The sequence below is a fragment of the Poromitra crassiceps genome, assembly GCF_964638095.1.
Source record: "Poromitra crassiceps genome assembly, chromosome: 18".
NCBI lineage: Eukaryota > Metazoa > Chordata > Actinopteri > Beryciformes > Melamphaidae > Poromitra > Poromitra crassiceps.
Genome location: NC_139636.1, coordinates 14,776,374 through 14,847,445, shown reverse-complemented (window position 1 = coordinate 14,847,445; position 71,072 = coordinate 14,776,374). Strand labels below are relative to the sequence as shown.

General features: G+C 44.9%; 4 protein-coding genes across 4 annotated transcripts in view; 2 read left to right on the top strand and 2 right to left on the bottom strand.

Moving 5' to 3' along the window:
* prr5a (proline rich 5a (renal)) overlaps positions 1–920 on the bottom strand; it is an 8,510-nt gene extending 7,590 nt beyond the window's left edge. Inside the window, exon 1 of the mRNA XM_083655175.1 lies at positions 719–920. The gene's annotated coding sequence lies outside the window, so the exon portion shown is untranslated. The remainder of the gene's footprint in view (positions 1–718) is intronic.
* A 2,227-nt stretch (positions 921–3,147) lies between these two features.
* On the top strand, positions 3,148–8,267 carry rad52 (RAD52 homolog, DNA repair protein). The gene is made up of 8 exons (XM_083654216.1): positions 3,148–3,226; positions 3,311–3,378; positions 3,880–3,998; positions 4,179–4,254; positions 4,346–4,644; positions 5,021–5,184; positions 7,546–7,626; positions 7,728–8,267. The coding sequence occupies exons 1-8, from the start codon at positions 3,178–3,180 to the stop codon at positions 8,081–8,083; spliced, it is 1,212 nt and encodes a 403-aa protein (XP_083510342.1). The 5' UTR covers positions 3,148–3,177; the 3' UTR covers positions 8,084–8,267.
* A 3,645-nt stretch (positions 8,268–11,912) lies between these two features.
* On the bottom strand, positions 11,913–44,603 carry LOC310792744 (serine/threonine-protein kinase WNK1-like). The gene is made up of 27 exons (XM_083654477.1): positions 43,733–44,603; positions 29,355–29,527; positions 28,897–29,117; positions 27,053–27,210; positions 23,001–23,089; positions 22,665–22,884; positions 22,375–22,476; positions 21,822–22,224; positions 21,561–21,715; positions 21,317–21,403; positions 21,050–21,085; positions 20,355–20,480; positions 19,584–19,660; positions 19,330–19,492; positions 19,129–19,245; positions 17,481–17,594; positions 16,642–16,690; positions 16,387–16,530; positions 14,774–15,723; positions 14,606–14,680; positions 14,348–14,467; positions 13,856–14,189; positions 13,563–13,734; positions 13,240–13,433; positions 12,819–12,968; positions 12,514–12,734; positions 11,913–12,383 (listed from the first exon to the last, which is right to left on the bottom strand). The coding sequence occupies exons 1-27, from the start codon at positions 44,522–44,524 to the stop codon at positions 12,015–12,017; spliced, it is 5,811 nt and encodes a 1,936-aa protein (XP_083510603.1). The 5' UTR covers positions 44,525–44,603; the 3' UTR covers positions 11,913–12,014.
* Positions 44,604–52,596: 7,993 nt separating this feature from the next.
* The window catches only part of LOC310792743 (ELKS/Rab6-interacting/CAST family member 1-like), a 24,425-nt gene continuing 5,949 nt past the window's right edge, over positions 52,597–71,072 (top strand). The window contains exons 1-18 of the mRNA XM_083654476.1: positions 52,597–52,718; positions 54,053–54,862; positions 54,997–55,185; positions 58,606–58,897; positions 59,398–59,525; positions 59,669–59,743; positions 61,229–61,384; positions 61,566–61,733; positions 62,022–62,189; positions 62,340–62,477; positions 62,605–62,745; positions 63,003–63,143; positions 63,699–63,892; positions 65,292–65,427; positions 66,809–66,940; positions 68,102–68,262; positions 68,453–68,600; positions 69,292–69,387. Of these exons, the coding sequence (XP_083510602.1) occupies positions 54,320–54,862; positions 54,997–55,185; positions 58,606–58,897; positions 59,398–59,525; positions 59,669–59,743; positions 61,229–61,384; positions 61,566–61,733; positions 62,022–62,189; positions 62,340–62,477; positions 62,605–62,745; positions 63,003–63,143; positions 63,699–63,892; positions 65,292–65,427; positions 66,809–66,940; positions 68,102–68,262; positions 68,453–68,600; positions 69,292–69,387 (3,006 nt within the window). The 5' untranslated portion in view covers positions 52,597–52,718; positions 54,053–54,319. The remainder of the gene's footprint in view (positions 52,719–54,052; positions 54,863–54,996; positions 55,186–58,605; positions 58,898–59,397; positions 59,526–59,668; positions 59,744–61,228; positions 61,385–61,565; positions 61,734–62,021; positions 62,190–62,339; positions 62,478–62,604; positions 62,746–63,002; positions 63,144–63,698; positions 63,893–65,291; positions 65,428–66,808; positions 66,941–68,101; positions 68,263–68,452; positions 68,601–69,291; positions 69,388–71,072) is intronic.

Here is a 71,072-nt window from a genome sequence, read left to right as displayed (position 1 = left end):
CGGAGAACAACAGTCTGGGCTGTCACTCAGACAAAGACACAACACAAACCAAACAGGACTTCACATGCAAGAGCCCCCCGAGTGGTAACGGGTGTGGGTGACTCATCTGTTTTCAGAGGGGCTACTTCTGTATAACATAATGGATCTATAATAAGAAAGAGAGAAGTGAGTGAGAGAGGGGGAGAGAGAGAGAGAGGGAGGGAGAGTGAGAGAGAGAGAGAGAACACACACACACACTGTCTACCCGACATGCCATGTCACGCCAGTCTGGGCATTCAGCTTTTGTTCTTTTTTCGGATGGCAGGAGGAGCCAAACTCAGATCGATACCCATTCATATGTCACACAACTCCAGTTTATTTTCCTACTCGTCGTCGCCTATCGCTATATCCCACTGTACTGCCCCCCCCCCCCCAGCCATGTTTTCCATAAGAAATCGACTAGACAGAAGAGAAGAACAGTCCACCACCACGTTGATCCTACAGGGGGGGACGTACTGCCAGTCGTGCGTACGTGGAGGTTTTTTTTCTACCTGTGTGTGCACATTATAGCAAAGGGGGAAAGTACCTGAGCAAACAATGCGCATAGCATCCTTATGAACATACACAGGCGGTGATAGATGTACAATACATTCCACACACCGCTTCAGATGTGTAGCACAATGGCCACAAAGTTGCCATAATACCACACGCCTCTGCCCGCCCACTGTAATGTACTCACTGTTCCTTTCTGCTGTCGCGTTGCTCCTGATGCCTGGAATGATCATGTATTGATGAGGATCGATCCTCTGGCCGCATCAGCAGCACACTGGCTCCTCTACAGTTCCCCGCTGTTTGCCCGGACAGGCGACATCACATCGGGCTGCAAAGGGATCCTGCTCCGGTGACCTGCGGCGAGGAGGGAGTCATTCATGAAGCATGCTATACCGCCGCCCGCTCGCCCCCGCGTTGTTTTGACGAGATGCGATCCTGCCGTGGACGCGGCGCCGCGCCGATCGAAGGGGGGGGGGGGTGGCACTGCGCGTTTACGAGCACACGTGGACGCGCAATTCGCGGATTGTGGTTTCGCGAAAAGAAAAAAAGTGGTCTCGTTATCCTTCAGGAGGAAGACACAAATCAACAAAAGGCGGGCAGGCCCATACAGGCTAGCTTTTTACGAGACATCAAACACATCAGGCACTAATTGGCCCAATTGGTAGCCTACAAATAAACGAAACGCATACAGCGTATGTATGAGTATGTATGGAAACGCCAAATGTCCAGCACTGACCCCAATCTATATAGCGTCCAACACAGCAGGGGTCTGCCATCTGTCGGTGGGGGGCGCGCGAGCATTAGCAGATAGATAATCCCTTATGTCCATGGGCCTAAATCTGAAAATGTTGAGCAACTTCACTAGCATAGAAATATGGTTCTGTTCAGAGTGATGGCTCTGGTTCTGTTCATCTAACAACTCAGACATGTGCTGCTTTTGTGTGTAGATATGGGCGCATACTACGGACGGACGGTGCACTCGTTCAGTGGAAAGAAGAGCGACCATTAACATGATCCATTAACAGTTAGCTAGCATTTTAATGGTTTAAAAATAATTTGCTTTTAATGACGAACCATCTGTTTCTCATAAATAATAACAAAGCATGTGGCAGAGGACACGACAACTGCGTGTAATATTTATTGTGGGAATACAGGGAAAGTTATAGCAGAGGTAGACACATTAGACCATGTCTCATAGCTGTCGTGCTATCTGTCTGGCTGTTTCCATGGTTTCACTCAGCACATGAACCCAACGCTGTATTCTGATTTTCCGAGGGCAAGTGAAGGCAGCATAACCCTGCTGCCTCGCCCCCTCTTGGGATGTATCGAAGCGGGAAGTTGAAAGCAAGTTGTTGTGTTTCCGGTTAACGTTAGCTCACTTTCAGTGTATTTCAGCTGGTGAGTTTATGGAAATATTTAGCGCTTTCACCTTTTATGAGCGAGAGTTAGAGCAGAATGAATATGGAGGTTGTTGGTGTCTAGCCAAATTATGTACGTAGCTAGCTAACTATAGCGTTAGTATCTCGAGTTTCAAACGCCGTTGTAACGTTACAGACTTGTGGCATTGTCTCTGAAGTAGTGCTGCTAGGAAGTAATGGATTCGTTTCTATTGTTGTTATATTGTTACAAATCACTGACATGAGCTGTTGTCTCTTAATTCAGTCCAGGCACTGAAGGAGCTGCAGTCATGCACCATGACACTGAAGAGAAGAGTCCCCCGGCACCCAGCAGGTGCTTCGGACAGGTGGGTGGATTGCTGCGGGCTAAACTGAACTGAAAACGATTGAATGACTCATCTGAGCAACATGAGGGTCAGTATGAGATGTCACAGCTGCTCCTGTCTCACCCTAACGTATGGTCTCACCATCTGTTCATGTCTTCCACATTTCATGGGGGAAATCTTTGGTTTCAAACAATACCAGGATTCCTACGCAGGTCTGGAAAAGTATTAAAAATGAACATTTCCAGGTCTTGAATAGTTTGGGAATATGAAAAAGAATGTCTGGAAAAAGTATAGAAGCTTCAATGTGGATAGCTTCTATGTTCACTAACAAAGACTATGCCACAATCAAAATGTATTTAGACGATTTATTGATGGAAAAGGGTTGAGGCAATGCTATGTGTACTACAGTGTTTTTGTAGTCAGATGGCTGACCTTGTTACCTGGACTGTGTTCACAGTATAGCTTCACTCCGGAAGAGTACCGGGCGGTGCAGAATGCTCTGCAGCAGCGGCTCGGACCCGAGTACATCAGCACCAGAGTGGCTGGAGGCGGGCAGAAGGCTAGTTTGTCTCTCTTGGTTTCTCTCTTCCTGGCTCTTTGCTCAGGGTTCCATCCAACTGTGAAGCAAATTTGTCATTGACCTTTTGAAAAGTTGCACAAAAAAAAAGGAAATGTGTACTAATGGGATTCCTGAATGTAAAACAGCTATGACAGAAAAACTATACAAAAATGGAAAGGCTCTTTATGCTATGTGATTATTCATTCAACAAATGGATTTCCATCACTAGGGTAGAATTTATGGAGGAAGTTTTATTTGAATGAGCCCTTTACATCCCCTCCTACTTGTCTCTGTCTCATATCAACATTGACTTTTCCAGGTGTGCTACATCGAGGGGCATCGGGTAATCGGCTTGGCCAATGAGATGTTTGGATACAACGGATGGTCCCACTCCATCTCCCAGCAGAACGTCGGTAGGAACCGTGGAGCTTCATGTTTTGAATGTTGAGGCACTGTGATAAACTCATACTAACAGTCCCTGTGTTTTGGTTTTGCAGACTTTGTGGACTTTGTCAATGGGAGGTTTTATGTTGGAGTCAGTGCATTTATCAAAGTGCAATTGAAGGTTAGATGAACAACAATCATCAATGAAAATACGAAACAACAAAAATGACACAAGAGAATCAAAATACGTCATCTTTAGCTTTCTGAATACATTCAGTTCAGACTAGATTTCGATTTTGTCACAAGACAGATCATCACATCAAGAGAGATAATATTAATTTGACATAATACTACTTTTCACAAGGGTTGCACATCGGGGTGGGGATCTAAAATTGCACTATAAACTACTTCAATTTCAATTCAACTTGAGTGGCAAATAGTTTGCTAACATGGTATTCTGGTGCTACATGCCATGCATAGTCTATAAATTGTGTTGCACATTGTAAAAGAACGTTAATTGTATTGAAACACGATAAATGTTAAGCAACATATATATTTTTTATTAAAACGTTTGTTTTCTGAAGTCGAAAATATTGAAAAATCCATGTAAGTTTACTTTAAAACCATACCCTCTAAAAACAACATGCAAGTGTGTGTGTGGTAAGAGTGTGTTTTCCTCCAGGACGGCTCGTTCCATGAGGATGTGGGCTATGGAGTGAGCGAGGGGCTGAAGTCTAAAGCTCTGTCACTGGAGAAAGCCAGGAAGGAGGCTGTTACTGATGGACTGAAGAGAGCACTGAAGTACTGCCACAGAATGTTGTTTTTATATAGCTTAGACAGAAGCACAACATATCACATGAGCCCCAAGAATGCAGCATGTATTTGTGACAGCCGAAGGCGTGTTTGTTTCTCTAATGTTCTTTTTGTAAGCAGACTGAGCAAAAGGCTTAGCTGATAGTCGTTTTTTTGGGTTGTGTTCAGATGCTTTGGCAACGTCCTTGGAAACTGCATCCTGAATAAAGAATACCTCGTAGCCATTAACAAGATCCCTAAACAGGTCAGATACATCCCTTCGTTGTTATATTCTTTTGTGTATTTTTTATTTTTGTTTTTTTCATCCAATAATTATGTGGTTTTCTCTCCCACAGCCGCCTCCTCCTCTCAACCCAGCACAGACCAAGCGCACCGAAGGCGAGCCCTTAGTGGAGAAAGCCCGGCTGTCCAGCCTGGTCCGAGAGAATAAGTTTGGCTCTGCGGTAGGATCTACCCGGACCCCCCTGGAGCCCAGAGTCCTCAACCAGAACCAGAACCTTTCAGACGGGAGCGGGGCCGAAGCCAGAACGCCTGTGTCCCGCACCTCTGATGCTGGCCCCGCCCCTACAGAGACATACTGGAAGAACCACAACGGCATCTGTCCCAAACAAGAGGACGACCGAACCTGGATTCTGTCAGTAATGGTTTCATGACTCCATGTCTCTGTCATGCTGATCGCTTCTAACCTCCAGGGTTCCCACAGGTCCTTGTAACCAGGATTCCTACAGATCCTTCTAACCTCCAGGGTTCCCACAGATCCTTCTAACCTCCAGGGTTCCCACAGATCCTTCTAACCTCCAGGGTTCCCACAGGTCCTTCTAACCTCCAGGGTTCCCACAGGTCCTTCTAACCTCCAGGATTCCCACAGGTCCTCCAGGGTTCCCACAGGTCCTTCTAACCTCCAGGGTTCACACTTTTCAAGCCTTTAATTGTCTGTGAGCTTCTGTAAAGCCTGCTAGTTCTCATTATAAAATGTCTCATTCTCTCCTTTCCCCTCGGTCTTCCTGCAGGCCTGCAGACTCTGCAGACTCTACGGACGCTGGCCTGTCCGAAGAGCACGCAGACCCCAAACAGCTGAGGAAGCTCAAGCAGCAGCAGCTCCAGCAGAAGTTCAGGCAGGAGATGGAAGCCAAGAAGCTGCAGCAGGGCCCAAAAGGCCAAGCATCCTGTGGAGGTAACAGCTGCACACAAACAGCCAGGATGGGTGAAAATGCATAACATAACTGGGTGTGTTCGTGTTCCCTTGTCTGTATTCTGGAGCCCCTAGAAACCCAAATTCAGCAGACACGCCCACACAGTTTCAGAGCAGAGAATACTGCTTAGTTTTTCATGATTTTGAAACTAACTACGGTAATTTGATATACTTGGCAAAGGGTTGCCAACTGTCCCGTATTAGCCGGGACACCCCGTATTTGGTTCGTCACTTGTCTAACTTGTCTTGAAGTTTAAGCAAATATTAGATAGATCGTTTAATAGCCTATTGTCCGTTCTGAATGCGAGTTGGGCCACCAATAACGTTAGACCCGCTTGGTTTCAGAAAATAGTTTTAAAGGTAGGCTATGATTCATGTTTCTCTCTCTCTCTCTTGTCTGCATGTCCACCTGTTAGACTGAGAGAGCTGCTGACCAAGGCACCGCACATTCAATCAGAGTGCATGCATCCTAACTGTAAATTAATTGTTTGTTCATCGCATAAGGTAGGCTATATAACATACAAATCATCAAATATTAATTTAGGCTAAGCCAGCCTAAGTGAAAAGTAGGGCTGTGCAATAAAATTCGATACGGCAATATATCGCAATTAGGGATGTGCGATGTCACCCAAATAGCCATCACGATGGTTCTACAGTGAAACATTGCGATGGACGATGGCATCACCATTGACGGGGGGATTAATTAATGATTTATGAAGTCGTTGCGGTGCCGTTTGGCTGCGCCGTTGCAATGCACGTTCATGTTTACAACAGGACAGCTGAGCGACCGGTGGCCTTATAGGCTACTACTACAGCACAGAGTCAGGCGACAGTAGGCTATCACTACTACCAGCAAAACAAACGTTAACGTTACAGATCCTGACCAACAACGTGTGTGTGTTGAATTTAACTAGCTGGCAGAAAACGGGCAGAATTACTGGCGGCTAACGTTAGGTTCATGTGGGCTCAGTTTTTAACCTAACATTACGTTAATGAGAGATAGAAACACCGCAGCAGGCAGCCTATGTAATGGAGCAACTTCATGGAAACAGGCGGGTTGAATTCACAGTTGAAGACTTGTTGTAACATTACTCACATTGGCCTGAAAACAGGAAAGAATGTGAAGTTTCTTCTTTGTCTTAACATTTTCACAACAACACAAACAACTTCTCCTTATCCTCCCCTCCCCCTCCTCTTCCGCTTCTCTGAACTGGGGACAGGGTACGCTTGTTTAATGACGCCCGTGCGTCGCGATTGAGTGGAGTTGGCTTTTGTTATTATTAAATCTGCACAATTTTAATTCGAACAGATAATCATGATGGTCCAATGTAGAGGGCTCAGGGTCGATGGGGGTCGGTCCATCAACGATGGTCAATGTCATCGTCCATCCTGCCCACCCTAATCGCAATACTTTTTTCCGCAATACTGTATCGATATTTCAGCAAAATATCGTGATATATCGCCATATCGATTTTTTTGCACAGCCGTGTGTTCAGTGACATAATAACAATACTTTTTTATTTCAGTGCATTCAGTAAGACACTCAACACTCGGTAGTTTTGACTCAATTTGTCCACTAAGTTATCAATATAAAGTGATGTACATATTATTACACTACCTGGGTGGTACACAGTGTGTTGTATTTTTAGCTCTATTTTTTAATTTTCAGTAAATTATGCAGAGTATTCCAATATATCGCAATATGTATTGTATCGCAATGTATCGTGATACAATCGTATCGCGACCCCCATGTATCGTGATACGTATCTTATCATGAGGTCCTTGCCAATACCCAGCTCTAGTGAAAAGAAGGAGATGTGTGGGAATTGTAGTGGACGGACGTGCCCGAGTCTGACAACGTGAAGAGTTGAATAGTGTAATTTTGCATGTTGTCCATGTACATGTAGTAAAGTGCAAATTTTCATAGTAGATTGTCCTATTTTTCTATTTTGGTAATGTGTGTTTGAGAGAGAGCACTGCTGCTGTCCGCGGTACTGAGAGGGAGAGAGAGAATGAGAGCCTGTGTGTGTGTAAGAGCGAGAGAGTGAGAGAGAGAAAACTGATGTGGGTGTGTCATTTTGTGGCAAATGGGCATTATTATTATTTTTTACTTTGGGGGGGTTGGGGGGCGTTCGTCCCGTCCCGCCCCGTCCCATCCTGTTCCGTGTTCTTGGAATGTAATGTTGGCAATCATAATCACATTTGGCTGGGTGGTTAATTACATATTTTTCTATGGTGTGACAAACTCAAAATGCATTTATTTTTTGTTTCCAGGGGTTTTAAAGTGTATACATGTTTTCTTCTACTGTTTATGTTTTTATAAAGATGCCTCTCTTCCTCCAGATCATCCAAGCGCCCCTGGCAGTGGCCACAGCGCCCCCGCTGGAGACAGAGAGCCCAGCAGCAAGGACGAATATTTAGCAGGTACATTGACACACCACCAGGGGTCTCAAGACACTTGGACAGTGTGATAATGAAGCCTGTTTCTCTCTTTACCAACCAGCCTTGCTTGTTTTCCTCTCCAGAAGATCCAGAGCTGTGGGATTTCACCCTGAATGGGATGGAGGAGCTGGATGTGCCCATGGGCAGAGACCTGCGGCCCGGCACGCCCGGGAATCACATGATGCAGACACGCAGTAGGACCCCTCAGAGAGAGCCATCCAACCCCCCAAGGCCCCCGGAGCGGCCTCAAGACCAGGCTCCATCCCACAGTGGAGCACAGGCCAGCTGTGCTCACGACAGACCTCAACATCAGCCAAGACCAGGTGAGGCTTCACAAGACAAGACCATTTTTTGTACAGAATTTCATGTTCTTCAAATTGTTTTCTTTCACCTTTTTCAGGTGAGGCCTTTAGCCCATGTAGACAAGGGCAGTACATGAAGAAACGCAAACTGAACTGAAAAAGCAATGTTGCTGGTCCACTGCCTCCTTAAAGCCTTCTTTGATTTTTTTTTTCTATTGTGATTTCAGTTCTTAAAATTTTCACATGGAAATAATGAAAGAGGATTTTATTGTTTTTCTATTTATTTCAATTCATATATTCATGTTTATGTTGCAATGCCTTGGTGCTATTATGTCAAATGTTTGTAAAAAAAAAAGTATGACAAGTATGATTTTGTAAAAATAAATAAAATTACCAGTCCAGTCAGTTTAACATTTTTAATGGGATTTTTAGAGTATACTTCACTTGCCATATTACAGTAACTAGGAATTTGTATCTTGGCTTTTTCTCTTTGAGAGACACATGCCTTTTCACATTTCATAGGAGGGGCCAGAATGCACGGTGCCCAGTGAGTTCAGTGTCAAAGGTGTTAACTGCTCAAATAAACCTCAGCAGCGATCGGCAAATTTAGGCAGGGAACTGAATTAGTTCTGCTGCTCCATTTAAATTATTCTCTTGTATTCATTTTTGTAAACCGGACTCAAATGTATTCTAAGACTGGACATTCCTGCTTTTGAGAATGCAGATTTTCTCATTTAGTATTGTACATAGTACTTCTTGGTTTCTCAACGAATTTTTATAAGCATAAAATCCCAAGCATTGTCTCTAAACAAGTCGAGATTGCTTGGAAATATACGTTTAAAGCCAAGCACGAGCAACTAGAGAGAAAGCTATTTGAAAGAACGAATAATGACACTAAAATCAAAGCTGAGTCACAATCGGAAGCGGTGCTACAGCAGAGCAAGGGAGATAGCAGCCCAAACCCCCCTGTTCACCCTGTATTGATAGTATTCTGTTACATCACCACACGGCCATTTTGGTAGAAAAACAACAGGTGATTACAATCAAGTGACACTTACAGCCAATGAGCTGTGTATTGTAGCGCCATATTGGTAGGAAAAAGGCTTGTGACATCGGAATACTATGAATAAGGATAGGTTCACTAGTAACAATTTACAACAATAAGCATGACAAAATGCCCAAATGTACATTTTATTTTTATTTTCGTTTTTACATTTTGTACAATGTGAAAAAACATACACAAAACCAGAGAACACTGAGTCAACAGGAATTTAGAGGGGTCAGAAATAAAGAGACAGTACAACATTACTGCGTGTCAGTAGCCTCATGAAACGGTATTCTGTAGGGATATTTTTGATAGTTACTGATAATGGCATAATAGCACATGAATATTAGCTTTGTTGTGCTGTACAGTGGTCAGTTGTGAGTTGGATGTCATTTGTAAGATCAAAAACCAGTGAAGCTAGCATGCAGAATACATACTGATAGATATAAGAAATAAGTTGTGCCTGTGACAGTGGTGAATGGCAATTCAACAGATCGGCACTTTGTGAGGACTCACAGGAAGGCAAAGAATAAAAAAACAAAAACAGGATCTCTATATTCCAATATCAAAAACATTTGTCAGTAACAACCCTCAACAGCATGCAAATCTTTCCATTACCCCTCAGTCCTTATAAAACTTTAAACATTGCATATTCTGCATTGCAGTAACTTATTTTTTCTCTAGAGAAGTTTAAGTATTCATCCAATCTATAAGTAGGCGAAAGGGTCACGATGAGAGAATGGCACTCGTGTGTGAGGTGGTGAGAAACGGTGTGCCAGCATGAGGCATGACAACTGTTAAACTGTTTACTGCTCATTCTCCGCCCGAATAAGTGCCGCTATGAAATGCTGTAATGTAATAACTCCACAAAAAGACAAAATGCTATCCAAACCATGTATGAGCCAAAACATAAATACACCGCTGATACACAACCAACACAAAAGATAAGAGAAAAAAAGATAAACTGTTTCAAAAAATTATATCAGTGTGCTCTTTATTCTGCAGTCCTGTGTGTTGTGTCTGCTCGGATTCTCCAGGGAGCGGTTATCCTTTAGATTGGCCATGCGACAGTTATGGAGCTATCTGTTGCGTTTGTGGTGTCTTGTACAGGTTTGATAATTGGTTTTCTGTTACTACCCCGGCCTAGATGGATAATATGGAACTTGTCATTAGTGAGGATGCAAGGCACTAAAGTGTTCCGTGTTTACAGGGCAGAGTGCGTATGCATGTAAAGGATGGGTTACAGCAAGCGCATAGTACTCTACAGTGACTGAGCGTTACGTGAAACAATTTACCTCACATTAATATATACAGTATATATACACACTAAAATAGAAAAGGGGGGCAGGGCGGTCAGATAAGAGCTTAATAAACTCAGAATTACTCCCATGTTAAGAGTAGATACCAATAATAACAACCCCGCAATTGCACTTTTATATTCCTTTAACTACATGTTGTTTAACAACCTTTAATAATAATTACAGTGAAACAACATCAAAATCTGATGGCTGAATACAGGTCCATAAAGAACATCTTGTTTGTTTTATTAAATATACGCATACAAAAACAGACCACAGGGAGAGAGAACCTCAGACACTTGTGATTTGAGAAGTGACGGCAAAAGGTTAGAAGATTTTGTTTGACATGACTTGAGCAAAGCGACCTGTGTAATCTGTGTATCATGCACCATATCTGTGTAAACCACTGTGAAGGGGGCGGGGCATCCCGTCAAGAGTCCCAAAAACCATCCAGCAACAGTATCCAAATAAGCCAAACCTATTGCCTATTGTCAAATATGATCAACAGATTCTGAAGTGTTTAAATCTAATAACAGTACTCATTATACTGGGTGATGTGGTGCCGCGTGACTTGGGTTCCATAACGAAAAGATTGTGTAAAAAAAAAAAAAAAAAATCAAGTCAGTTGCAAACACGCCCTAACCAAAATGTGATTTACAGTGGCAACACCTTATCAACTCAAAATCAAACTGAAAATGGTGGTCAACACCAGAATATTTTTTATGTACAGTGCACTGCACACAGATCCACTTGCTTACACTAAGATGTCAGATTTGAAAAGTAAATCAGTATATCAACTAACCTGTATGTATAGATGAGAGACAACTCAAATCACAGACACCAGACTTTCTCACAGGGACATAATTTATAAATAGGCTAAACATGGAATCATAAGCCATTAAGGAAATATATACAAAATCAATGTTTGCGTGTGTTTTGGGGTTAAGGCCACTGTTACAAGGGACAGTATATCTTCTCTTTGCCGTATTGCAGTTTACTGTAGAATAGGTAGCCACTGGGATTATATTCAAATTCAAAACCTATCCACTACACTCCTGCCTAACTTACCAAGTCTTTCTTCTCCCAAGACCCTCTCTTCTCTCACTCCTCACCCTTTAACCAGGGCAAAACCTCAATCCACTTTCTGTGCAGTCATAATCTCCCCTCACTCTCCTAGACAACTACCATCCTACAGTTCGCTCAACCCGGTGAATGTATAGTCAGGCATGTATGCACTCATGTCTCTATTTTTGTGCAATGGATATCGGCCCAACTCTCTCTGTCCTAGGCAGGAGCAGCATACCCCCCCCCTCCCTCTTCACAGAAATGATGACTTTGAAATGGGTGCTCTCAATAGACATCTTTGGCCATTGTTGGCTATGCCCTTGGGGTCATTACTTCACTGGACACCACCAACAAACTAGTCACAGCTCATTTCCACAGCCAACGGCAGAGCAAGTGTGACTTGTGCTGTGGGTGTGTATTGCACGCTCCCTCCAATCGGCAGACAGCTTACTTTCTGCCTAACACGACTGAACAACACCACAGGTCAACTCTATTACTGAAAAAAAAAAAAAAAAAAAAGTTAAAATAAAAATAAAAATAAAAAGCACAATACCCAACCAGCCAACCAACCAGCTTTAGAAAGAGCTAGTGGTTCTCCTTGTAAGGCTGTCCACCGTGTCCGGCCCGTCGTCTCAGCCCAGAACCAGGGCCTGGACTGGGCTACGTGGGCCGCAGGTTTGAACCTCCGGGGTTGACAGAAGATTTCGGGGGGGCTGACGTGGCTCCCATGTGGTAGCCTGGCTGTAGGGGCGCCGGAGCCGAAACGGGGGGCTGGTACTGGGCTAGTGGCTGTGTGGCGTTAAGCACACCGACCTGGCAGGGGCCTGGCCACTGAGGAGCACTGTACGGGGGAGAGGTGTAGCTAAACCCCTGGGAAATGGGGCCCAGAGAGCCTTTACGAGGCCCTAGAGGGACAGATGGGTTGGCGGGGGTAGGGAGGTGGGTGGCTGTGGAGGTAGGCGTGGGGATTGTGGGACAGAGGTGGCCTGGAGCTGAGAATTTGCGCCCCATATTGGCCGGAGGCATAACCTGTTAAGAGGGAGAGAGGAAAAAAGGATTGTTACCATTTATAGGATTATCATTTCTGGCATGTAGCCAACAGGAAATCATATAAGGTGGCAATGCCTCCAATGACAGATATTCTAATTCGAGTACTTACATCGTGCCCCAATGCTCCCTGCGCTCCAGGTTTGGGACCCTTCTTGCACTGGTTGAGGCTGATGGCATCCCTGGCCCAGTTATCCACCAGCAGGTGCAGGTCGTCAGTGAAGGTGCCCTTACACTTCTGAGCGTTGGGGGCGGGGCCAGTTGCCTGGCTCAGTGAATTACTGTGGTCCTGGCTTTGACCTGGGCCACTTGGGGAGCTCCTTCCACCTGCTCCTGGGAATACAGAGAAGAGAGGTGAACCAGGAAATCAATTCAGCCCAAAAGCTCACTGTGACAAGACAAAGTGCTAGCACATACCTGTGGATTGAGTGCTAAGGCTGGGCATGGACGGGGAGGATTTGAGCTTCTGCAAAGAGGTCCTACTGGCAGTCTCCGAGGCCTCTGCTGCTGTGGGCGAAGTATGCTTTGGGGGGGACGTTGAACCATAGAGGCTCTGGCCTGAAGCTCCTGAAAACATGAGTTGTCCAGACTCACCAATAGCGAGCACACTCAATCCAACAAGAAAATTTAGGTGCAGGGCCAAAATAGACTAAGAGTAGTAGAGTATCTACTCCTGAAAACATGAGCAAAACTAATAAGCTAAAACAGAAAGATTGTATAGCATGCCCTTCGAACAGCTTAGCCGTTTGGTCAGCCACACATGGGGCAGAAACCATAGTATTAACTTCAAAGTCAAATATTGAACACAAATGCCTGAAAAAGCTAATACTGTCCTCACCTGAGTGCAGAGGACTGGGCTGTCCACTGCTGCGAGCAGATTTGTGACCCTTGCTTCTGGGTCTACGCCGGCCCCCGGCCATCGCTACAGCAGGGGAGAGGACAGCTGAAGGAGGGGGATGGCCCAGCCGGTGGAACAGGGCATCTATCTCCTCCTTATGACGAGACTGCAAGCCCTGGATCTCAACCATATGCCTATTGGAGGAAGAAGAAGAAGGGTGGGGAAACATGGTGGTTTTCTTACATAGTTCCATTGAAATATCAAGTAACTTCCATGAGGGTAAATCTATTAGCCTGAAATAGGGATTTGAAAGCACAACGTACTTTTCTCTGAGGCGGCTAACTTCCTTCTGTAAAGCCTCGTCCTCTGGACCAGAGTCGTCGTCATTGTCACTGCTGATGTAATGAGTAAAAGCGTTATGAGGATCAGAGGTTGAGGATGAGGGCCCATTCTGTATACTGGAGTCACGGGAGCCTGTTGCTGGAGCTGGGGTCACTGAGGAAAATGAAAGACATGACATTGTGTTACACATGGTCTATCAAACAACAACTTCTGTTTCTCAAGTCAGGCTACGTTTTTTTGTTCATGTCCAGCAGTCTTTCAACCTGGTACGCACCAGTTACTGAAAAACGTCCCACTTTGGAGCCACTAGGGGCAGTGTTGGGCCCAGCGATGGCGTTAGCACTTCTCGACACTTGGAAGCGCCCAATAGTGGTGGGCTGACTGGCAGGAGCAGCAGGGAGAGAATATACTCCATCTATAGTGTCGCCTCCACAGACTCCTTTGATCAGAGAGGACGACCGGTGGAGGGTGTTTTCTGGACTTGAGAGGGAGGACGAGGAGGAAGAGGACGAAGAGGAAGAGGATGAGGACGGCGTGAGCGAGGAAGAGGAGACTATGCCGGAGGGGCCTGGGAGACTGCTGGAGGCACCGTCAGCAGCAAGAGAGACCTGAAAAAAATGAGGGAAGGGTTGGGCATTTCAATGAACTGAGCAATAAACCTTTTACTTCAAAATATGTACACTCAAAGTTTTTAAGAGGTTAGGTTTTCGTTTATCCATTTCAGACTGAATAAACGAGTCATTTTCAGCTGTGACTACAAACTTACTTGGAAACGTCCCAGAGTGAAGCCTGCTTCTGGAGCAGGGGCTCTATTGCCTCCCTGAACAGTCTCTGGGCTCAGTGCTCTCCTCAACTGGGCATCCAAATGACCCAGGGGCTGCTGGGACTGTGGGGTCACACAAACAGGGGATATAAGGATTGTGAGGGAAGGAAAACGCTGTTGCATGAAACTCACAACTAACAGCTGTCATACTCAAGAGTAAGATCATTCCTAATGACCATATAGGGACATAATGGGCCTCACCTGACTTGGTCCAGGAAATGGGGGTACATGCTCTGAGGAAGGGGTACTTGCTTGATCGAAACCAGTAGGTAAAGTCTAAAAGAAGATGGAAGAATAAAAAACAACCATTATCACGATCAACACAATCATCAGCTTCGGTTTTCCTTGAATGCTGTGAATTCCACTCACCTGTGCCCTGGGCTTAGTTGGAGGGGTCTGGGCATGTCCCTGCCCTGGGGTGGAGGTAGGGCCTAGGACACCCTGTACTCCAGAGGTTAGGGGAAGGTTGGATGGGGGCACCAGGGCTCCAGGTGGAGGGGAAATAGTTCCAGGAGGAGAGGAGGTGCCAGTGTTTTGGGAGGGCTCCATCGAGGCAGAGGATCTGGCCGAGCTTGGGTCTTTAAAGAGGGCCAATAGCTTCTTATCTAGGGCTTGGATGTCGTCAGGGGCCTTGGTCTGGGGCTCAGCCCCCTCGTGCTCTACGGGCTGGGGTTGGTTCTGACCAGGCAAGGTGGGAGGTTGGGGCTGAGCAGAAATAGACTGAGCTGCGTGGACGGACAAAGTCATAGGTTGAGAAGGAGGAGCAGTACTATTGACAGGCTGCAGCTCTGCGGCAGGTACCATGCCAGTTGTACTGGGTGTGATACTAGCAGAGGAGACAGGGACAGGACTAACGCTCAGCTGAGGCCCAGCCGCTGGAGGGACAGAGGCCTGAGAGTGCTGGGACACAGCTGGAGGAGAAATGGTGGACGATGGGGGAGCCACGCTGGCAGCAGCTGCAAGCTGGGATGGGGCTGTTTGGTGAGAGGACTGGGACGGCGGACTGCCATCATTGGTGGCAGGAGCAGGGGTCTGGGATTGAGCGGATACAGGTGCGGGGGAAACCCTGCCAGTAGAGGGACCTGGTAACGAGTTAGCAGTAGAAGTGACGGACGCAGCAAGCTGTGTGGTGCTAGCGGTGGAAGCTACAGCTTCTGGAGGAGCCAGGAGGACATGGTCTGAGTTTGGGAGTTCTGGTTCAGTAGCAGGGTGGTCAAGGGTGCTGCCTCTCTCTAAACGGGGCTGCCTCATCTCACTGAAGGCCTGCTGGAGAATTCCAGATGGAGCTGACAGAGAGAGGCCCAGGGTCACAGGGACACCTAGGAGAGATTTGACAACAGATATCAATTACAATCTGCAAGTCATTTCCACTGAACTTATGAGAAAAACAGAGCCTTTCCTCTATGTTTTCTAGATTCTCTAGAGTTATCTAAGCATTAGAAAACAGCCATGACGATCAGTTATAAAATAGTACCACTAGAAAAAACCATGAACTTTTCTTTGTCCGTTACACATATTTTTTATTTCCCCCCCATTCATGTAATCTGCTGCATTATTTTGGGAACAACTTCTGACTGAGGAGACATGCTGTTGATGAGTATTTGCTTGCCTTTCAGATAGATAACACTGTCTGAGTTCTATTTGCATTTTGCTTACACTGAAAGATCATCATCAATATCAGCATTTTCCTGACTCGTAGCGGCCATACTGCACACAGTCACTTGGGTAACGTTAAGATTAAAATGCAAATTAATCTTCCCTTTTCATTGCACTACTATTCTGATCAATCTGTTCTGGAATGCTGTGTCATTAATCCACAGCCACTCTCAGATATTATATACTATAATGATTATTTAAAAACATGCCTGAATTGGATTACAATAATCCAACAATTCAAATCTAAAATGTATTTAGCTGCAGAATATAATCAAGTGACACATTTAGAATGGATTCCACAGCTGTCAAAGAAAGACCCCTCTCACCTGGGGCAGCCTCATCTCCAAAGGAGGTATTGGAAGAGGGATGGCCGAAGAACTGCTCTCTAAGACGAGACTCGGGCACAGGGCTGACTATGAACCTACGCCCTGCTGAGTGCACCACCTGGGCTGCAAGGCTGGGAGAAATGCCTGGGGGAGAGGTCAACAGGAGGTCAGGTACGAGGCAGGAGTTGGATTTCAATAAAAGTAATAATTCAGTAGCTGAGCATTTAAGTATCATGTTTAGCTCAAGTTGTTTACCTGGCAACATGGGAGTGGACAGTGTAGGCTGCTGCTGAAGATCACTCATCTGTGGAGGGAGAAAATCAAAACGATACATCTTCAGACTTCAGGTTTAATAAGTGAAGATTAGAAGATTAGATTAGACCAGTGATTCCCAAAGTGTGGGTCGTGGAGGTACTGCAGGTGGGCTGCAAGTTTTTTGGGCAATCAAATGGCTGTAGCAGGGTCATTTTGAAAGAGACAGTGGAGATCCGGTTATCAGAAGAAACTAGAAGATGTAGGCATCCATTGCTACCAAGCATAATGCTAGCTTGTCAGGAAGGGGGCTAAACAACGCTCCAAATGTGTATGAAAATAACTATAAAGTCAAATAATAATTGGCATTGAAATCATACATTAGAAGAATGCCTTTTGAGACCTTAACATACATGAGATCAAAAGGTAAAACCACTGAGGGACTGTGAAAAGGAATGGAAAAAGAGAGAACTAAAGTGCATTGTCTTTGCTTCTTTGGCTGTTAGATGGAGTAAAACATAAAAGCTACCGGTACTTGTAAACTCCGAATAACTATAAATAAAGTCAAATAATAATTCAGGAATGTTGTGGGCGAATGCAACCCAATTGTTCAGTCTACCACTCCAAACGCCATGAAAAAACACTCGCTTGGTATTATCAATTTATTTTTTGCAATTCTGAATTTTACATTTTAGAAAACCAAATATAGTCAGATAGTCACAATAGACATCTGCAAACAAATACTTTTCCATACTCTCTTTTCATGTTTCCATACTTTTCCAGACCAGGAAAATACTAAATTCCATACTTTTCCATAATGCATAGGTACCCTGAGAACATACCTGAGTGAAGCCTTCCTTCAATCCCTCTCCTTTCTCATCAGCCATTTCTATGACCTCACGGACCTGTTCGATGAAGGACTCTCGCTCGCTCTCCAGGATGAACTCGCTCTCAACCTAAAGCCGGAAAGGGGAAGATGTTCAGTTATCGAGTTCAGACTAGATGCTCCGAGCAGCTCTGAGCTAGATGCTCCGAGCAGCTCTGAGCTAGATGCTCCGAGCAGCTCTGAGCTAGATGCTCCGAGCCCTCGGTGAGCAGCTTTCGGCGACAAGCCTCCCAGCTCAATGCTCACAAATGGGCGCTCGATTGCTGCGTGTGAATTGTTCAAAAGGTGCGACCGGGGATCTCTGAGTGCTTGCCAATAATTCACAGAGGCCCGACAGATTTCTAGCAGGCTAAATATCTGGTTGTGTCGGAAGAGCAATCAACATGTTTCAGCCACCGCAAGTCATGGGGTGAGGAGTGCTGACACAGCCGGCGTTAATGACAGCAGAGCAAACTCCTCTGCTGTCATCTGGGGTCACGCTCCTGTATGTACAAGCTGACTGAAGCTCACCCAAATGTACTTTGTGTGCACTGTGGATGACATTTTAGTGAGCCTTGTACATACACCTTGCCCAGCTTTTCAGAGCTAGTAGGAACAACATGGATTGTGCTGAGAAAGAACTCTACCAATCAACATCATCATTGGTAAGTAGCAAATAGGGCTAGAATTTAGAAAATGTGAACTATCCCTTTAATAACCGACTTTGAACCAATTGTGTAGAATAACTCGTATGTTGTGCGAGCATGTGTTTAGAAATAAAGCCGTGAGCAGAAATTTGTGGACTTGGCGATCACCTGTCGCAGCTCAGTCATATTGTGTGAAAAGCACAACACAAAGACACACGATTACAAGACAACAAGTTGTGTAATCTGAACAAAACAGCGACTGATGACTGATGACAATCGTCGTGTAGTGCAGTGGTTCTTTTTCATGTCAAGGACCCATAAACTGATACGAATTAAGACCAGGGACCCCCATTTGATACATTTTTGTCCCATACAGGGTTCTCCATCTACAGTCATAAGATTTTTGCTTATAATTCACCTTATGTTCCAACACAGGGGTCAGCCAGTTACTTCCTATTGTGTTTACACGTCCTGTGACAGTACATTTACTAGTGACCAGGTAACAGGAAGTCATAACACACCTGGGTCAAGTGGGCGGGGCTACATAAGGTGAATAGAAAGTGTATGAAACCCATGACTAAATGATTCCCTTTTTGGCTGGGGACCCCCTGGAACCCCTTTAAGGACCCCTGGGGGTCCCCGGACCCCACTCTGAGAACCACTGGTGTAGTGTGTCCCTGCTATTACTGTAATTGGATATAGTTCTGTGAACACTTTCCGTACTTTGTGTCTGAATATTAGTGCTGGGCATTGATATCTGTTTAGGTTACAGATATTGATATGGAAAACGTCCTTTTCACTTGTTTTTTATGTGTAAATTAATATTTTGGGGAATATGAAACTGAAAGGTTGGTACAAAAAATTGCAGGCATACAAGCAGGCTAACATGGGTTCTCTGAAGAATATTTAATTTACTGTGACAATTAGCCAGTAAATAGTTGTAAACCTTTTGCGAATAAACTGGAGAATCACTTTTACCATGATCTGTGCAATTTCCTCAGGATTATCACCGTCTAGGTCAAATTTGAAGGTCACCATCTTCCTGTTGTGCGTTTCTAGCTGGCACTCGGCCACTCTGTCTCCCATGTTAGAAATCTGAAAAAGATGTATTGTGTTAGAATACTACATCAGCAGAGCTTCAGAAAGAATATGAATGAAATCATCAGTCCAGGTCCGTACATTGAGAACATTCAGCTTGGCTTTAGTAGTCTTTTCATGGCGAGATCGGCTCCGTACGGATCGTCGCTGGTGTCGTTTGAGTGAGCGCCCCTCGTGTGGGCCTCCTGATGTAGAGGTTCCCTCATTGCCATCACTAAGACCTGAAGCGGCATCTGACAGGCAGCTGAAACAGACGTGGATCCTTTAAGTGAGATATCTGGCTGAGATGTGTGGTGCTGATGAAACTTGCCATTTTTAATGATGGGACTTCTAACCTTTCCACAGACGGCGGCACTAGTACAGGTCCTGCTGGCTGCTCCAAAGGTGCTGATTGAGGAACACTCACAGAGGCCTGAAACACAGACAGCATGAATAAAATACTTCATTACAACCAAACGGAAACTGCCATTATTATGGTTTGGGCATTAGAGTGGATTGAAATGAATGTGCTTTTGAGGGACTCAACACATATACCACAGGGAACAGGTACGTGTTGATACAAACAATCTTGTTATTATTACTACTGTAATTGCTACTGTTGTGTCAGCTAGATTTAGCTAGACATTTTCTGTGAAGTCCTCTGAGACATGCTTGTGAATTAGGGCTATACAAATAAACTTGACTTGACTTGACCTAACCCACACACATACACAACTGTTGTGTGCTCTGGAGAGTACCTGCAGAATAGAGAGGCATGTAGCCTGATACAGGAAGTATAGATGCTCTGCGTTGATTGGAGGAGACAGGATAGGAGGGCTTGGCTCATTGGCCCAAGACTAATAGTCATGCAGGAATAAGCAGCATGCACAGAAAAAAGAAAAGCATAGTACAATGTAGGAGTGAGTCCAGAGAAAAGAAGAAATGGGTTTAGAAGAAGCTTGAAAGTAAATAAATGGAGAGAGCCTAAACATTTGTGCTATACTGTAATATAATTTAACAAAACTATTAAATTCATGACTTAGGCAAGTGTACATGCAAGTATGTGCCTTAATATGCACATGACTTTGATCTTGCATCCGTATGAGCAACGTAGGTGTGTGTGTCACCTGTAGTTGCAGAGCTCCAGGTTGCGCCTGTGGTAGAGTACAGCTCGGAGGAGCAGCGCTGCTCTCTGGCTGCTGCTGCTGCTGCTGCAGGGGAACAGGCTGAGAGGATGGGGGCAACATCACCTGCTGGAAGGATGAAAGGGACAAAGATGGGCACAAACAAGAGAAAATACAGAAGGGTGTGGAGAGGAGAGAAAATGAACTTCAACAGACATCCATGTTGGAATCCATAGTACTTCTTGAAAACCATGTTCCTGTCTAAAGCATCCCTCCCCCTTTCCTTCACCCAGAGGCTTACTGTAAATCTTTCAAAGCTTTATACTGGCTCCACTCCAAAGCCACACACTTACCTGCTGGATAGCATAGCTACATAAATCACACCAGTTACCAACTTGGCAGTGTAGGTTATTAAGAGCATTGCTCACTGAACACTTAATGTCAATTCTATAGACATGTCCTTCACAGTGTATTTGCAAGCCTTATAATACTCTTGCATGAGATATTTTTCTACCTTCTGCCTACCACAACTGAATTAAGGCTTACAGAAAATCTAGAAACTGGCCAGAATGGCCGTGCCTCTGCCAAACAATACTATTGTTAGACAGCAACTTTATTTATTTTGGGCAAAACATGGCACCAGAGAGGCTGTGGGTGTAGTTAGAACAGGCAACAGGCATAAGGGACATTTTATCTACCTGAGGGGGAAGCGTTGGTTGGTAGTAACCTCCATACTATAAGAAACAAAACAACACAGGGTAAGAGAAGGGAAGTTGAAGAAGGAGCGAGAGAGAGAGAGAGAGAGAGAGAGAGAGAGAGAGAGAGAGAGAGAGAGAGAGAGAGAGAGAGAGAATAAGAGAATAGTGTGGAGGACTAGGGCTGGGGGGCTCCAACAAACTCAGCTGCTTTCAGGGAGGCAGCCCCAAGCTGAGCATATAGGCTTACAAGACTAGAGCACAATGTACCTGCTGAGGTGCCATTGGAGCAGACTGGCTGTTGGGAGCCACTGGGACAACTGCGGTCGGCTGGACACCTTGCATCTGGGGCTGGACCTTATGTACCACAGGAAGAAAAGCAGAGGACATGTAGAGAAGATGACAAAGAAGAAACTGAAAAGTAAATTGATGATAATGAAATTCTATGGGCATGAAAGAAGTATAGCCTATAAGTGATTGTATTCTTCAGTGCAACAATTGTCACATGACTCACCACCGGCATCTGCTGCTGTTGTAATTGGTCAGCTTGTGCCTGAGGGTATGACACCTGGGGCTGAAGCTGCTGACTGGGAGGAGTGCTGTAGGACATCACCGGCTGAGCTTCAGGGAGGACAGAGGAAACTGGTGGTCTGTCTGCCATTTGACAAGCTGTAAGAGGTGTGGGCAAAAGGCAAGAGGGGTACATTTGATGAGGGGTTGCTACGTGCACTCGCCTTCTAAAATCAATCAATCAAATATCATCTTTGATACAAACCTCCCCCAGCATGCTGTGGCTGTTGGTGCTGGTCAGCCTCAGGCTCCTCCGACTCCGGCTGGTTGGGAGCCACACTCTGACCTTGAACTGGAGCTGGGACTTGCCCATTCGACTGGGGGACGTAAGGGACGCCCTGTGCCATGCCAGTCGGCTGGGCGGAGGGAGGAGTGATGTAGTTGGAGGTTTGAAGGCTCTGCTGAGATGCAGGCAGAGGAGCCATCTGCTGGCTGTGGTTTTGGCTTGGTTGTGGTGGGACATATGGAGCAGGCTGTTGCACTGCCTGGGGTGTCGGCTGAGGGGCTTCCATGCTAGATTGCTGGCCTGGTTGCTGTTGCTGTTGTGATGGCAGTAATTGACCGTGCTGTTCTTCTTCTATCCTCCTCTTCTCCTGCTCCTCTCGGACCTTCAATTCAATCAAGGGCACATGTATTAATTCCTGAAGGAAACTTAGCACAATCGGCTGCATCCTCCTGCTGAGGTAGGGCTACAAGCGAAGCATGTGAACAAATAACCAGAAAATCTTTAGATGCCATTATGTTGAGCAAGCACACACCTGCTGCCGCTGTGCTCTCTTGCGCCTGATAAGGGATACCCTATCCTTTATGGCCTTGGCCATGGTCTTATGGTCACCGTCGCACACATAACCAGACTCAACCTGAAGCACAGAGATACAAGAATCACAACTCAGCAATGATTATACAGATTACATGAAGTTACAGCCCATTAGCTAATTTTCAACTTTTCTTTTGATATTTTGTCTTTACCAGTGCCACATATGTACTAGGTGTAGTTTTTTTTTTTATCTGAAGGTTTAATGACTGCAACATTTAAAGTTCAATTCACCATTTCCTGAGCCACATCTTCTGGCACATCCTTGCTGAGGTCAAAGGAAAACTCAATAGCTTCATTGTCTTTGTACTTTCCCTTGAGCTTCTTCACATCCTCAATTCTCAGCCACAACTTAATGGCCTCCATCTCGCCATCCTCCTCCTCTGCCAGCTCCACGCGCACCCCCGTCTCCTCCTGGAAGAAGGCATGGGTCAGAAGGTCCTTGATCAAGTACCTATGGAAAGGGAGACAGACAGTGAGCAAATGGAGAGAGACCCATGTAGGTGGTCCTACGTCGACCCTTTAAACTGTAGGTTTAAAGTAAAGTGTAACTGCATAAGATTTACAGACCTCTCATCCTTGTTCTGGCGAATACAACCCTCGATGATCTCCTTCACTTCAGGAATGGCCACCTTGTCGAAGCTGCCTGGCTTCACCCCCTACAGGAAACACAGAACAATGAATGAGAACAATGAATGAGAAAAGTTCTTCCAGCATTTTCTTAATTTGGATGCTATCCCATACCTTTTGATGTCTTGCCTTTTCTGACAGACACGTCAGTACTGCAAACATAATGCTGTCATAGCCCTGATGAGTGGACCCTTGAAATAAGCAGTCACTTTCTTTTAATAGTGACAGTTTTGATTTGGAACATGTCTCTCAAGACACATAATAGTGTATGTATAGTATGTGTATAGTTATAGTGCAATGGTTGGGTTGCTTCCATTCATTAAAATTGTATTTCCACACCAATCCAATCAATTCATGTTGGAAGTAAGATGTGTTCTCAGGCTGGAGGAGTTTGGACTGTACTAGTGTTTCAAGTAGTGGGGAGAGGAGGGTGGAGGACAACAGAGGAGGTCTGCTGGCGAGTGACTGATTGAGCCAATGGCAGCAGGAGACTGCCTGGCGCTACAGAAACATGAGGTCTGGCTGAGAGCTGTAATCTGTAATGGCAGTCTGAGTCTAGAGAGAGCAACAGTATATCTCCTCAAGGAGTACAACTGTCAAATCACAGTATGTGACACTCTAAATGTAGGCTCAACATCACAATAGCACTTCATGTTTGCAGAGTGAGTCAACAGTGTTTGGTGCTCTGTTCTAGATACTATTTGTGGCACTAATCTAGAGGGTTTAAAGCAGCTAGGGGGAACTTTCACTTTGTGTTGATTGTTGCAGCAGAAGAGAGTCTCCACCCGGTTGTCCGAGCCAAGCTAGCGTGCCTCACCAACTGTTTTATTTACTGCTGCATAAGGTTGACGTCACTGCTTCATCCACTGGCTGGAACATAAATTACAACCAGTTTCACACGGACCTAACACATCACGGATGCTATGCGCTATACTAGGGATGGGCATTTTGAATCAATTTCCATAATCGAAATTCGGGAAAATTAATTATCGATAATATATAATAATAATATATTTTTTAATATACTTTTTTTTTTTTTTACAAAATGCCTATGTGCGAAGCGCTATGAATCTCTTTTCAATCCGCCTGGTAATAGTGCTCCATGAGGGAAGCTCATAAGCTGGCTCAATCACATTGATCAGGTGTTGAAAACCGTTGCCCTCAACGATATGGGCAGCATATCCGTCTCGATGAGGTTGCAGACGGCCTGGGTGATCTTTTCCGCACGCCGGCCGAGGACGAGGCGCCTTCCTCGTTAACCAGGCTCGGATTTACGCTGTTCAAGTGGTGAAACATTGGCGTCTTAGCCGTGTTGTACTTATAAACGGCATCAAAGTTCTTGCAATGAACAATGTCTTTTAACTCGAAATGGTCGCACGCAAAACTTCACTTCGCTCGCTTTATTTCCTCATCTGGCTGAGTGCTGACAATGTGCTGTTGCTGTTCTCACCGCAGCCAGCCCAGTGAGACCACGCCCATAGGTGTTCTGTTCAGTTTTCTCTGTCTCAATAGTCCCATTGGCCCCTCACCTGGTTGCGACCACGTAGTGAAATCCAATCTTATAGTTTCAGCACATTTACGCCTATTTGATTTTATTAAAAAAATATATATAAAAATCGATAAAAAATCCACATGATCGAATCAATTCCTTAACGATCAATTATCGATTTTCGATTATTGATGAACATCCCTGCGCTATACCCTCACGAGGGGCATTTAGAAACACTATATAAAACAAAATTGAGAAGGGAGCTCCTTGAATTTTACAAAAGTAGTATTTAATCCCGAAGTAATATATTCGTGTACACAGCAGTGTTACAGACAGAATATATCTTCAAAGGGGTACACGGGCAAACAAAACGCTACGCGCGTTTCAACCACACTGGGTCTTCATCAGGCTGGAATAGCCTTGTTTCTGTGCTCCCTCAGAAACACTATATAGAAATCACCGGTCTCCTCGCTGATGGTCTAATTCGCTGATGGAGGTCAGATGAGTCAGTAGATAGACGGTTTCATAACCAGTTAAAAGTTCCCCGTAGCTGCTTTAATATTTAGCAGCCAAGTTAAAAATAAAAAACATCCTGTGTCCAATCATATGGGAAATGTCTAAATGTTTAATTTCGGTTAATGATAAGCCAGGGATATCAGTATAGATTAAGATTTATAGGCCCATAATGTGTAGATAAGACTCCTGGAACGGGTTCAACCTCTACATATCAATGAGACTGGTAGCAGATGATGAGTAATTGCAAGGACGTGACTCATATCAGAGACTATGCATTTCAACACTGAGCCAGTATGCAAATTTCAAAACAATGTACTTAACTGAACTGGGTATGTGTCAGGTGTCTGTTTCAAACAACACAGTCTATCAGGAAAAACCATCAGCCATCATACGTCTTTTCCATTGATTTCAGCAGGCAGTATGTCACTTCAGCCTACGCTTCAGGCGTACACTGAAGGAGCTTGTAATGTCTGACATGCTGCTGAAATAAATTCAGTGCCGTTTTTTTTCATGATAGAATTTGTTGTATGAATGTGTGCCGTGCATGCGGGAGTCTTTCTATCACAGTAGTTAGTTACTGGCCTTCCGGCATTAATAAGACTCAGTTATCAGCGGTTAGAAAAATGACAGGACTGTGCTAGCACACGCCCTTATCAGTCATCTATGCCTCAGGTCTACATGCTTAACACACATAGCATCAATCAGAAGGACAAAGCAAGAAAAACTGGATGAGGAGAGAGGGGAATGAGCTCCCTGGTGTTGAATTACAATGTTTTTTCACTCTTAAAGTCCAGCTGAAACGAAAAATGACTTTTTAACTATTTTAGATTAGATCTCTGCTCATAGTGTACCTATTTAACAACTAGGCATCTCTCGCACGCTACGTGCTGCTCGATTCCTAGGCTCGCCCGCTGCGTGGCCTCTCCCGCCCTGCGGCTCACTTGCTCTTATGCCGACTGATGAAGTCACAACTTCGCATCACTGATCATGACATCACAATTGCTCTTATCACTGATGATGTCACAATGCCTATGACATCATCAGTGATGTCACAATGGACAATTGCTCAAGTGACATCACTGATGACATCACTTCCGCGACAAAATTGAAACGGAGAACATTGCCCACATGCTCCCTTTTATAATAAAGATATGTGTGCAAAAGAAAAACACAAAAATCCAATTTCTTTGTATTTTTACATCAAACTTCAACCATGTTTTCTTCATTTGAAAAGAAATATACAGTGTGCTTACGTCAGCATGTACTACCCAATTTCAAACAATAATATCATGACATCCGACAGCAGTCAATCTTTAACTGTCATTCTCCGGGAATTGTGCCAGAGCTACCGTTAACGGTCTGATTTTTCTGCGGGGGGCAAAGGCAGCTCGAGGGGTACACCTGCCTGCAACGATAACGGGGGAGTTGAAGGGGGCGGGGGGGTGGGGGGGAAGTAATGTTAGTCCTCCACAACGGAATGGAGGCTAACGTTAGCGAGGCTAGCATCCAACTCATCGCTGTCGGACTATTTGTTTTGGTTTGTTCTGACGCATTTTTCAACGGTCCAATCAAACTCCCCAAACACTATGTCCCGCTCGAGCTGTTGTCCGATAAAATTGCCCCCAGCCTCTGGTCCCGCATACAGCCAACGTTTCACTCGGAAATACATCACGATAAGTTAATACTCTGGAAATGCCATTTCAGCTCGACTTTAAAAGGTATGGTTAACTTGGCTGGAGGGCAAACGGTAAAAGTAACGATCTGGGAGCTACAGGTATAAACCAAAGTTGAGAGGTGAAACAGAATAGCTGAAGACAGAAAGCGAGCGTAGGCTTCATAAAGAGGTGTAGGCAGAGAGGAGACTAGCAGTTGTGTTACGTGAATAGGAAATGACTCCAGGAGGGGGGACACTAGCCGTCTCAGCAAACAGGAAGGGGTGAAGGCAGGGTGCAAAGGGGTGACGCGGAGGGTTGAGAGGAACACTTACACTGGTAACTCTGCGGTAGATCTGTGCAGCATTCTGGCACTCTGAGTAAGGGTACTCTGAGGTGGCCATCTCCAGCATGCACATTCCAAAGGCATACACATCCACTGACTCGTCGTACTTCTCCTCATACATCTCAGGCGCCATGAACTCAGGGGTACCTTAAATCAAAACAACTATTCAGAACTCTCGAACTCCCTGACTGATTGAGTGGGCCTCTCACAACCCCATTTGCCCCTCTGCTCCTACAACCCGCGAGGGGTTGAGGAAGAGGAGGATGAGGAGGAAGAGTGACCAGCCTTGTTGACATCTCCTGGAGAGCAGAACCTGTGAGAGGAGAGGTGGAAGAAAGAGAGAAAAGAGAGAAGAGGGGGAGGAAAGCAAAAAAGGGACAGAAAACAAAAAAGGAGGGGGAAGCCGGGCTCAGTTAGACTGCAGAGAAAAAGGCACGTGTTTGTCTGTGTAAGACCTTGACATTTTGGCTCATAAGGTCTATGAGAGGGAGTCGATGTACAGAACACACTCATTAAAAAACGAGTTATTTACAGCCTTTCAATATCAGCTCAATAGCAAACCACCTGAGATAACACCCACGGCAGAATGCAGTTAATTCTGTTCAAAGAGATGCCAATGATCTTTGAATGAGAAATATGACTAGCTATGGAAGTAACTTGTGTCAAGACCTTAACCTTGCAACCAAATTAAAAAACGTACCCCTTTTAAAAAAAACTCACCTTTCGATGTGTGACTTACCGTCTCTCCTTGACCTGCAGAGGGACAGTGTTATGGTCAAGGCTGAGAGAAGCAGATCCCATAGCTAGTTACCGTGCTCAGCAGTGTGTGTCTGTACACCAACTTTGATCTATATAATGGATAACGTCTCCTTTCAATCTCAGGTCTTACACAGAAAAACTCTGTTTGATTATTTGAATTGAATTGTTTTTGAAATGGAGGTGTGTCACAGCACACTGTCAGACTTACCAGGCCCATAAAAGTTCATACTTACTCAATGAGCAGCAGTACCCTATTCTTTCCATACAGCAGAATGGGGCACAGCTGAAGCTAGAGCCTACATTTTAAAAACATACCCGAGAATGTCAAAGGAAAAAAAAAAGAAAAAGAAAAAGAAAAGAAAAAAAAAGAAAGGCAAAAGATTGGTAGAGAGAAAGGGGGGAGAACTCCCTGGACACAAAAGAGAGCAAAACGATTCTGTTGTCCTGAAATAAGTTATTTTAAAACACAGTAAGAGAGACGAACACTAGCAAAAAAACCTGTTGAGGCAAACCCGTAGAAAGAGATGTTAAACATTATGGCATAACTGGCAAACAGACCACATATTTCCAAACCACAGAACAAAGACCAGTCTAAGACAGAAGAAGGGCATACCTTTAGCCCTGGCCAGGTTAGCCTGCAAGTATAAGGCATGACATCTATTATTATAGTTATATTTAACAGTAAGATAAATTTGAGGCGCTACTTACTTTCAGTAGGTGCCTGGAAAAAAACAAACTTTGCCTTTTTTTTTTTGGAGAAACATAGAACAGAAGATTCTGCACAGTGACTAAACTTAGACTTGCTGTGTGAGTGCAAAGAGAGAAAGCCTTGCGGTCACCTGCCTACGACTGCCACAATGTTTGGCCTCCGTTTGAGCTGTGGTTTGAGAGACAGCTGAAACGCTGTGGTCTGTTTTTGAACCACACTGTCAGAAAAACAAGTCAAAAAGAAACTACCTCCTGTGAATACCACCGTTTTCAGTACAAACATCATACAGCAGCATGACCTTAGAAAAGGTACTGCCCCCACTGCGGGAATGGGAGCAGGGAGTAGTAGTGACTTTGGAGCCGTACCTATGACACTCTTGGCGAAGGACGCACGCTTAAGCGTGGCCAGTCCCAGGTCTCCGATCTTCACAGATCCCGTCGGGCCTGTGATGAAGATGTTGTCACACTTCAGGTCCCTGTGGATGATGGGAGGAGTCCGAGTGTGTAGGAAGTGGAGCCCCTTGAGGATTTGTCTACACCAGCTGCGCAGCACTTTGATCTTCATCACCTTGAACCGCTTCAGATATCTAAAGGAGTAAAACAAAGAACTCTAATCATCAGTTTCACATAACATCTTATGTCAAATTCAGTTTATTTGACAGAGATTGTGGGGTAAAGGAGGGAGAGGAAAAAAAAACATAATCATAATAATAATTGGGATTATAATTTTTCCGATAATTGTACAGGCCTAATGGACAATTATATGTATATGTCCCATATTCATGGATGTTTGTTAGGTGTGTGTTTTAGAGTTTGGGACTCACGTTTTGAGTGTGCCAGAAGTCATGAGTTCAGTGACCAGTACAATGCACTTTCTGCCTTTAGAGGGACCCTCCCACGAGTCATAAAATCGGACAATGTTGGGATGCTGCAGTCCCTTCAACATGCCCGCTTCCTCCTTGAAGCGCTGCCGCTCCGTCTTGGACAGTTTACGATCCTGCAGGGGACAGAAGGAAAACATTTGATTATTTCCAAGTAACAGGTACCACCGCTATAGTGCTATTTATATGCAGAACAATTAAGAGTAATAAAGAGGTTCTAATTACTGGGATTTGGGTTTAGTTTCAATATTAATAACAGCAGACAAGCTGACCTGAACTGAACGTGAAAAACCTGTCAGTTATCATCTGAATGTGTCCACTGGTTAAAAAAAAAAAAAAAAAAAAAAAAAGGCTGCTATTTTAATCTACCGTAAATTCCGGACTATAAGGCGCACCGGTGTATAAGCCGCACCTTCAAAGTTGACTATTTTTTTCTTATATAAGCCGCACCGGACTATAAGCTGCGGGTGTTTTAATGGTATTTTTTTTTTTTTTTTTACAGTGCACACAGTGTCCGCGGTGTGGTGAAAAGAGGGCAAGAGAGGAAATTAAAACAGAAGTGGATTTATAGTTAGAAAGAGTGCTAAAGAAGAGAGAATTCCGTTTTTTATTTTTTTATTTTAGTTACTCACAGTACTATTGACCAGTCCAACTCAAAAGATATTCGGCAGTTTCACTTTGAGCTCTTGTTCCGCCGCTGTCCATCAATGGTTATGACGAGTCTCGCTGGGTACAGTACGCCAAAGCGATATCCATTGACTTTAACCTTTTCGATGATGCTGTTGTATGTTGCGCGTTTCTGTTGCACCAACGCGGAGAGGTCCTGCCGGACGAAAAAGCGCGTACCCTCCCAGGTGAGGGGCTTCTTCCCCGCAGCCTGGAGGATGAGTTGACGGTCGGGCCAGCGGAGTAGGCAGATGAAGATGGCCCTCGGTGGCAGGCCGGGGTCTGGACGTGGCCGAGGCGCCCGGTGTGCCCTGTCCACCTCTGGTGGTTTCTCGCCTTCCTTCAGGTCCAGGATGTAACACAGGATTTTGCCACGAAAGCGTCCATGTCACCAATCTCAGCTCCCTCTTTTACATTGATCAGGCGAATGTTATTTCTTTTACTCCTGCTGATTAAGTCATCAACCTGCGTGTGCAGGGTTTCGATTTGTTTTTGCATTTTATCCACTTTCGGACTCACTGTGTTGTTTTTGTCCTCCAGTGCGCTGATGCGCTTTTCCGCATTAGAAACTCTGTTCACGGTTGCCTTATTTTTTTTAGTGATTGAGTGGATGGACTTCTGCACGTTTTCAAACTTGTTTTCAAGCTGCTCAAACCTCTGAGCGATGTCGGACTTAATCGATAGTGTTTCACGGAGTAAAAGTTTAGCCCAAGCCGTGTATCTCCAGCCTCCAGCAGGTGAGTCATTTCCTCATTCATGGCGGTGATTGCTTCGTCTTTTTCTTTCTGCTTACCTGTGTTGTGTTATGTTATGTTGTTATGTTGTTAAAAGAGGGCAAGAGAGGAAATTAAAACAGAAGTGGATTTATAGTTAGAAAGAGTGCTAAAAAAGAGAGTTTTTTTTTTTTTTTTTTTGAAAAAATCCATAGATAAGCCGCACCGTTATATAAGCCGCAGGGGCCAAAAAAGGCCAAAAAACGGGAAAAAAGCCGCGGCTTATAGTCCGGAATTTACGGTACATGCTTCTTGACTCTCCAGTTTTGAGCAAGAGAGAAGCAGACTACCTTAAGGTTTGACATTTCATTAAAATGCCTTTAACCAGTTCATCATACAGGGCAAGTGCAATATACAGTGTCTTCACCACACGAAGATGCATGCATGCATCCTCAGACATAGTGTGGGGAGAAGGACGTGGCTGTCCTGTTTTCTCTGGCGCAGGCCTGTGAAATGAGAGGAATGTGTCTGGCTTTGGCCTACTTTCCCAAAAGGAAAGCCGAGCGGAGAAAGAGCCACATTATAACGGAAAGGGAGAGAACACTAGCAGAGAATAGGCAAAACAAATGCACAATAGAGAGCCAAAGTGAACGTCACTTCCTGCTTCAGCAGCACTGTACCAGGGATTTTCATCCGCCATTTATTTTCCCATAGACATTTCGTAAAATGCTTATAAAAATAGTTTTACTTGGTCAAACCAAACGGTTCAGCTATATTTAGAATCGGGAGAGACCATAGAACATTTCACTCGAACCAAAACTAAAAAAAACAGTGAATAAATATTTTTCTTGTCCCAATTTCCCCCCGGGGATCATTAAAGTCTTTCTGATTCTGATTCTGATTCTTTAAATCCGGAATCTTTTAATGTTTTGGTCCGAGTTATGTGGTCTCTCCTGATTCTAAATATATCTGAACCGTTTGGTTTGAACAAGTAAAACTATTTTTATAAACATTTTACGAAATGTCTATGGGAAAATAAATGGCGGATGAAATTCTCTGGTACAGTGCTGAAGCAGGAAGTGACTTTGACTCCATAAGTCAGGTCTTCAAAACTAACTATCCTCTTCACAAATAGGGATGCACCGATCCACATTTTTTCACTTCCGATCCGATTCCGATACCTGAATTTGGATATCTGCCGATACCGATATTTTGCCGATACCAATATTTTTCTTGAATATACAGTATAGGCAAAGATTTGGCCAATTAAAGATTTTTTTTTTAAATATACCTTGCAAAAAGCAGACAAAATTAAGAAAATATACAAGGCAAAGAAGGATACTATTATACATGGGCAAATTACGGCCCGCGCTGGAATTGCAAAAAATAAAAAATAAAAATAAAAATCCCCGATTCCGATCCGATTCGGAATTAGTGCCAATATCGGCACCCGATACCGATATTGGATCGGATCGGCCCCATCCCTATTCACAAAGTAACCTCTTTCCTATTTACTACAAAACATGGGCTGCCGCTGCACTCATCTCAGTTACAAGCTACTCCGAGACAAACGGCTACTGGTATGAGGTTGACGGCAAAAACTATTACATTGTTGTTACTCAGTTCACTAAAGCCTAACATCTAAACAGAGCTTTCCATATTTGATAAGGGTCGACAAAATGCCTGGCAACTGCAGGGTTTAACAATGAATCATCGCAACCTAAACGCAAACCTGATAGCATTGTCTGTCGGCTGGGATTTAACACTCCATAAACTGACCGGTACAAAAATAATAATGGCAATAACACCTGTTAGATGTAGCTCTATGTATTAACACACATGTTTCTGTGTACAGTCATCTTCCCTTCCACTCTTCTCAAGTTGCCTGAGCAATTCCTGGTGTGACCTACATTTGCACCAGGACTTACTACAGAGCAGCCAACCCGCCAGTCAAACCAAGCCCAGTGAAAGTCCCCCAGCCAAAGACACCGCTACGCAGCCAGAGGAAAACCTAACTTCAACCAGAGACCTGGCAACTGGCCAAGTTGTCCAGGAAATTCTGCCCATTGTGAGTGGAGAGCAAGTGTGTGTGTGTGTGTGTGTGTGTGTGTGTGTGTGAGAGAGAGAGAGAGAGAGAGAGAGTGAGTGAGTGTGTGAGAGTGAGTGAGTGTGTGAGAAAGATGGAAAACTTTCCATTGACTGACAGAGTATTTTGAGGTTATACGTCGTTGAATGTTTGCAAATCCTCGGGGCCAGCTTAGGGCAGTCAAACGGATGAGTGGAGGGGAAACGTGGAGTCAATTTGGAGGAAAGGGGAAGACAGAATGAGGGAGCAGAGCAGGGGGGTGACGGGGCAAGTTAAGGAGGATCTACCATGCCACGCACGTGGGCCAACTGACCTACTTTGCACAGCATTTAGCTAATAGGGCCAGTGGTTCCCCTTTCTCTTTCTGCACACCATGTGGAAACAGTCACGCAAAACATCCGCGGCAGCATTCTTAGCCACAAGCCCGGGGTCTACTCTGGAATTGGGGTGGGGTGGTCATGGTAGCCCCCCCCCCCCCCCCCCCCCCCCCCCAACCCAACCCAACCCACCAGAGGCACACAGCCAACTTGCTCCCTAGTTGATGCAAAACTAATGCCTTGTCTACTACAAGTAAATATTAGTTGTCAAACCAGTGGCTCATTTTAGGGAGATTTAAATTTCATGTAAACCTTTTGTCAATTATTTTGGCCAGTGAAATATTATGTGCAAGTGACTGAGCCAGATCAGTGTTTCCCAGTATTTGGGGCTCATCAGTGGTCCCAAAATAACAAGCCAAGGGTCCAAGTTAATGGTATGGTGGGTTGATTGATTCACTGGTCGACACAAGTACCACCAAACCCCTTTTCAGAGACCGGAAAAACCCTGCCATGACATCGACGAGGTCTGCTTCTAATCTCCAAAGCAAAAGCCAACTGCCCTGGTCTGGTCTGAACAGAGAAAGTCTTTGACCTCCTGTGAGTTAGTTCACTAGTGGATCAGATGAGAGTTCAGTACACACACACACACACAACACTAAAAGCTCACGTGAAAGGCCTTATCGCTAAGCCTGCAACTCTGGCCTAGTAAACACTCACGTGTGTAAAGGCTTATATTTGGACACGGTCACAATTGAAAAATAATAATAAATCGTGTTGAGTTTATTTTTCCCATAAGGATAATAAATGAACCATGTCTAACAGTATCTCTAATATGAATCACTTTAAAGAGTCAGCACTGTGCCTAATCGCATATCTCTTCATGAGACACAATTCATAAAGTCCACAGGAGCCAGCGTCTCAACTCGCCCGTGCTTCCAGGAATTTACAATCTTACAATCACAAGACCCACGTCACACTGGCTCCCATTGAATGTCACTTGAAAGAGCTCTTTGGCCCGTGTCACGTGACGTCCTGCCCCGACTATGACTGGCAGCAGTGCCTGGCAGCCTCTGGTACACTCACAGATCCTGAAATAAATATCCGTCATTACCATTTGGACAATCCACCAAAGACTAACTCTCACTGCCCTCTCATTTTTTCCCCTCTATTTCATTTCATTTCCTTTAAATAAATAGGAAACAAGAAGACTGACAGAATTCTTTGAATTGGGAAATTAACAGTTGAAGAATGAAGGGCAAGAAGGCAGAGGGAGGGGAAGCATAAGGAGGCAATGCCTTGCAGACTTGTGCCAACTGCCAACATCATCTAAATGCCATTTTGAGGGCGGGGCTATAGAAGCGTATAAAATAGACAATCCAAGCTGGTGGCTGCAGATGAGTCAGAGCAGCTCCGTCTGACACAATGAGTCAGCTCATTCAATGGCTGTGTTGGCACTACTGCCTGTGCCACATGTCATGCCCTGTGGCTGGCTACCACGAGCCACTGCCCTTGTGGAGTCTCTGAATGTGACAAAGTAAGAGAGAGAGAGTGCATGGGAAAAAAATATGCTGATGTGTAAGAGGACAAATAGTACAAATGTATGAGAGTGAGTGACGGAGAAGTCTTCAATTTGATGTTTTACTGTCACATAAATCAGCCTAAGACTCAACCCTTTGAATTCCTAACCCAGTCTGCAGAGTCAGCACAGTAGCTAGCTATTCTGGCAGGCAGTTTTAAACCTCATTTCAAAATCATATGAAAATCAAAAACATTTTTGACTGAACTATTTTTCTTTTTTTTACTGGTGGCCACTGGCCAGGTTGTGCAGCGAAGCTTGTTTGCACCCCGCACTTATTGATACTCATTGGTTCGGTTCTTTATCCATTTCTAAATAATTGCTTTAAAAATGATATATTGTAAAAAAGAAGAAGAATAAATTCAGTATTCAGAACAAGATTAGAATGTATTTATATTTTAAATATAACTAAATGCTTCTAAGCATCAACAGTAACTTTTTACAACAGCAAAGTCACGAAATAATTGCTTTAAAAAAATATATTATATTAGTCCATTAACTTTCAGAAGAGAGATGAGCTGCGTTATCTCTTCAGACCGAGCGAGCGGGATCCCAGCGTCTGCGGGTTGACTCGGTATCAACCATGTCATTGGAGTGTGGCTAACATGTTAGCAGTGCTGCTAGCAAGCACCAGCAGTTTGCCGTCCTTGTAGGTTAACTTGCAGGTTTAACTCCACATGCCTGTGCTGAACGTGGTTACACAATGCTCTGGTCGAGTGGTTATATGCCAGTTTTTATCTGACACAGCCTACAATTCCATTTTTATTACCAAATTCCATGATTCCGTCAGCCCCAAAAGGGCCCCCTTTTGCGGAAATCATATGGCTCTCTACTACACCCTCTCAGCAAGCTAATACGTAGGCTAATTGTAAGCATTGCCTATTCAAAGCAGGGGGGTGTTAAACAAGCTATTCAGGTTCAAGCCTGACCCTAAAGGCACAAACGATAGATTAGATGTTTGAATGATGATCAATGCCCAACAATGGGTGACGTGACCATTTCATAAACGTGCATCCCTTCTCGGTACGGTCGGTGTCATCCCAGCATGCACATTCCAGAATTAGGCTACAACGGTTTCAAAGAGTGTGTAGGATACATGTTTTGAGGGAAGCCAGCAAATTGACTCAGGATTAGAAGCAGGGACCTCCGGTGTGGCAAACATGGACTTTACCAAGTTTTAACTCCAAATAATGCAGCAGATGGGCACATATAGAGTATGTATAGCTGCGTCGCACAATGATACATGTGCAGTACACATTTTTTGGGGAGTGACCGATACATGATAAATGTATCATGTATCATGATAAATCATGATAAAAAATGATACAAAACATGGGTAGAGGAGACAGCTACCAACTCTCACAGAGCACCATGTTTGTTTAGGGGGGCGAGAGCTGTGGTCTCTCGACTCTCAGAACATAATCTAAACAACCAAACAGCCTGTGGTGTTTTTCACCTACTGAGAACATCCTGCTTCCAGGCAAAGGCCATCAATAACGCAATGCCCCCAAAAATAGACTGAGTGAGACAGGCTGTGGTCATGCCAGGGGGCTGGCTCTGCCAGGTCCCTGCTCTGAAGATGACACCGAGCCTGGGGCGAGGAGGGCTACATGGAGCCCACACATTGGTTGGGATCTGGATCATGGCGGATAGACCCAGAATTAGGGATGCACCGATTGCCATTTTCTTGGCCGATTCCGATTTCCGATTTTTGAATAGTCTGACTTGCCGATACCGATTTTTGCCGATTCCGATTTTTTTTTCTAAAAACAACAATTGACAGCTTACACAAACGTTTTTGTAACTTTGTTTAAAAATTAAGATTCATAGAACAATTCTTACATCTAATGGGGATCCAAATAAACAAATAAACAATTCTTATCATTTGCATGAAGTAGGACCTTCTCACTCAAACACTCAAAATAAAAGTGTTCCAGGTTAGGCTACTGGACAGAGCTTTTTTGTGCAAATACAATGAATACAAAAATTAAATTAAATCCAATAGCCTATATCCCACAGCTATCATGCATTTACTTTTCCAAAAGAAAACAGGTGCAACAGAACATCAAAATGATCCATGGACAAGGAGTTTATAGACTGGCTCCAGACCAGTCCTCTTGAGTAGAGGGGAAATGAGTTTATGAGTTACAGTAACGATCTTCAGTCTGAATATCAGGCGGAGTTTACACACAGTCCGAAGTTTGGTATGCGTATTTTTATCTGCCATCCGAAAAAATATCGTCACGCACAGAAAACGTTGCACACTTGTGAGTCCGATGCATTTTTATTATTATGTCCGTCGTTCTCATGTCGTTCTATTTGCAATACGAAACAAATAGTCTCTCCTGTATCCACGTCACGTTACAACATGACTTGACAGGCTGAGGCAGCAGCGCTGATGTGGAATGGAAAAGCAGGTCGGGGAATGGTTATCATACTGGACACAATGCTCGCGTTCACCTCGCCAAGCCGGCTGTGCGCGGTGGCGGGTTGCTGGAGCACCGCTTCCCGGGGAGAGAGAGCAGAGAGAGAGGGGCCAGTGAGGTGAAGCGAGCCGCTCTGACTGGACTCCAGCCGAGCGGGACTCGGCCGCATCTCTGTCTCCACGGCTTATTTTCGACTTGCATGTGTGACAAACTGCGAGCTTTGTCTACTTCACTGACGGTGAAAAAAATCCACAACGAGGAAGGTATGCTGGCGTGTGTGGTGTGGTGGCTGGGTGCCTGTCTCGGTGCTTTGGGGTGCGCGCACGTCATGTGAAAATCGGCTCACAGATCGGCTATTTAGAGTGACCGGAACAGATCACCGATCGAGGCCGATCACGTGAAAATCGGCCATTTCCGGTCACGTGCCGATCGATCGGTGCATCCCTACCCAGAATCCATGAAGTAGGGATTTTTGTGGCCGATACAAACATAATTCCCCCCCACCAATATGCAGTCATCTTGAAAGAATGTTCGTACAAATGCAGGCTCAAAACAGGTCATGCTTTTCAGACTTATTGTTTTTAAAACAAAATGCCATGTTAATTGTTGCTAATCTAACAGTTGTATTGACACACTCCTAGAATAAAAGGTCTCAGAATTGCTACATCCACAATAGTCCAAATATCGGCCGATACCAACAATCCCTACGAAGCAGGCATGTTAAGACATAAACCAGTTTCCCCAATCAATAACAGTTTCCTAGTAAAATATTCCCCAAATGCTAGAACTTCTAGCATCAACTAAGTTTTTTCGGCCCAGGCCCATGGAGCAATCATGGAGCAACCAGGTGACCTCATGCGACATCACCGATGAAATCATCACCGTTTCAACAGCCCAAGTTTGGCACTGATGACATCATCACCGATGACATCATCACAGTTATCCATTCCTGACTGAATGAAGCAGGCTGCGCACGTAATTGTGTGTGGTGTCCAATACAGCTGGTGTTTTCCTGCTTTATTTCAGAGACTCCTGTGCCCAGTGCAGACTGCAGACATCATCACCAGCAGAGATGATCAGGTCATATCAAGCAAAAGAAAGGATCACTTCTGCTGACAGAAAATAACACCATGCTTCTCATGTACTCATGGCTGACAGAAGCTCCAGTGAGCTATGAAACTAGTTCAGCTCGCTGAAGGCAAGGAACTCACACATCTGTTTAACTAGGCCGCATTAGAGTTTACATTAAATCCATGCTTTTACGTGACACCACAACAAAAACACATAAGGAAGCCGCTCCCCAATCACTGCCTCTTTTGATGAATTAAGAAGCTTCTTCACACAGAGGTGATATCACTTCAGATTTTTGATAACGGAGTTACAACCACATGGTGAAAAAGCTCTTGCAAGCCTAGAAACATCTAATCTGGTTGAAGCAACATGCCTAACAATAAGAGGTCGGAGAAGGCTTCATGACCCCCGTGGTCACTTCCCTAAAGCCATAAATAACAAATGGGATGGCTTTCAGTCAGATGGAGATAACATCTAACCTCCAGAAGTAAAGCGTACAGGTCAGAAGCAATACAATCAATGCAAATCAAAGCACTGACACACTGTGACTCACATCAGTCATGTACTCACACATGGTGATCGTCATAAAGTGATGGTACAGAGACTGACTGTGAATCAGTGAAACATATCAGTTGTTTCCCATATTATTATGTTCATATTTGGGTAGCCCACCCGGGTAAATTAACAGCAGTACAATATGTACACCATGATTTCAACAGGGAATGGCAACCAATCCTAACAATCCATTTTAGGGGTACTGAAGCACAAATGTTGACTTTTTTTCTCCCCGGGCCCAAGCATGAGTGTCTGGTGAAGAAAAATAACCAGTGAATATTCAAAATGTTACAGTATCTCTTAAGATTATAGCAATCATGAAAGCCAGCATGTTAAGACTCAAGCAAGTTCTATTTTGTTAAGACTACTTGGGCATGGCCCTGCCACTCCCAGCAGATGCCGGCAGCCAGCTGGACAAGCAGCAGCTTCTAAGGTATGCCGCAGCTCTCGTCCTCATCTTTCGACACTTTGCCAGGAAGGAGGGAGGTGGGGGAGACGGAGAGCGGAGATGACACGGTTGGCTGAAGATGGGTGAGTGAGCAAGAAAGGGGAGGCTCCGAAATGTATTCCTCTCCGTTTTCCCCCCCTGCTTCCCCTGTGCGGTGACCTACTTATTGTTTAAACATGCCTGCATGCAACGCCAGATCCACAACAAATGGGAGTGGGTTTTTGTGGGTGGCTGGAAAGGGTTGGCTGCCTAAAAATTCGTAACACTATTGTGGACAGATGGCGTCCAGATTGAATGTGCCAGGGCCATTTCCATTAAAACTTGATTATACATTGAACTTTATTATGGTCTTAACAAGATTAAGGGAGTTTATGAGGGGAAACCTGTCGAACGTGTTTCATTGCCATACATGCAAGCCCTGCTGCTGCGTACCAGCTGACGGTGAGCACACACACAAGTGACAACCAGGTCCATTTACTGCTGCATCGCTGATTATAGAATCAACAGCAAAAACGACTACCAAGAAGACCTTCAGTGCCCGAGTCTCTTTCTTTATCTGTGTTTACTTTGGTTTGTCAAATCAATCATGACTAGAACTGTTTACAAGGTCAAAGCCAGCCAAAATGAGATCATGTTTTTAGTTTACCAGAAAAATACGGATCTACACAATCATTCAGCATCCAGACATTAGATTATCCAAATTAGAATGTATTATTTGATTTGATTGGTTGATTTAGCGGGGCAGTACTAAAGGGGGAAAGGCTATATAGAAGGCTGTGTGTAAATCTATTGTATGGAGGCTCTAATGTGTCAGCTCGTGGTAACTCTTTAAAAAGTAACAAGCTTAGGCCAAGGGATTTGTAAGAACAACAGTTGTGGAAGTATACATTGACTCAGGGGTAACTATAAAGTTTCAAACACTTCACTACCTCTTAACCCTTTCATTGACTCATTAACACCTCTACTAAAATAACAGGATATAAAGCCCTGCTCCTGTCAAACATTGAAACACAAGTCCTATTTAGACACAATTTGTTTTCAGGGCAACGTGTGTAATGCAATGGTAACACTACAGGACATTCGTAGTATTATGTAAAAGGGACAGCTCACCCTAAAATCCAAAATACATATTTTTCCTCGTACCTGTAGTGCTATTTAACCATCTATATCGTTTTGGGATAGTTGCCTGAGCTTTGGAGATATCGGCAGGAGAGATGCCTACCTTCTCTCCAATACAATGGAACTGGATGGCACTCGGCTTGTAGTGCACAAAGCACCAAAGAAATACATTTGAAAAACTCAACAGCATTGTCTCTTTCCAGAAATCATGACTCGGTTACTCAAGATAATGCACAGACTTTGTTGTGAGCAGTTTCATGTAGGAACTATTTTCTTTTGCAGTCTCATGTAGGAACTAGCTAGCAGCTAGCGGCTGTAGTTCGGTCAAAAGGAAATAGTTCCTCCATGAAACTGCTCATAACAAGGTCTGTGGATTATCTTGAGTAACGGGGTCATGATTTCAGGAAAGAGGAATTGCTGTTGAGTTTTTCAAATGTATTTCTTTGGCACTTTGAGCACCACAAGCCGAGTGCCATCCAGTTCCATTGTATTGGAGAGAAGGCAGAAACTCTGCGGCCGATATCTCCAAAACTCAAAACACAAAACGATATAGATGGAGAAATAGCACCCCAGGTGAGAGGGAAAATATGTATTTTGGATTTTAGGGTGAGCTGTTCCTTTAATCAGACTATTGTCTACCACGCATGATTGAAGTGGAGCCGTGTCGTCATAGTTTTGACCAAAATTTTGTTTTGCCACTTGACGGTAAGGGGAGCATATCAAAGAATTCCACTCTGGGATCTGGTTTCACTTTGGTGTTTTCACGCCCCAATAACGCCGTTGCCATGTAAATGGAAGGCCCCAATCGCAACAAAAAGTTTGTTAACTTTCCAGAGCAGCGAACATTCCCCCAGCTCTTATGAGTAGAATGTAGCACTACACAGTGATCATGGGACAGCTTTAACAACCATGTGAGAGGGGATTTCAGCTTCTTAAGTGTAGTTGACCAGATTTTAAGCATGAGGCTCTCGTGAGTTGACAGGGGAGAGATGGATTGAAGCACATTCTTCCCTGCTCACATATATCAGTCAACGAGGAAGTTAACTGCAGAAACGCCGGAGTCAGGTTACATGTAAAGGACCATAAAGGCCTACATGATATAACACAACCCATGTGACCATAAGAATAGGCATAAAAAAGCCAGTGGCATTATCTGTGGGTTATGCATCCATCCAAATGTAAAAAACCCCCAGTGCAAGTTTCCACAAGCTAAGAATGTTGGGTTCAATATGGTTTTGAGCTTCTCTTGCCTTTTCAGGAAGCCTCGTGAAACCACAGGAATACTTTTCTTCGGTCCAAGAAAGTACAACTCAACCAATACCACAAAGTACGCGTGCATCTTGCACAATGTTGCATCTACCTTTAGCAGTAGATGAAAAGACAAGTTTTCAACAAGTAATTCACATAACCTTCATAACTTGAAACAATGCCAAACCAGGCAGCCTCCTGTGTCTACTACAATAATTAAAAAATATTGATAAATTAAAAATATGTATATCAGCCAATCAGTGCAGTGTAGACATTACAACGATCAGCCAATCAGTGCAGTGTAGACAACAAATGACTGGTAGTGTGCTACTATGCGAGCATCAGCATTAAAGAGATACTCAACACTTTTTCCAATTTTTTTCTGCTGAAAATCAATATATATCGGAAATTAGCTGTGTTCTTGAGGAATCCAGGTCTAATAGAGGTAGGAAAGGAGAGACTGGCAGTAAAGGGAGAAAGGCTTAAAAAGGGAGGTCGTTAAAGAAGACAGTACAGTCATATAGAAACAATGTGAGGGGAGAGAAAGGGGGAAGGAGATGAGGTAGAGACAAGAAACAGGTCTTGGCAGGCCAGCCTGCTGCACTTCTCAGAGGAGATGAGAGATTCCTCCGTCAAGAATCTGACCCATTTTAGGTTCACACAAGCATTCAGAGCAGGCATGCAGTGAGCGTGCGCCAGATTGTGTGTGTGCGAGGGGGAGGGGCACGTGTCTGTAATCTCCACATTGTCCTGAGCCCGTGTGCGCATGTGCAGCTCTGCCCTGTGTGTCCTGCCGTATGAGGCCTCTCGTCACTTATGACAGGCTGACAAGCCTGACGGAGAAAGCAAACATGCATACTGTGAATTAGGTCAAACCTTGCTGTGGGCCATGTTGCTGTTGTTACTGGACGGTCAGCAGAGCTACCCGAGCTTCACGAGCTTGTTGGACAGAATCACAAACTATTGCTCTAAAGGAGCTCCAAAGCAACACCACAGGCTTCTCACTACAGACACTGTATTCAGACATAATAGCAAATGCAATAGGTTCAGAAATGTACTTTGAGAATACCATTAGCCTAATGCTCAATGGATTCATTAATAGATTAAACATGGATTAAACATAGTGCAAAAGCTTTCAATGGGGATCTCAATGCAAAGCGATCTACCTACCTACTACATCGACCAGAGTAACTGAATCATTACATTTTCTGTTGCTGCATACATTCACCTCTGTAACTACAAATGATTCTTCTGTCTTATAATCCTACTACCCTTACTGGCCAAAGATATCACAACCTCAACACTCCTTCTCACCTCTGCTTCACAAATATCTGGTGAGTTATAAGTTGTCTTTGGTTTATTATTATGCATTTATATTTCAAATAGCATATATTGTCCTCTGCTAGTGTGAAAGTAGAGTATGTAAATTCGCCATCGTGAGTACATAAATGGTGGCAATGCTATCCCAAAAAAATCTTAGAAGAAACACCATACTTGTGATTGTGAAACTGGTCCAAGGTAGTTTCCTGGTTGTCATTTGTGTTAGGTATTCATTGATCATACAAACTGGTTTTATAAACTACCCTATATATACATTTAGATAACGTCTTATTTAGCCTTTTGCCTTCCTTAGGAAATACTTCTGTCTTGCCAACCAATGCGCACTGAGCAGGACACAGTTCGACACACAATAAAAATAAAAATAAAGCAAAATGGGGAAATGGGGATTTTTGTTGCTGCTCTCTTCGGACAAGAGCGAAGTGAAACAATCAAAAGTGATAAGCTGGTCATGTGTCTGTGGCTCAGGTAATGGTAAGGAAGGAACTTATTTTGTTTTGGCTCTACCCCATCGGGCTTATGTCTGGTAAAGCCTGAACAAAGTAGATGTTGTGGACATTCAAGACATCAAGAGAAAACAACAAATCACTGAATAAAAAGGGCCCAAGTGGATGGACATTATCTCAGTTGTTAGTTCACCAAATCAGTGCACATTAAGGCACTAAAGGCAAAAAGCAAACAGATCTACGGTACTTGAGTGATGGGTGAGGCAGAAAGGAAAGTAGCTTTGAGAATACATGATTATGCTAATTTCATACCTGCAGCTCACACCAGGCCACCTCCACTGTCGTCTCGGTGTCCAAGCCCTTGTAGACCGTCTTAAAGGAACCACGTCCGATTTCAATATCAAACTTCAGGAAACGCCCGTCCGGTGATGTTCCCACTGCTTTGGTCTCTGCCTCCTCAATGTCTTCTTGCACTTTTTTCTCAATCTGTCTTTGCTCAGCCTCTGCTCGTGCCTTGGCAGTGTCCTTATCTTCTTCCTCCCCATCTCCTTCCTCTCCCTCACGATGTGCCTTCACTCCAGTGGTGCTCTCAGGTTCAGGCAATTCTACAGCTAAGCATGGTGCTGAGCGGGCTGCCACCACCACCTCTCCATCACAGATGTCTTGTACTACGGCGGGCTTCTGCTCTGATGGCACCACAACCACATCCACCTTTGCTACTTCTCTGTCTCTTCCTCCTCCATTCCTTACAGACTTCTCAGTCTGAGCTACACCGGCTGGTTCAGCCCGTGGCACATGAGCAGCAGCGGCCTGCTGCCTCTGGGGCCCAACTTCATGCAACTGAACCCGTTGGGGTGCGAGGACCGGGATCTTGCTGGGTAAAGGGAGGTCCAACGCCGTGGCATTGGAGTCGCTGATGACGCTGCGGCGTAAGAAGCGGTGTTCGGGGTTACACCGGTCACGCTCCATGGTGTGGTGCCGGCGTCTCACCTCCGGCGGCATTCGCTCACCCACCATGGAGTCTGAACCAGACCCAGTGCCGTTTCCACTCTTCGCAGGGGGAGCCAGGAACTTCACCATTTTGTCGTTGGGCTTTTCCGACATCCCACCACCCACACCAAGAGTGAGCAGGTACAATTACTGACAAGTTAAAATTATGGATACTTCCACATTCGCCATACAGACTCAGATAAGCAGGATCAATCTGTGCTTTAAAAAGCAAAATGTCTCGCACCTCCTTCTACTTGCCGCTGGCTGTTTCCTTATTGCTCAAAGTGATGACATCTAGTGCAGAAAGTCTAGGCGTAGGGTGGGAGGTGTTCTTTTGTCAATGGAAAAAGATGGAACACAACAGCAGAACAGAGAGTACTGATGTTGACACACAAGTCTCTCTAAATCTACACCATCCATCCTGTAAGATACAGGGTACAGCTTCTATCAAGCATAAGGAATCACTGGTATGGGAAGAAGATGCAATGCCTACTCCAGGCAGCAAGCTTCCCACTGTAGGCAAAAGCAGGCTGTCCAGACACTCCAAATATGTTCCAGTCCAGTTTCACTGTAAGAGAAAACAAAAAAGGAGATACACTGAATAATGCATGTCATGTAAACAGCAAAGGGGACGGTGATGTTTAGCAATAAGAAGACGCAAGCAAACAATCAAAGTTTACACATGGGCATAACACTAGCTGACATGTTTCTGAGTGTATCCAACATTATGTCAAATGTCAACAAGATTTGTAAGAGAGTAGCTTAAGTGCTGGCAAGGCAAGTAGAATTTACAGTATACAGGAAGGTTAATAGCCCTGCTTTGCAAAGAAAAATAGCTACAATAGGACACTGTCTAGTCGTGCCTTTTTATCTGGACTGCCCTGTAAGCATCCGTTTTCATTATTCTGCACACAAACATTTTCGTGGTACTCTGTTGATCCCTACAGACAAAATGTGTCTATTCAGATTCACCTCTACACAGGATCAGCTAGAGAACAGTCCCCCTGGAATTCATATTTCAGTCTCTTGCTCAAGATCACTTATACATGGCAACATAATGCTTGCTTGCTTAAATGCGATCCTGAGGTTGAAGCACATTTTCCCTTATCATTAAACCACCCTGCTGCTCAGGAATTTTAAATACTGGCTTTTATCTTTCATGTGTGTCCACTATTCAACTTTTATTTTTATTTTTGCAAAATAAATAGCCTACTGTGTGTTAGTGTGGTACCAATCAGCTATGCATTCCTCGCCCCTGCATTAACACACTAACCTAGTAGCAACACTTCAGACGTTTCTCAAGGACCAGAAATGACTAATGAACGAGTTGACAGCTGAGTCTCCATCACAGGCAAATGAAAAACCATGAAAACCCGAATACTACCTGCATAACTTGTATTTATTTATTATCCGCAGCACAGTCGACCTTACGGAGTAAGATTATGGTTGTTACTTTTAACGTTAGCTGGCTGAGAAGGATGTCATTCTGGCATGCGTGAAATTGCAAACACAAATAATAGTATATCTTGTCATCTAAAGTATGCAGGTTTTCAATGACACTCTAATAACTTATAATAAGTCATCAATGACCTCCGTATAACGTTATGGTCGTTGCAGCCATTACAAAACGTTGACAACCACAACATCAAATCAAACTTGGAAGCTGCGAAAAGGGCCAACCAATCGCGAATTTAGGCCCAAAGTCACAGAATTAACGTTAATATATCGAGTCCCTGGTTAAGCACAAATTCTGACTTAACGTTACATACCCCATATTTCAAATCCTTATAAGTTACGTGACACCATAGCCATTCGAAATGACAACATTCAGCAATAACGTTAACGTCCAAAGCAAGGAGGAGCAATGGTTCTTTGTTAGCTTACAAGCGAACAGAGCTAGCGCTTAGCTACGCTACTTAGCTAATGCTGGCTAGCCCCAACCAACCTAACGTTAGATGATTAGCGCGTCACGCCTTTGTTTTAATAATTAACGTTACCTCCGTCGTTGCCGATTTAGCTTAGAATAACATACAATCACTATAGGTTACTTATAGTTATATGTATAATCAATTAACTCTTGAATTGATCAACATTACCATCTCGCGATCCAGTTTCCATCCCTGACTGATTAACGTTACAAACCGTGCTGTTATCACAGCCGGATACGTTTGCTCGGTATGGGTATGCCGGTTGGACTGCTCCCCAAGCAGTGACAAGCAGCGCAACTGCTAATGATATAGCTACGTTAGCTCGCCACCTAGCTAGTACTAGCTAGGCGGGTCTTCCTTTTGCCAGCAAGATGGCCTAAAAAGCTAGACCCTCCTCCCGGGAGCTCGGTGTCCTCCGCCCCTTTAGTTTGAATGTATCTACCGAGACATGAGACTTGTCCCTGGAGGCTTGCTTGCTGTTGCTGATAACTGACGTTTAACATTCTATTTGCTGTAGTGTTGTTACCTCGCACTCACAGTAACGTTAGGTTTTCGCCAGTCAGCTGACGACGAGTCGACACATGACCGCGCATGACATTATAGCCTACTGATACATAACGTTAGCATTTTTCTATTTGCTAGCTATTGTTTGTCGGCGCGAGAGCTTAGCTAGGCCTACCTAGCATACACACAGCCCCGCCGGGTGGCGCGGATTGCGACTCACCTCGTACCTACAACCCAAATGACAGTTGTCAGTGTTGAGACAGTCCCCGCAGAGTACCTAAATCCGTCTTCGTAAAAAATAAAAAGGATTAACGTGACTGTACAGAATATTTTAGCGCAGGCAGTTAAACCTATCAAGGTTATGGATAAAGCAAACGGGACTTGATTCACGTTCGAAAAATACAAAGAACGAAATGCGTTTTCTGAGTTTGTAAAGCGCCTGCGTCGGTGAAGGATGACCTCATCACACAACACTATTCCTTTGATCACGCGCTATTACAGAAGTCATCGCCATCCCATCATGCATCAATATCGACTCATTATCAACACCACAATCACATTTGTTCAAAAGCAAAACCCGGTCGGCTATGGACCCCATGGTATGGACTCATTGACCTAAGGGCTTTGGATTCTGAATTTCAGGGATAGTACCATAGCCTACAGTTAAGTGTAGATCTGGGGTTTTCAAAGTCTGAGACTGTGGGCCTCCCCCCTGACAAAGCTTGGAAAAAGGAGACCCCCTTGCTCAACTCCTGGATTCCTATGGGATCATGATTATGATATTTGATCCCAGAGACACTCAACAATTGAGCCAAGATCAAAACTGGGAAATAAAATAGGCTATTGGGGGGGGGGGGGGGAGAGCAAAGATAGCCTGATTTTGCTGTTTGAATACAAATAGCCTACTGCAGGCTAAAAGGTCTGTCTGGAGGAATTTAATTGTTTTTCACTCTGGGAAAGTGGGAAAATATATGATTATATGATAAATATATGATCTGATTTAACATTCATTCACTCCTCTGAGATCTCCTTTTAATAACGAATGTAATATTTTTTGCTTCCAATCACTGAGCCTCCCCTGAAACTGCTTGGAGCCCCCCCTGGGGAGGCCCACCAACCACTTTGAAAACCTCTGGTGTATGGCCCTACACTATAACCTACCTGTCCCTTTCCAGTTTTCTTTCTACTCTGAACTTATCATGCAATAATTACAATATTATTTAAATTATGGGAATCACTAAGAAAATAATCACCATTAAAACATTAACGTTTAATGCCAGATAACCTCGCTCAGAAAGACTGCTTTTTGGGTTGTGCATAGACAATTTCCTGACCAAATTAGAGATTTATATTGCACTGCAGCACTAATAGCACTATTTATGTTTTTGCAGTTTTGGTGAACTTGCATTTAAAGTGTTCCATTCCAAATAACTGGACATTTCAATGGTGCTTTACTCCCCCCTATAGATGTGTGAAGGTTACATCTACTTTTCAGATTGAAACACAGTGGAGCTAACATGGGCCTCATAACATTCTGAAGAGCATTCATTCTTCCACAACATGTAGCTATCATGACTGATGACGCGTCCCAGCGCATGCTGTAGTATGTATTTTTTAAACATAGAATCCTGGCTCCCCTGGCCAGTGACACTTAGGAATAGACTAGGTGACAACCAAGTATAGTTTGGTGACAAGCTGGAGAGACAGTTGACGGTGAGAGAGATGGCATCCGGTACGGGATGGGTTTAGCACCCCAGCCTGGCTCTCTCCTGAGGGATAAATCCACAAACGCTACGAATTAGCCTCCTGAAAATCTGTGCAAAGATCGGCGCGGCCTGGGGTCCTTCAGGCTAGGCGAATGACGTGCAGCGCACAGGCCTTCTTGAGGCGTCCTCTCTGCCCATGGTAGGATTGCCTTTACCCCGGGAGGGTCTGGTGAGATGAAGGAGGAGCCCGGCCTGGGGTCACCCACAGGGCCTTAGACCCTCCATGCATTGAAGGGTCTTACAATACTGCAGTGTAGCACTAACTCTATTGCAGCGGATTGGGCGTGATCAACCCTTCCGCGGGCAACGTTGCAGACAGAGTAGGAAGGCTGATCCGTGAGCGGCTGCTTCTGGGACGCGGGTCGGGGTCGTAATCGGCTTCGGCTGGGTCTACTGGGCGAGGGTGTATGATGTTGAGAGACCCGAAACACCTGACGACCCCAGCTAACATCACTGATGACGAAGCCCAGCGCATGCTGTAGTATGTATATCTGAAACTAAAATCCTGGCTCCCCCTGGCCAGTGACACTTAGGAATAGACTAGGTGACAACCAAGTATAGTTTGGTGACAAGCTGGAGAGATAGTTGACGGTCGGAGAGACGGCATCCGGTACCGGATGGGTTTTAGCACCCCAGCCTGGCTCTCTCGTGAGGGAGAAATCCACAAATGCTACGGATCAGCCTCCTGAAAATTTGCGTAAAGATCGGCGCGGCCTGGGGTCCTTCAGGCTAGAGCGAGGTGCTTGGCGCAGGCGAATGACGTGCAGCGCACAGGCCTTCTTAAGGCATCCTCCCTGCCCATGGTACGGCATGGTAGGATTGCCTTCTTCCACGGGAGGTTCTGGTGAGACGAAGGAGGTGCCCGGCCTGGAATCACCCCACAGGGCCTTAGACCTCCATGCACCGAAGGTCTTTCAATACTGCGGTGTAGCATTAACTCTATTGCAGCGGATTGGGCGTGATCAACCCTTCCGCGGGCAACGTTGCAGACAGAGTAGGAAGGCTGACCCGTGAGCGGCTGCTTCTGGGACGCGGGTCGGGGTCGTAATCGGCTTCGGCTGGGTCTACTGGGCGAGGGTGTATGATGTTGACAGACCCGAAACACCTTACGACCCCAGTTAACATCACTGATGACGCGTCCCAGCGCATGCTGTAGTATGTATATCTGAAACGAAACATTCTCCATGTTGTTCAGTGAGTGGAGTGCTTTCCAGGCAAGAGCTTTCCTAACCTAACCCTGATGTCCTTTTCTGTAGAGCCCTGCATTCTGGCCCGAGCCCGAGGGGGCTCACATCACCACCTAGGGCCGGGGCCGGGCCTGCCTGTTTTTTGTTTTGTTTTTTAAAGTTTGAACTGACACATTGTGGTGTTCAAAGTGTTTTAATGCACTTTTTTGTATAGTGTTGATTTGATAGGCTTAGGCTATCTGAAATTGATCAAACACATAAGGATTGGGGGAGGGGGGGGTAGGGCCGGGCTCCGGCCCAAAATTCTGACAAGACATAGGGCTCACATCAGGCTCGGGCCCGAACATACAGTATATGACCTAGTCTCTCAAGCCAGACTGTCTCTTCTACATTCTGCGAATGTTTAGGCGGAAGCATTTAGAAATTGTGAGTTTTAAGAGACTCTATATAATATGACCCGGGCCGGGATATGGCCTAGATTTGAAGTCCTTGCAGGGCTCTACTTTTCCGTACTGGTCACCCATGATGTCCCAGATATTTGAAGTCCTCCACCTTTTCCAGTGAGTATGAGTATGGAATAAGTATATTAACCTGATGCTGCCAGATGGATGGTTTTGTTTTCACTTTTGTTTTCACAAGAGATCTCGCGTGATATACTAAGAAAAAATAAATAAGAATATATAAGTAAACAAGTGTGAATTCCCAATAGCTGCGAACAGATATTAAATTGTGATGTCAGAGTGTGATGTCATCATGTCACAAAGACTAGTCCTTCGCACGGCCGACCCGGGTTCAAATCTGACCCGTGTTCCCTTGCCGCATGTCATCCCCTCTCTCTTTCCCCACCTTTCCTGTGTGCCCACAGTCCTATCCAATAAAAGCATCCACTCCATTGTGACCCCCCCCCCCTTTTTTAGCCAATTGGACACAAACACACACTTGTCATGTTTTTTGTAATGTTAAGTTATATAAACCAGGCTATGAATGATATATGAACAAACCCCCTTGTTTCAACCTTTAGGTCTGTCACCAAAATGAAACAAGAATTTTGAACCTGGCTTTATCAAGACGCGTCACAAGTCGTGAACTCGAAGCTTTCAGAAAATGTCCACTTAACATGTCATGAATGCCACATGAGGGGGCCGTTCAATTGGACTTATGTCGTATTCACGGTAAACATGGCCTCACTTGAAGGGCCCATTTTATACATCCGGGTCATTCTGTACCACTCCAGGACCAGGAAGAGAGCAGGGAAAGATCATTGATGACCCTCTCTTCACCTTTCAGCTGTTAATTTCTATTCTGCATCAGACAGTTACAAAAGTAACTGGTTCACGGTTACACAGTCAATAGTTTGTTAGTTAGGCCATTATCTTTGCTTAACTCGGCGTCCACATGGTGTTTGCCCAAGCTAGCAAACGCCCCCACTTGCTCTGTCTCACTGTCTCAGCCAATCATCTGCTCAAACATATGACAAACATGGCATCTAATCAGACTGTGACAAAAACTTCAAACCTTTAAAACTTTAAACCTTTCAAACTAAAAGTACTTGGACAGAAAGTAGTTTGAATACAGCTTTAGTTCGTTAGACAGAATGTAGCATCTCAGATGCTGGCATCTTTACCGGCACCTCACTGAGATGCTGGCATCTTTACCGGCACCTCTCAGAGATGCCGCCATCTTTACTGGCACCTCATACCGGCACCTCTCAGAGATGCCGCCATCTTTACTGGCACCTCTCAGAGATGCCGCCATCTTTACTGGCACCTCTCACCGGCACCTCTCAGAGATGCCGTCATCTTTACTGGCACCTCTCAGAGATGCCGCCATCTTTACTGGCACCTCATACCGGCACCTCTCAGAGATGCCGCCATCTTTACTGGCACCTCTCAGAGATGCCGCCATCTTTACTGGCACCTCTCACCGGCACCTCTCAGAGATGCCGTCATCTTTACTGGCACCTCATACCGGCACCTCTCAGAGATGCCGCCATCTTTAGTTTACCGGCACCTCTCAGAGATGCCGCCATCTTTAGTTTACCGGCACCTCTCAGAGATGCCGCCATCTTTAGTTTCCGGCACCTCTCAGAGATGCCGACATCTCAGCATCTTTAGCTGCCACAGGAAGTTTCCAGTTGAGGTGCCAGGTGCCACGATTGGAGCTTGCTCTCTCTCAAAAAATGTGACAGGTGGGGCTCACCTGGTAGCACGCATACCACAAAGGCTAGTCCTTCGCACGGCCGACCCGGGTTCAAATCCGACCCATGGTCCCTTGCCGCATGTCATCCCCCCTCTCTTTCCCCACCCCTCCTGTGTGCCCACTGTCCTATCCAATCAAGGCAAAACTGCAAAAAAAAAAAAAAAAAAAAAAAAGTGAATGGTAAAGTGACCCCAGTCTTGATGAAAGGTACAGGTCTTCCTGCACACCATAAAATGAAGGCATCTCACAGTAATAAATGTGATGAACTCTGATAAAGGTGACTAAGCTATAAATGCGTATTACTTACTTGATTTTATCTTGTTTCTTGGTCCACAAAAAAACATCTCCCTGTTTTTACCATCGACATATAAATGATTATTTATCTCAGTGGTTTTTACCATTTCAAGGATGCAGCTTCCCTCCAAGTAAACACTGCCCTCTGTTGGCCTCCCTTGAACCCCCCCCCCCCCCCCCCCCCCGTCGTGAGCGCGCGCCTGAAAATTCAAGCGTGGCGAAGACTTGCCGTGAACGCGCATAGCAGACTTGACGTCACTGAAGCGCCCTGGCTCTCTAGAGCCACTGGTATTGCTGTGGCAAAAGATGTGAAAATTAGATAGACATCTATCGAGGAATGAAAAAGAAAATGACCGGTATTACACCCGATTTCCATTCGACAAAGGATTCAATATTGACGGCAGTTTGACCTCCACCGGACAACGAGAAGGTACGTTAGGTTTGTTTTGAGAGATTTCATCACTGGCTTTGTGTTAGCGAGAAAATAATATAGGTTCTGCTTGACCACATAAATTGGATGGACAAGCCGAAGCCCACCATAATGTTAAAAGAGCTAACATGTCTGTGCTTTTGATATTTTGCCACTTTCCTTGATAATTACAAGATGTACAGCTAGACAGGCGGACCTTTGAATGAAGCGTAACATAACGTTTAGCATGAGCAGCCCAATGGAGGAGGAAAAATGGATATGGTTTGGGTGTCTCCAAAGCAAAGCCTTGTATGTTCACGATAAGATTGTGCAAAAAGGCTCCAATGTTGGATTAACAAGATAGATTAGTCTCGACTGCACTGAGCACATCAGACATCTATAGCTTTTTTGACAGACAATTACCTTTATGCATATTCAATTTTACAAGCAGGGAGGAGATTTTTTTCTTTGCAGTGTCCACCATGGACAATCCCATTTTCCTCCCATTGCTAGTTTTAATCCATAGCGTCAGCAACCTTGGAAAAATGCTTCAATTCGTAATTCAGGGGATATCCGTTATCTAAGAGCAAATTAGATGTCTCAATCCAAACTACCACATTCATTTGTAACGTTAACGTTGTAATGTAACGGTAGAAATGACAGCTTAGCCTACTGTTAGCTGGTATGTTAGCGGCTAGCAAGGCCACGCAGACTGCCAGCTAGCGTTAAATGCCTGTGGTGGAAATGTAGCGTTAGTTGCAAAATAAAACTGAGTAGCACCGATTTTCCTCATATACGAACGCTTTTCGGGACTGCTTGGGGGGGAAAGACTGTCGGATAAGACTGAATGCATATTCTCAGATTATTGTAAGGCTTACGGGTTCCCAAACATGTCCACGCCAGTGACCCCAATTAGGCTTTAGACCACGGATCCGACTTGCAGGGAATTTGTAAAGGAACCTCATCTTGGAACATTTCTGTTGTTAGATGTGACTTTAACACAGTTACATAACTGTCGACACGCTGGGAATGTAAGAGTGAGGACAGTGAAACCTATGAACAACAGAATAGCCGTCCTTATTCTCCCCTGTTAACTTCTAAGCAGTGTACTAAAAATGAAATGGAACTATTCCTCTTTTTGCTGGGGATCACCTAGAACTCCTTCAAGGAGTGCTGGAGGTCCCCAGACCCCCTGTTGCAAACCACTGACTGCCTTTTCCAGGCATTCATCCTGATTCAGTAGCACTTTCAATTTCACCTGCAGTTGTCTTATCCATGGATAAGAGGCACTTTATCTGTGCTCCCACTAAGCATGCAGAGTGCATTCATAACACAACTTTATGTTTTCTTTGCAGATTGGTGCCATATGTTTGGAAGACTGGATGTGGTGGCTCTAGTTTTAAAGAGGAAAATACCATATTCCTGCCTGTCACTGAATGTGGAGTGCGAGAGAACGCAAATTTCTCACGAACGTTGTGCTCGCTGACTCCAATTAAAACAGGATTGCCATCACATATTCACCAAACTGGTGATAGTCACAACCACTAAATCAGCGAGAATATATCCACACGCTTGTAATCTTCAGTTTTAGCTGTCAGCTCCGTTCTTCTATTTAGCAGAAGATGTACGGGAGCGCCCGCTCTGTTGGCAGAGGGGATAACCACAGTGGAGGCAGAGATGCAGGTGGTAGCAGTAATCAGGGATCTGGCCGTTCCCCTCGCCTGCCCCGCTCTCCTCGGATGGGACACCGCCGCACCAACAGCACCGGGGGCAATGGCGGCGGCCCCGGAGGACCGGGGGGCAAGACCCTTTCTATGGAGAACATCCAGTCGCTCAACGCGGCTTATGCCACCTCGGGACCATTGTACCTGAGCGACAATGAGGTCGGCATGGCAACTGACTACGTTCCCAAAAGTGGCGGGACAATGACGACCATGGGGAGACAGAGGGTGACATATGGGTCAAGGAGCAGCAACAGCGGCATGGTGGCAGCCAGCACTCCCAACATTGCCACCTCAGTGCCTGGCAACGCTCTGCTCCCCGCGTCCATGATGGCGGGCGATGCGCTGGCTTTTGGGGACCACCACATGGCGTCCACCGTGCCCCACTCTCTGAGGCAGGCCAGGGACAACACCATACTGGACCTGCAGGCTCAGCTCAAAGAGGTAATGTTGCTCAGCATTTATTACCAGTTCGCAGGGTCGCTTTTCATGGATGTGGCATTTTTGGTGTTGATGTTGGATTTGACAGACCGACGGCATTATGTTTGTGTGCCGCTTTCCTTATCCTGCTCTCTCAGGTTCTGCATGAGAATGAGCTGTTGAGGCGAGAAGTGGAGGTGAAGGAGAGCAAGCTCAGCTCCTCCATGAATTCCATCAAGACCTTCTGGAGCCCAGAGCTGAAGAAGGAGCGAGCACTTCGTAAAGACGAGGTTTCTAAGATCAGTGTGTGGAAGGAGCAGTATCGTGTGATTCAGGATGAAACACAGGTTAGTGTTGCCTAATTCACATTTTCAAAATGTAGGCCATCATAGGGCTTAGCAGATATATTTAGTATGTCAAACTGTTGTTTAATGATTGGCTGAGTATTTAATTGTCTCTGAACTCTCAAAATTCCTGTTTCTGATCTTTTATACACACACATTTTATTCCATTTTGATAACTCATCTATTGGCATTGGCAAGGATCAAGCATATTTGGATTGAAAAATGTGTGTTCCAATAAAATGTAAGTACACGTGTATTTCTCTTCCTCTTTCCCCTCTCTCTGCATAGGTTAGAGGCAGCTTTAGGAACATCTAGTTAATCCTCTTATATCCAGCTATATGCTCACGCTTGATAGATCAAAGAGGGTGTAAGTTGAATGGCTGTATTAGCATTTCTGTATGTTTTAGAATTTGCTGGATGTCGTGAAGAGGATAAGAATGTGGGTAGGGTGCAAATCTAAAAAGCTGCATATGTGTGTAGCGCTTTAACCACTGCAGAGAATAAGAAACCAACTCCAGCAGGTTGTCAGGGGGATCAGTGATGTTATGACAGCACTTTTCATTTAAAAAGCAAGAATTTTAGTTTGTGTGCCTGAACGAACATTTGGACCTCCAGATACTTAGTGTAGAGATGCTGGATTTACATTGAGCCTAATTCCCTGTTAGGCACAGTATGTGTACAGTATGTGTGTATATGTGCATGTATGCACACGCAAGAACATGCCTACCTCTCCAGGTTCAACATTTAAATGTATTTAATAAGATGAATTGATAATACAAGCTTGATTGTTGTGCAAATAGCGCACATTTAGTTTGATTATTGAAGAAAAATAACGTGTCCTCCTTCACTGTGTGAATCTTCTGTGGTTTCTGTTTGCATCCTGCCAGAGGTCTAATCCAGTAATGACTATAGTGGAGTGGATGATGGGCAGATCTGTGTAATTTGCTGTTTTCACTCCTGCTGAGTCACACAATCACACTCTGGACTAATTCCCAGTAATGCCCCACTAGCACAAGGCTAATCAGCCGGGGCTGTAATTTAAAGATGTCTGCTTTCATAATATGTTGGCCTCCTCCGCCCACGCATGCACACCCACACATGCAAGTGGAAGCATGGACACATACACACACACACACACACACACACACACACACACACACACGCAGGCAGGCAGGCATCTGGCTAATTACCTCTTCCGTTACATTGAATGCCCTCATGGAGCAAGGACTGTGTGTATAGCCAGGTCTGCGTTTGTATATACATGTATGCTTCTGGGTCTCTTTCTATGTATTCTGTCATGTTGTCATTTTGATGTATGACTGTGCTTTTCTATACTGATATGTTTGTGTTTGTCCTCTTCATCCTCTGTGATGCCTCTAAATGTGCCCTGTTGTGAAATGGCTGTCATCTTCCTATTCCCAGTAGAACAGGACAGACAGGCTAATTGCCACCAGTTGTTGCTTACTAAACATTCCGAGTCACCACACTGCTAACATATCCCATGCATCATGTCTTGCTGTGAAATGCTAATGATTTAATATGATAGATAGTGGATGTGAGTGAAGCAGACATGAGGTTATAAGGAAAAGACAGAATGAAAGATGGAGAACATATGTACCTCTGTCTATTTATGTTTGGCTTTTTTTTTAATAGTTTGTTCTACCTAGACTCAGTTCTCAGTTGTCGTTAAAACTGGGTGGAAACAATTTCAGACTAAAAAGAAACTGCCCCAGAGAACCAATCCAGAGTCTTTAGGGCGGCCCTTCATGCAGAAGGGGCGGTGACATGCAGAAGTTGTGTGCTTGTAAACGGATAAAACAGAATGAAATAATGTAACGTTGCCTGGGTCATGCAGGCCAGGCCGCAGAACCCTGCGCTCCATCAACACTTCAGTACCACAAGGCTCAATCCTCGGTCCCCTCCTATTCTCAATCTCCACCTTCATTCTTTTTTGATGACGTGGTTGAAGTCTGTAAAAACGAGCTGTACATGTACGCCGACGACTCTACTCTTTATGCCCACATAAGATCTCCAGAAGAGAAGGCTGAAGTGAAGGCTAGCCTGAACCGGGATCTCCAGCAAATAAGCATCTGGGGAGACGAATGGAAGACCAAATTTGAACGATCAAAGTGCAAGTTCATGACCCTCTCAAAAAAGAGGATTCCATCAAAGCTGGACCTGCACTCTGATGGTCACCAGCTAGCCACTACAAGCGAGCTTGACATCCTGGGCATCACAATAGACCACAAGCTGTCATGGTCGAAACACGTGACCCATATCTCCATCAGGGCAGGTCAGGAACTGGGAGAGTGGCCAGTAAACTCACCACCGAGTGCTGTGCCACTGTCTACAAGCTACCAGCTTAGCTGGGGCGTAGGTTTGTTAGCAGTTCTCATCACCGTTCAAACTGCAATTTTTGACAAGAAGTTCCCAGACAATTGGTAGGCAGAGATCTCCAGACAATTGGTAGGCGGAGATCTCCAATTGTCTGCGAGCCGAGTCTAAGTTTGTCCAATCTGTGGATGTATCTTAACCAGAACATCGGTTTTGTGTGCGCAGTGTGTTATGTGTTGTGTGACTGACTTACCGCAAGCGTATCTCTTTGGATCAGTATCGTCAGTGCATCACATTTCTCTTTATGCTCTCCTCACTCTCGAAACGCCTGACTCTTGTCTGTCCTCAGGCGGAGAGCGAGAACATACTGTAGGGGGGGAGGGAAGGAGAAGGTGTGTATATGAGGAGGAGGGGGGTGATCGGTGCAGTCACAGCAGTGAGTCAGCCTTCGTCACAGGGTGGAGGGGTGAGAGAAAGGGAGGGTTGGTGAGAGGGAAGAGAGGACGAACGAGCAGAGTAGCTGGAGAGAGAGAGGACGAATGAGCAGAGTATCTGGATAGAGAGAGGAGGAGGAGGAGGAGGAGGATAGCAAGAACCGAACGGAGGCAGACACTGACTTCTCTCTTTGTTCTGTTGTGTGAAAAGGCCCACAGCTGGTTCAGACCAGAGAATGTAATACATCATTGTGTTTCTGTCTCACAGCAGCTCGGCCAAGTGCCCGTGGCTTCAAATGCCACAAACAATGCAATACTATACTGGGCTGATTGTGTTTCACCACTTGTATTTCTCCGGGCACGAAATGTAAGACCGTCCGCAAGGCCCGGCCACGACGAGTGCACCTTTCACAGCATCACAACATTTTCAGTCATGATCACCAGCTCTAACGTAATATTCTGCCAGGAGCCATTTCCATGAGGAGGGATGGTTGATTTTGCTATGATTTTACTGATCGTTCCACCTTCCCCTATATACAGTACAGTATATCTCTTGTTGCAACACGAGATTAGTTAGACAAGTTAGCAGACAAAAATGAATAGATACAGTTTATGGTCAATGTAATGTACATGTGTCTCTTTTCCCTGTCCCTAGCACCTCCAGATGACTGTGCAGGCCCTTCAGGATGAGCTGAGGATCCAGAGGGACTTGAACCAGCTGCTCCAGCAGGACCCTAACAGCCAGTGTCGTGACCTGGCCCTGACCTCTGAACCCACAGAGGAGAACTACCGGCGGCTGCAGGCCGAGCACGAGAGGCAGGCCAAAGAGCTCTTCCTCCTGAGGAAGACCCTGGAGGAGATGGAGCTGAGGATCGACACGCAGAAGCAGACCTTGGGAGCCAGAGACGAGTCCATCAAGAAACTGCTGGAGATGCTGCAGAGCAAAGGTGGGTGGCTGCTGAAAATAGTCATACAGACACACTCAACCAGTAGACATGGTTCTTTCTTAGACATTTAGCCAACTATCCTATCAGAGAGTGACTCACAATGAGCGAGCAGGTTAGGGGTTCAGTCAGTGTCAGCACACATCGCTATTGATGGACAGATACACTGTTGTGGACATTGAACCTGTGACAAGACTGTCTTTCTTGCAACTCGCCACCCTGTTTGAACCCTGGTTGCACCCGAATAATTTGCACAAGGAACTATTATTGATAACTGTGTTCTCTAGCATTCCATTTTACTGTGTAATCAAGTGTTGACTATCTTTTTTTTTTAACTATTCTTAGCAACTGTTTTCCCCTGTTCTATCTCTTATTATATTTTACACTACATGGCTCATGGCTCTTTGTTGTTTTGTTGTTTTATACAATGACAATAAATATACTTGACTTGACTGTTGCCCCTGCAATCGTATTCTTATGGTGTGGTAATGGTTGCTTTCCAGGACCATCTGCCAAGGCGTCGGAGGAGGACCAGGAGCGGACCAGGAGACTGGCTGATGCAGAGATGCACAGGCATCACCTTGAGAGTTTATTGGAACAGAGAGAGCGAGAGATCGGTGCACTAAGAGAGGTAACCGTCCAGAGAAATCATGGGAGAGATCAACAAGATGTTATAGTTGACCAGTTATTGTTTATTATTGGTTTCCCCATTTTATTGTCTGCCCTGAAACTGCACCAATGCTGTTTCATACCTGCATTCATCTCGTCTCACAGGAGCTGCACCGCCGGTATGAGGGAACCCCAGAGTCCACCAAAACCAAGGCTTTACAGACTGTCATAGACATGAAGGTGATGATTTCGTGTAGAAAAATTGTGTGTGTGTGTGTGTGTGTGTGTGTGTGTTAGGGGTGTCACAGTACACAAAAGTCACGGTTCGGTACGTACCTCGGTTTTGGGGTCACGGTTCGGTACGAATATGGTACAACGGGAAAAAAAGCAACAAATCCTTTTCCCTTTGAATTTGTCTGAATTCTGCTTTTTACGCTAATTTTACCATCAGAAATAGTGTCTAATAAGTGGGAATGAATAAATGTCCACTATTTAATAAGATCTAGGCAATCTAGACAATGTCTGTATTCCAGCTGTTTGACACATTGAGATATAATATGTTGATGGTTTGACAGGGCAAAGGCATTTCCCCCCACTTTAAATCTTTATTGTACACAAGTTTGTAAACAGAGCGCATGTGATAATGATTACGTTCGGTCATCTAATGGATTATTGGAACATGACAAGGAGTCATCCTCTCTTCCTCACCGCATCTTGCTTGTCATCCTACGCGATGTAAGTTGCTTGTTTACAAGTTAACAGCTTTGTCAGTGTTATGTAACGTTTAGCCGCTTCTTCTGTGGCGTTTAATTCAATTAAATTCAATGGCGTCCAAACAGCGTTTAGGTGCTTCTGGATTTGACGTATTCGTCGTGTCGTTTCACGGTACGTGAAACAACGTACCGTGAACTCACGGGACGAATACATGTAATGTGACACGTGTGTGTGTGTGTGTGTGTATACGAGCGGTGTGGTCATGCATGTGTGCATGCTACAGTGTTTCCCACAGGATTTTGAGTATTTGTGGTGGGGGACCGCAGACCCCCTAGGGGGGTGCGGGGGCATGCCCCCCGCGAGATTTTTTTAAACATTTTAAAGTAAAATGCATGAATTTGGTGTACTTTGAGAAAGCTTAAGAGCAAAATTAAAAGGCTAGATCTATGAAGAACATGTCATCATTACTGTGCTGTGGGTTTACAATGACAAACTAAATTTCTCCCTATAGGTCAGGGATACTCAACTTGCTTTGCCACTTTCGTGAAATGATAGAAGGCGAGGGGCCAGTTAATAAACAAACAATATACATTTTTCTGTAGCGGATTGTAGGTTTTTGGGGTGTCAGCCGGAGTTTAGGCTGACAGTGTTGTGCACACCGGATAGTTAGGTTAAGTTAGTTAGGTTAAGTACATACATAAGTGCCTGGGTAGCGAGCAGATGGCGGTATTTGACAATTTAGCAGCTAAATCATAGATTATTGAAAGATATTCCATATTCCAGACTGAAATGCTATAACAGAAGTATTGGCCAGAATGACATGAACAGTTATTGGACACTTATTCAGCGGATATCTTGCATGTTGCGTTCAGGTGCACTGTAAAAAAAAAAAACATTGGTCAACATCTTATTGTGGCGGTCCAAATATTATTGTGGCGCCCCGCCACAAATTCCTTTATGTATGGGAAACACTGTGCTATGTGTGTGAACACCTCTCTTCATCAACCTCAGGATGCTAAAATCAATTCAATGGAGCGGGGTCTGAGGGACATGGAGGAGGAGCTGATGATGATGAAGTCCAACGGACTCCTGAGCTGTGAAGAGCGTCAAGAGGAGATGAAGCAGATGGAGGTCTACCGCAGCCACACCAAGTTCATGAAGAACAAGGTCAGGGTCAGGGACAACATGAATTGAGTTAAGGAATCTTAAATTCGGATGGTGAAATTTGAGCTTAAACCCCCCCACATCAACAGTTCTCTAGCATTTCTGTTGGGTGAAAAAAAAAAAGTCTTGTCTTTCTTGACTTTCATCTTCATCCCTCCTTCCTCCTCCGTCTCTTCTTTTTCAGATGGAGCAGGTGAAACAGGACCTCTCCAGGAAGGACACTGAGATGCTTGGTCTGCGGACCAAGCTGGATACGCTCGCAAACCAGTTCTCAGACAGCAAGCAACATATCGAAGTCCTCAAAGAATCCCTCACCGCCAAGGAGCAGCGAGCTGCCATTTTGCAGACAGAGGTACAGCACCCGGAGGACTTAGGAACAATACGATGTAAAGTATTAGGAGAGGGAAGGAGAGCTTCTACACACCTGCACCTAAGAGCTGCCCAGTGCTGCCACAGTATTGTTGTGTCGGCCTCTGTGCAGCTCCACTGGAGCGGTTACGGGTTCGGTGCCTTGTTTAAGGTCACTTGAATGGCATTGTTGAGGGACAGTTTACCACCGTGGTTTTAAATGAGCCAGCAGAAAGGGTTGTCGTAGCCTGTGGCTGTTCTCAACTGCTCCTATCTGACCTCTCCTGGCCAGGTGGATGCCCTGCGTCTGCGCCTGGAGGAGAAGGAGACCACTCTGAATAAGAAGAGCAAGCAGATACAGGAAATGTCAGAGGAGAAGGGTACGCTCAATGGGGAGATCCACGACCTCAAGGACATGCTGGAGGTTAAGGAGCGCAAAGTCAATGTGCTACAGAAGAAGGTGAGGCCAATACATTTGAACTAGGAGTCTTTTTAAAAGATCTTGCAAATGTATGAATTGACTATGACGATGCATCCATAAACCAACGATGCAGTCTCTGGCGTCTATTTTGGCTGACAGTGAGTGGATGTGCTTGTGTTTTCTCTTCAGATAGAGAACCTGCAGGAGCAGCTGAGGGACAAGGAGAAGCAGATGAGCAACCTGAAGGAGAGAGTCAAGTCTCTGCAGGCAGACACTTCAAACACTGACACCGCTCTAACCACGTTGGAGGAGTCTCTCGCAGAGAAGGTGTGTATGTCTGCATGCACATGCTCAGTTTGTATTTGTCTGTGTGTTCGCTCGTGAGGATGCATGTGTGGGCGATGGATTGATTTATATTTGTGAGGGTGTCATAGTTTCCTCTGCCTCCTCGCAGGAGCGCATCATTGAGCGTCTAAAGGAGCAGCGAGACAGAGACGACCGGGAGAAGACGGAGGAGATTGACAGTAGCAAGAAGGAACTGAAGGAGCTGAAGGAGAAACTGAGCACATTGCAGGGAGACCTGTCAGACAGGGAGGTGAGAAACAGACGCAGAAAGACTGAGTCACACAAAGACAGCCAGACTCTTGTTGTTTTTTTTCTCCCATAGTCACACTTTGTGATGAGTCATGGATGCCTATATTGGATCGAACAGATTTTAAATTTTCAGCCCCATGCTATATCAGTTTGGATAATGTGGAACGAGTTTATCTGTACGTGTGTGTGTGTGTGTGTGTGTGTGTGTGTGTGTGTGTGTGTGTGTGTGTGTGTGTGTGTGTGTGTGTGTGTGTCCAGACCTCCCTATTGGACCTTAAGGAGCATGCGTCATCCCTGGCCTCCTCCGGACTGAAGAAGGACTCCAAGCTGAAGAGTCTGGAAATTGCCCTGGAGCAGAAGAGAGAGGAGTGCCTCAAAGTAGAGAATCAGCTCAAGAGAGTGAGATGCCACACATTTTTTTTTAAATCAGGCAACTCACAGATGTTGAACTCAATTTCATCCCGGGCCACATCAGCATTATGGTTGCCCTCAAAGGGGCGGTTGTAAATGTAACACAATATAAATGTATCTATAGCCTACGTGTTATCATATTACATAATTGCCTCTGATTCGATTATTATTGTTTTGTTTTAGTAATAACTTCATACTTAATAACTAGCTCTGAAAGCAGAATTATAGGGAAAACAATGGCAAACAGACAACTAGTAGCCTACAACTATTATTCAATTTAACAATAGTTAATTTTAGCCATATTGTGAAGAATTGTATTATGCAAATTGTATTCATTGCTAGCTCTCGCGGGCCACATGAAATGAGGTGCCAGACCGGATTTGGCCCCCGGGCCTTGAGTTGTTTGACACATGTGCTTTAGATGATTATGTCCTAGAATGAAAATGGGTCTGCCTATTATATTTCACTGACCTTACTGATCCCTGCCTGCTCACACTGTAGTGAGTCCAGCTGCTTGCTAACTGGTATGTTGTCCCCCGTCAGGCTCAGAATGCAGCCCTGGAGGCTCAAGCCAACACTGAGCTGGCCGAGCGCATCAGCAGCCTGGAGCAGGAAGTGGTCCGCCACAAAGAGGACTCTGGGAAGGCCCAGGCCGAGGTGGACCGCCTGCTGGAGATCCTTCGAGAGATGGAGAATGAGAAGAACGACAAGGACAAGAAGATCAACGAGCTGGAGAGGTGGGCGTACATGGCTAGTTGTGTGTAAGAGAGGATGTGCATGTGTCTGTATGTGTTTATGTTTGGATGTTCAGGTGGTGGACAAGGTACCAAACACCCTAACAATATACGAATGTGTCTGTGTGTCACACAGGTTTTGATTCAGTTCTGTGGTCATTTTTCATGCTGTGGTTTTTTGATGTTTAGCAGCTATCCTGTTACGAGTCTGGCTAGTCAATCCCTGTTGGCGAGCTTCGACTTGTCACCACTGTTGATGCCGTTTGTCTATATTTGGCATATATAGTGTTTAGTTTTTATAATAAGTTGGCAGTTTTGATCACCCATGCACCTGTAATTTGGATGCCGACTATTTTGCTTGAAAAATAGTCAATCTTCACGTGGTGTTTTGGTTATTTTGTCCAGCCACTCACTGTGTGTGGCGGCCTGTGTGAGCTTGTGAGACAACAGGGACACCACACAATCCTGCAGCTGATCTGTATGAGATCTCTCCTCTTCTTCTCTTCATGTTTTCTCATCGTCTTGGTGTCTGAATCTGTTTTTCTCTTTCCTGCCTTCTTATCTTTACACTGGAATTCTGTCGCCTCAGCAGTTTCGCCTCCAGGTTAGTACGTGCTGTGCTCTTCCTCCCTCTCTTCCCTCCCCTGGCCTCGGTACCTTTGATCTCACAATACTGCCCCTCTTGCCACATTTCTCCCCGCTTTTCCATTTTTTTCCGCCACAAACGTTGTACAGCTCTCCGCCTTATGGTGAGCTGCAAGCCTCTGCCTTGTCGTGACATGTTTCAATTCTTTCTTCTGCCTTTTCACTCTCCACTTTCCTCTTTGATCTCTCTTTCACCTCGTCAAGAGGGACTCCCAGCAGGCCCGTGTCACCTCATGCTAAAGCAAGTCTCTAAGGCTATGGTTACACTTGTCATTTCAATGTGAACATGTATTATTTATTTGACCTGATTTATAAAGGTCAGCTTTTATGAAATCTCATTATGTCCACATTTTGCACTGAAAAGCTGTTATTGGCCGTCTGTAGTTAGGGGCTGTATTTATTACATCATAATCATAATTAACGAATAATCGTGCATGATGATATCATGACTGTTTCAACTGCCCAATCAGAAAAAAATCAACTGCTGGGTCAGGAAATGCGTGCCGTACAAAGTATGAACCACTTTGTGGCAGTCAGCAGAACAGACGGAAGGCAGAGCCTATGCTGCTGCTGGGCTGACCACACTTTTTCCAAAATCTGCAATCTATCAACCCCAGAAAACCTGAATGGTGTAGTATTTACTTCAACATGTATTTGCAGAAGTTGCATTGATGTCAAGTTGAACCATAGCCTAAGAGATGTGTGTATCCAACAAGAGTACACATCTAACCCTGTCCTCCTGTATCCCACCATGAAGGACGATGAAGGACCAGACGAAGAAGGTGGCGTCTCTGAAGCACAAGGAGCAGGTGGAGAAGAGCAGGAACGCTCGACTCGTGGAGGAGGCCAGGAAGCGGGAGGACAACATGTCCGAGAGCTCCCAACAAGTTAAGGTGAGGCATGTGTGTGTCTCTTGAACTGTATGGACCCTACGATGGGAGTCACTTGACGGTTTTCCGGCACTGCCTTGCTCGGTGCATGTCTAGCGGTCGCTTTTGCTCCTAATTGTACTAAGTCGCACAGCTACGACCATGTAATATTTCCAACCAGTTTAATGGTGTAAAAGTCAAGTTTATGAAACGGATAGTTCCGGTCCTTGATTATGATTGGGTGAGCTGCATTTGATTACTGTGCAATGTTAGCTACGTTAGCTAAGCCATTAAAATCCGTTGTCCGGTTGTTGATATCTCAGCAATAATGCAGCTAACATTATCCTTGTAGCTAAGCTAGTACGGAGGGAATACGGTTTCCACTGGCGTAACTTGTGCTGGTTTTCCGGGCGTATCTCCTTGGTGTAGCACAGAATCAGACTGGACTGACTATAGGGGGGAGGCTTGAAGCACTACATTGCTTGGCGGAAAAACGATTATTTGTGATCAATATTTATTCTTGCTCAAACCTTTCCAGGTAGGGCCTATACTGTATTATGTAGCAGCCATTTTATAAAAGCAATAAGCCCCGTGAGGCTGTGATTGATCTTAGAACACCCCTTGTGGTAAAATCACTGTAAACCACGACCTCTTGGGGGGCGTATTACTTAAATAACTTCTTATCTTTCTAGCACTACTATATATAATTTGAATCATTTACTATAGATTTGTCTTTACCAGAGTCGGGAAAAGCCGCTATCGCCCATCATTTAGCATCGCGCTAGGCTGGCCCTGAGTTGGTCACCCCACCTCAGACCCCCTTCTCACCAAACGCGATAAACTCGCATGTACTCGCACTTGCCCTGTCAAGCCCTGCCCCGCTGCTGCAGCTTGGTTGGCTGCCTTGCTGTATTTCCGTCTTCAATTGGTCTATTTCGGTTTTGGCCCCTCCTCTCGTCTTGTCGCTTGTGATGTCCTGACGCCAGGTATCCCAGCATGCTTTGCAAGCTGATGAGCGACAGGTGGCAGCGAGGGAAGGAGGGGCATTTCGAAATCGACCAATTGAAGATGGAAATACAGCAAGGCAGCCAACCACGCTGTAGCAGCGGGGCAGGGCTGACTGGGCGATAGCGAGTACATCGCTCACCGCCCATGTTGGTGTGCAGGGGACGTCATGCCAACGTAAACAAAGTTCAGTTAAGCCATTAACAATCGATTGTCGAACGTCGCTCAAACGGTGTGCTGCAGCTTTGTCTCATCAAAGTCACTTTCCTTGTGTTCCTATGACATTTGCCATGTAGATTGTTAGACGTGTCTGAGGTAGTGATTCCACAACACTAGCTGGCGTTTGCTGAAATGAATATCGCCACAAACTCCCTGCCTCCCCGTCCCTCCTGTATGGCAGGACTCTCTGCGTCTGAAGTCCGAGCGCATCGAGGAGCTGGAGGAGGCTCTGAGAGAGAGCGTTCAGATCACTGCTGAGAGAGAGATGGTGCTCGCACAGGAGGAGGCGGCCAGGTCGATCCAGGAGAGACAGGTACACAAACACCCTCCTGCCCCACACACACACACACACACACACAATACTGGTCAACCCACAGGACGACATGCATTATGTCAAGACACAAATGATGCTCTTAGTAAAAGTAGAAACAGGTTCATATGGAGTCTTCCATCCTCACCTTTTTGCTGCGGTTGTATTATTTCTCATCCTTTCTTCACTGTCCTCCTTTCCTCTGGCTTTCTCAGCTTTGCTTCTCATGTTCTCTTGTTTTCCCTCTGCTACACACTGCCTGTCAGAAGCACTCACTCAAACCAATGCATGAGTCCAACCACGCCCACTTGACGTGGTCCAAGGTATGAGTCCAGTGTGTGTCACCTCCATCACTGAGCAGCAACACTTATTTGTCAACTGTCCTTGTGTTTACCTGCTGTTTGCTTACAAAACACAACTATGCTTGCTAATCTATCAGCGCTTACATGAAGCAGCCAACAAAATTGATCATTTGGTGATGAATTATTCATTTTCATAATTACTCATTTGGTCAATCAATTGCAATTAAAGTAGATATTGTTGCAAAAATAATGGCACTCTTAAAGGCCCTTTTAAAGTAGATGGCAGGTAAATAAAATGTAATGCTGTATTGTAATGGTACATTTTGCTCTGACCTATGTAATGGCAGATCCCTGGTCCCTTTCCAACAGCCTACATGGATTCTACTGCCCCTGCCTCTTATTTGAGCAGCTAATAAATAATCACGTAGGCCAACGCGGAAGTTAGCATCGTGCTGGGTTCCCTCATCTGGAAGTCAATGGCATTTTTCTCATGGGGATTTTGTTTAGATGCCTGAAATAAGGTCTGTGGTTAACAAAGGAGACCTTTGTGTTGAGCAAGACAATCTTCACAAATGAACACAACTTTAATACTTTTTGAAGCGTAGCCAGAAGGGAAAAGGCTTCACAACTCATAAAAGTGGTGTTCATATGTGAAATCCCATTGACTTCCAGAAGAGGGAGGCGGTCGACGCTAACTTCCCGGGTTTTAGGACTCATTCCTGCGGCACTCCACAGTATATTGGCAACTCATCAAAAAAGATCTTTACTGGAGGAGAAGCACCGTGCCTTCACTTGACGGATTTAGGTCATCTATTTTTACTCTGTCCATGCTTCAATTGTCTGTGTGTGCTTGTGTGTCCAGATGGAGGAGCTGCTGGGGGCTATGGAGAAGGTGAAGCAGGAGTTGGAGTCCATGCGGGCCAAGCTGGCCTCCACCCAGCAGTCTCTGTGTGAGAAAGAGGCTCACCTCACCACCCTGCGAGCAGAGCGCAGGAAACACCTGGAGGAGGTCCTAGAGATGAAGTAAGACTAAGACACACACACACACACACACACACACAGATTATCGATTTGCTACCTGCATGTTCGAAAATGTCATCCAGTTTTGGCCGTCTCCTGTTGGTTGGATGATGGTGTTCAATGAATAATACATGATAATTGAGCTATTTACTTGTGTGGTTAAATGCCATCTTGTTTTGTCCCCACCTCGCAGGCAGGAAGCGCTGTTGGCTGCCATCAGCGAGAAGGATGCTAACATCGCCCTGCTAGAGTTGTCCTCCTCCAAGAAGAAGAAGACCCAGGATGAGGTGGCTCTGCTGAAACGGGAAAAGGACAGACTGGTGCAGCAACTCAAGCAGCAGGTTGGGAGGGGCATCTTTCTCCTCTCCCTGTACTCTATCTTTGGAAGGGCCACGGGATTCAGGCATTCCAGAGTTCTGACAGCCTGATCATGAGTATATATTACACTGCATGCCTCTCTCCTGCACACATGTTCACCAGAGTCAGTGGGCAGAGCACTAGGGCAGGGCAGGGCAGGTAGGGCTCCAGTGTCTTTAATTTGGGAAAAATGCACACTGGCCATCATGGTGACTTTGCAGTAACAAAATAGTTGGTCTAATCACCAGGCAAGGTCCAAAATTACCACCAGCCAAATGCCAGTAAAACGTGTCTTTTTGGTGGACGAATCAACATGGGTGAACTTTTTGAGGCTAGGCTACACTATTTGAAAGCCTCAGTTTACATTATAATCTTTGTCAAGTGGCAAGTCACTTCATGATGAATTACAAACCGGGTTCATTGTATAAGAGATTAAATTAAATTTGAATTAAAACTGAGTCTTTATTGAATGTTTTGTTCATTATTTGGGCCAGTAATTTTTGTTTGCCGGTCCTTGGGCAAGACACCTAATTTGAGACACTTCTACCAGGCACAATGTTGTGACCGCATTCATAGGAGTAACGTCTTTCATCTCATCTTCAGATTTCTTTCATCCAGCTCTGATTCTCTCTCCTCACTCTCACTTCTCTGTTTCCCTCCCCCTTTCACTTACAGACTCAGAACCGAATGAAGTTGATGGCAGACAACTATGAGGACGACCATTTGAAGACCGCTCCTGATCAGACCAATCACAAACCCTCTCCAGATCAGGTAGCGTACCTAGCCACCAATTAGCTTGCCACATTTTTACATTTCACTGCAATAAGCACTAACGCTTCAGTAATTTTCTCCTGCAGTTGAGTAGTTAATAGATCATTTCTGTGTTGTTAAGCAGGTTGTTTGCCTAATACCCACTTTGACACACAGGAAGTGCATACTCCTGACAGATAAATCTTTGCTGTTGTTTGTCTGTGTACACACTAACCAAATGTTCCCTTCTAATGCTGCGATTGGCTTACCCTGTGCCTAATAGGATGATGAGGAGGGTATTTGGGCATAGCCAACTTTTTGCCCTCCCCCCCTCTCTCTCTCAGCCATTTTGTTCAGAAGGGTGAGCAGCACGTATGAAAAGCCAGACGAATCAAACCTTTCTTCATCGCTGCTCCATGGCATGTTTGCTCATCTTCCCCTCCTCCATCCATTCATCTGTTTGTTTTGCTATTGTGCCGTTCTTTCCTCCGTATCATGTTATGCCTACTCTTTATTGTGAGTGTCGGGGTTGTTTTGGTGTTGTACATTAATTCAGCCTTTCTATGACAGCAAATCTCACCATCTCACTCACCCTGTGCTTTAGCACTGTTGATACTTACTACTTTTTAGTGGCTTATGAGATCGGGATGGTGCGCAAGCTCAGAGGATGAGATGATGTTGATCCTGGCTCAGTCTCATTACTGCTCTGATGCTGATGATTAGCTATCGTGTGTATATAGCAATATTTGGGTGGGACTATATCGCAATATTAATATTTTTGATATTGCCCTAACCCAGCCTTAGGTTAGGGTAGGTTTATTTGATATGGACATCACAGAGCATTGGAGATGAAACATACATGTATGCACAACAACCAGATACACAGTGTTTACTGTTTATAGCGGAACGCTAATTTTCAACACCTGTCCATAGGCGACTCCTACACCAAAACACAACCCAAATGGACATACCCAAAAAGAAACATAATCAAATGTAAAACCACAAGAGTAAAGCTATACATACAAATATATTGACAAGAAGGTCACTCAAGAAAGTCACTAAAATACACCCCAGAGGACATACCCGAGAAGAAACATAATCAAATATAAAACCACATGAGCAAAGCTATACATACAAAATATTCAAGGATGTACATACTATACAGTACACACAATCCAGACATAATACACAGAGTACCACCAGAGGTCTACAAGGGTATTAAGTGTGCGAACACAGTTGTATCTCTTTTAACCATGATGACTTAATAGTAATACCCGTGTTAAAAACATAAACCCTATCCACCTTACAAATAATTGTGGGTACAAGTTCCGGTTTAACGTGACTTATTGTTGCAGCTTGCCATTTCCTTTGTTATACTCTGGCTGCAGACCCAAATTATAAACCGGAAACTGGAGTATGTTATAAAAGTTATAAATATAGTCACGTTATAAACAACTAACCAATGCTGGGGGTCCGTATGGAAACAGTGTTACTCGAAATGATTAAAAGTTAAATCAATTTGGTAATTTAGTGGCGTTTTACTGCCATGTAACATAGCTAGCTAGCCGCTAACATAGGCTGCGCACTGCGCTCTTAAAGGGATATTTATCGGCGAGATTTCTGCCAAGCTGGACCTGATTAGTGATTTGCTCCGTTCGCCCAGACGGGTGTCAAGCTGTCAGCAACAAGGCTGGGAGGATCACACC

Coding starts and splice junctions, on each gene's coding strand:
- rad52 (XM_083654216.1), top strand. CDS start 3,178: ATGTTTGGATACAACGGATGGTCCCACTCCATCTCCCAGCAGAACGTC. Junction 4,255..4,345: donor TTAACAAGATCCCTAAACAG/GTCAGATACATC, acceptor TCTCTCCCACAG/CCGCCTCCTCCTCTCAACCC. Junction 5,185..7,545: donor AGGCCAAGCATCCTGTGGAG/GTAACAGCTGCA, acceptor CTCTTCCTCCAG/ATCATCCAAGCGCCCCTGGC.
- LOC310792744 (XM_083654477.1), bottom strand. CDS start 44,524: ATGTCGGAAAAGCCCAACGACAAAATGGTGAAGTTCCTGGCTCCCCCT. Junction 16,691..17,480: donor TGAAGGAAGGCTTCACTCAG/GTATGTTCTCAG, acceptor CTCCCTCCACAG/ATGAGTGATCTTCAGCAGCA. Junction 13,735..13,855: donor GGGACGTTTTTCAGTAACTG/GTGCGTACCAGG, acceptor CATTTTCCTCAG/TGACCCCAGCTCCAGCAACA.